This window comes from Eptesicus fuscus, chromosome 3, assembly GCF_027574615.1.
Source record: "Eptesicus fuscus isolate TK198812 chromosome 3, DD_ASM_mEF_20220401, whole genome shotgun sequence".
NCBI lineage: Eukaryota > Metazoa > Chordata > Mammalia > Chiroptera > Vespertilionidae > Eptesicus > Eptesicus fuscus.
In genome coordinates, this window is record NC_072475.1 from 75,658,721 (window position 1) to 75,730,809 (window position 72,089).

Below are 72,089 nucleotides of genomic sequence, written 5' to 3' on the forward strand. Positions count from 1 at the left end.
TGCCAAAGCAGAGTGGAAGCACCCTGGCTTTGTATAAACTGAGGAGAGACCATGCCGTTGACATTTACTATAGACTGTTTCCTTCCTAAATCCCATTAAAGAGAATGGGAGATTGTGGACCACATAAAGCTTTTACTAGACAATATAAAGAATCTAAAAATCATATAATCCTCTCTCTTCCTCTCTCCCTCTCACCGACCTCACCCACGTGTCTGTCAGCCTCTCTCTTTCTCTCTTTTCTGTAACTCTACACACACACACACACACACACACACACACACACACACACACACACACACACACACATACACACTGTTCTACTTCACCATACAGCATACATAGTATGCAGGACAATGCAAAAAGAATAGCACCTTTGAGAGTTTTTTTTTTTTTTTACTTTTTCAGAAACACTCCAACAATTAAATATAAACATAACTATAAATAATAAAAAACAATTGTGATTATAAATCAAAATGATATTAAGAATCATCACACTTTTTATTTTACAGTCTACATAATATTATTTTTGTAAATACAGCTTTTCTACAAAACTACATGTCAACCAGATTTCCACCTCCATGGTATCCTACATAATAAAAGCATAAAATGCAAATAGATCCAATGGTGGAATGACCAGTCAGTGGGGGGAGGGGCCAGTGAGCAGGCGGTGCCAGGACAGCCAAGGCATGTGCCAATGGGCAGAGGAAGGGGATGGCAATGGGGGTGGGTGGGAGGTGGCAGCAATCAGCAGTGGCAGAGGGGCAATGGGGGGGGGTAGGGCTGCGCCAGCTGGCACCATCCCCTGATTGGCCACCCAGTTGTCTCCTGCAGAGGGATGCAGGTGGCAGCAATGGTGGGGTGATGGGGATGGTGCCTTCCTTTGATTGGCCAATCTGATTGCCTCTAGCAGAGGTGAGTGGACCTAAGCTGTCAGTAGGACATCCCTTGAGGGATCCCGGACTATGAGAGGGCACAGGCCAGGCTGAGGGACGCCTCCTGCCCTTGAGTGCACGAATTTTCGTGCACTGGGCCTCAAGTCCTAATATAATAAAGAGAATAACCTTGAACTTGTGAGAATGCCAGAGAAATACATAGAAAATGAAATAGTGAATTCCATAAGAAACTACTTTAAGAAAAAAAGAGCAAATATAATCTAGATATTTCAGCTGATGGAAATGCCTTCCCTCTCAAAGTCACCCACAAAGCAGAAGAAAATGAAAACATAACATTTCAACCAAATTCAACATACTCAAACAAGTATTTGAACCAATGTAAAAAAACAAACAAAACAACACAAAAAACTAAACTAAAAAAATAAGTCTGAAAAATACAGACAAAACACAATACATTGAAAGTTTATCAAACTAAAAAAGTTTAGGGTAGAGGGCATGTGAAATGAATGAAGGTGATTAAAATATACAAACTTCTAGTTATCAGGTGAATTAATCCTGGTGAATATATTTAACAATACTGCATTGTATATGTTCCTATCAGCTCTGCTCAGGCTAACGAGATCATTTCCAATCACATTCTGCTGTTGGAAGTTTTGATTGTGACACCAGCACCTCCTCCCTCCCAAAAAACACATTGGCTTTACTAACTTGACCTAGTGACCTAACCAGTCAGGGTTGTCAAACATGGTCACATATAGGCAGGACAACAGGGGGTTGGGAGCAGGTGTGGGAAGGGGTGTGGGATGGGAATGGGGGGATGCTAAGAGAATAGTTGATAAAAAATTATCATTACAAGAAAATAAACCAATTTGTAACTATGTGTAATGAAAGAAGTTAACTAAACTTATTGTAGTGATCATTTTATAATATATGCATATATTGAATCATAATCTTGTATACCTAAAACTGACATAATGTTATATATCAAATATATCTCAACAGCCCAACGGGTGTGGCTCAGTGGTTGAGCATGGACCCATGAACCACGAGGTCTCTGGTTAAATTTCCATTCAGGGCACACAACCCAGGTTGATATTATATATATACTAGTGGCCTGGTGCATGAAATTTGTGCACAAGGGGGATGTCCCTCAGCCTGGCCTGCACCCTCTCCAATATGGGACCCTTCAAGGGATGTCTGACTGCCGGTTTAGGCCTGATCCCTGTGAGATCAGACCTAAACCAGCCATCGGACATCCCTCTCACAATCGGGACTGCTGGCTCCTAACTCAAAGCGCCAGCGGGTCTTTCCTTATTTCATTTATTTATTTTATTTTTTTTTTAGGGCAAAAGTCTATGATTTTTAATTAAAACTGAAAAACTGTCAGGGACAGGAATGACAGAGGATCCATCCTAGGTGGATGGGATCCTTGGGTGGGGAGTGGGGAATGCTGTTGACACAGTTGTCAGAATTCAAATGGGGTCTGTGGATTGAACCTTAATACCATTTGAATGGAGATTTCCTCATGTGGTTGGGTGGAGAATTGTTATGTAGGAGTATCTGCTTTTGAGAAATACACAGGGGAATATCCGGGCATCATGTCATGTGTAGAGCATGCTCTCAAACAGCTCAGAAAAAGACTGGGGGAAATGGGCATATCCTATCTAATAAAGAGGGAATGTGCTAATTGACTGTCACACCCTCACAAAGATGATGGTGCCCACAGCCAATAAGGAAGGAATATACTAATTGACTGCCACACCCTCAAAGATGGCGGCACCACAACCATAAGATGGTGGCACCCAGTCCCCTCAGCCCCACTGGGGCGGCAGGCGCCCGGCCACTCCACGCACCTGCCTCTGGAGTCCCCCAGTCCCCTCATCCCCCCAGCCACCCAGGACCAACCCAAGGCGCAGGCAAGCCTCAAATGGCGGCTGCCTGAGGCTCAGGTAACCAGGGCCAGCCGAGGCTTGTGCTGCTGACAGTGGCAGCAGTAGAGGTGTGATGGGGGCATCACCTTCCCCTGATCGCCAGGGTCGCCTCCTGCCATGAGGGCTCCCAGACTGTGAGAGAGGACAGGCTGGGCTGAGGGACACCCCCTCCAGTGCATGAATTTTCATGCACCGGGCCTCTAGTAAGTGTATAAATGCACACACACACACACACACACACACACACACAGACAGTCTAACCTTGCTATTTTCGACTTTACTTTTGAGCACCTGCCTACTTTCTAAGATATGTAACTCCAGAATCAAGGCTTGCAGAGCTTCCTCAGCCATTGGGCCATGGCCAGGGTGCAGGAACCCTGCAGACAGAACCATGCACAGTCCCAGCTGAGGTCCAACAGGTGCCACTGTTTTCTTGTTTCCGCTCCAGTATGTGAACTGGGGTCTGTTTTGCCATGGGTCCCGTTGAGGCTTTGGCATTTCTGTGCTTCCTGGTGGCGCCTGGCTGTGTGGGATGGCCAAGCTGGCGCTCAGTGGCTGCCGGTTCCCTGAGCCCGAGAAGACTGTGCGGTAAAATACGGAGAAAAGATCGTGTCGCAAGTAAGTTCAGGCTGCCCCATTTCAACCTTATGGAACCAATGGCACCCATCACGTACGGTGTCCTTTCCACGGAAACACAGAGAGCGCTGCCCTGAGCACGCACGGTGCCCGCTCACTGGGCCCACAGACCAGCAGCGGTGGCCACTTGAGGGTGATGTCTTGAAGTCATGATGCTGAGACGATGCCAGGGGTGAGTCCGACTGCCAACGTCACGTCCTGGGCCATGTCTGGGCCTATGCCCCACAGTGAGGCCTGCGGTTGGGCACCAACAGGTGGCTCGGGGAACTGACATAGCCATGTCGGTACCGCCGCAGTTTCTCTATGCATGTTTAACTATCCGCATTCTTCCGGAAAGAAGGGATTTCTATCCCACTGTGGATGGCCACGCTCTGCTCCCCCAGCAGTGCCCGAGGACCTGGGGCCTACCTGGCACTTCAGCCTTGCTGACGCCGAGGGCCAATGTCCTAACAACTTCATACCTCTGCGACCCTCCATGCAGCCTGCCAGCATTGTCCAGTGCTGTCCATCCAGCACGGTCCGTCCATCTGCATGGCCCCTGTGACCGCCTGGCCTCATGCACTCGGGCCACTCCCACCCGGACTGCTCTCCCACGCCTGGCAGTAGGCCCAGTGCGCCTGTGCGGAGCTCCCTCCTGGACAACAAAATAAAAAAAAACACACCCTCAGAAATGAAGAATAAACAACAAATTTCCCAAAATAGAAATTAAAGAATAAATCATAACAAATAATTTTACATTGCTCTACACAAATATACTTCAAAATGTTTATAATATGAATTACTTCATAGGAAAAGACATTTGACAAGAATTGAACCTAGTAGTGATAAATACACAGACACACACACACACAGCCGTATGGTTTTACAAACAAATACAGTAAATCTTTTATATACATGAAATGTCAATACTACATAAATCGTTTTAAATTAAATAAATAAATAAATAAATTTTCATATGATGCTACTAAGTATAAAATTCATACTTAAAGATGGTAAAAATAGCACAGGAAAGAACAAGATTATGCAAAAATATTGGCAGAAAAATCTGAATAAAATTATTTAATATCACATTAAAAAAAAACATGACCAAGTGGGTTTATATTAGAAATGCAAATGTAACTTTACAGTGTGAAATATCTTAATACAATGTATTATGATAATATTCTCAAGAAAATAGAGATCTTCATAGAGGCAAAAACCGTTTTGACTTTGTGCAACACATAATATTAAACTTAGGAAAGTAGGAAATAAAATAAAATAAAATAAAATAAAATAAAATAAAATGTAATAAAATAAATTTTATTTTATTAAACCAGCATTCTATTTTTTATTGAATTTTAAACCAGCATTCTATTTTTTATTGAATTTTAAACCAGCATTCTATTTTTTATTGAATTAATTGGGGTACCACTGGCTAATAAAGTTGTGTAGGTTTTGGGGTATAATTCTATAATGCATCATCTGCATATTATATTGTATCTTCACTTCCAGAAGTCAAGTTTCCTTCTATCACCATTTATCTCCTTTTACCCCCTGGTAGTTCCCTCCATACCTCTTTACAAATGGTAATCATCATACAGTTGTCTATTTATGAGTTGTTTTTTAATTCCTTTACATTTTATACCCAACTCTCATCCATCCTCCCCTCTGACAGCTGTCGGTATGTTCTCTGTATCTAGGAGTCTTTTTCTGATTTGTTTGTTCTTTTTGTTCATTATATTCCACATACGAGTAAAATCTTACAGTAATTATCTTCTCTGACTGGCTTATTTTACTTAGCATTATACTCTCCAGGGCCATCCATGCTGTTCCAGAAAATAAGAGTTCCTTCTTTTGTATGGCCAAGTAGTAATCCATTCTGTAAATGTACCACAGCTTTTTTATCCACTCATCTACTGATGGGAACTTAGGCTGTTTCCAGTTTTGGCTATTATAAATAACACTGCAATTAACCTAGGGGTACATACATTCTTTTGAATTAGTGTTTCAGGTTTCTTTGGAAATATTTCCAGAAGCAGAATCATTGGATCATAGGCAGTTACATTTTTAATTTTTTGAGGTAGCTCATACTGCTTTCCACAGTGGCTGCACCAGTCTGTATTCCCACAAACAGTACATGAGGGTTCCCAGTCCTCCACATCCTCATCAACACTGTTTGTTGATTTACTGATGATAGCCAATCTCACAAGTATGAAATGATATCTCATTGTGGTTTTAGTTTGCATATCTATGATGATCAATGACATTGAACATCTTTTCATATATCTATTGGCCATTTGTATGTCCTCTTTGGACAAGTGTCTATTCAGGTCTTTGCCCATTTTTTAATTGGATTGTTTTGGTGTTGAGTTGTATAAGTTCTTTATGAGTTTTGGACATTAAACCCTTATTAGATGTATCATTGGCAGATATATTCCTCCTTCAGTGGGTTGTCTTGTTGTTGTTATTGTTGTTGATGGTGTCCTTTGCTGTGCAAAACATTTTAGTTTTATGTAGTCCTTTTTGTTTCATTTTTCTTTTGTTTCCCTTGCCTGAGACGATATATCAGAAAAAAAGTATTGTTACAAGAAATGTCTTGGGGGATTTGGGATGGGAATGGGGAGGGGGGAGTTGATGACAAATATGTGATACCTTAATCAATAAAGTAATTTAAAAAAAAGAAATGTTTTACATTTTAATGCCCCTGTTTTCCTCTAGGATTTTTATGGTTTCAAATCTAACATTTACGTTTTTTTTTTTAATCTATTTGATTCTAATCTTGTGTATGGTGTAAGGAGGTGGTCTAATTTCTTTTTCTTTTTTCTTTTTTTTTTTTTTTTTTGCTTGTATCTGTCCAAATTTTCCAACACCTTTTATTGAATAGACTATCTTTACCCCATTGTATACTCTTGCCTCCTCTGTCAAATATTAATTGACCATATGGTATGGGTTTATTTCTGGGTTCTATTCTGTTCCATTGATCTATATGTTTGTTTTTATATCAGTCCTTGCTGTATTGATAACTATGACCTCATAGGATAGTTTAATATCAGGCAGTGAGATTCCTACAACTTTGTTCTTCTTTAGTAAGATTACTGTGGCTATGTGGGGTCTTTTGTGGTTCCATATAAATTTTTGGAATTTTTATTCTAATCCTGTGAAATATGACATTCATATCTTCATAGGAATTGTGCTGACTATATACTAGTGGATTGCTTTAGGTAGTATGGCCAATTTAATTTTGTTTACTTTTTCTATTCATGAACACAGTATATACTTCTACTTATTTATATCTTCCCCAATTTCTTTCTTTAGTATCCTATAATTTTTCAAGTAAAGGTATTTTACATTCTTGGTTATTAAACCAAGGATGTAAAATTCTTAGGCATTTTTATTCAATTGTAAATGAGATTTTTTTTTTTTTAGTATCTCTTTCTGATAGTTAATTGTTGATTTCTGGATAATTATGTTGTATCTTGGAACATTATTGAACTTATCAGTTCTACTAGTCTTTTTGTGTAGAATCTTTAGGGCACTTTATATACAATATCATATCATCTGCAAATAATGACAATTTTATTTTTTTCCAATTTGAATCCTTTTTATTTTTTCTTATTGTCTAATTGCTGTGGATAGGACTTCCTGTACTGTAAGTTAAATAAAAGTACTGAATGTGGCCCTAGTTGTTTTGGCTTAGTGGATAGAGTGTCAGACTGCAGACTGAAGGTTCTCAGGTTCAATTTAGGTCAAGGACATGTACTTAAGTTGGATGCTCCCAGCCCTGGTCGGGGTATGCAAGAGGCAACCAATTGATGTGTCTCTCTCATGTTGGTGTTTCACTCTGTCTCTCCCTCTCCATTCCACTAAAAATCAATGCAAAAAATATCCTCAGATGACGATTAAAAAAAAAAAAAAGTAGCCGAAACCGGTTTGGCTCAGTGAATAGAGCGTCGGTCTGCGGACTGAGGGGTCCCAGGTTCGATTCCGGTCAAGGGCATGTACATTGGTTGCGGGCACATCCCCGTTGGGGGGTGTGCAGGAGGCAGCTGGTCGATGTATCTCTCTCATCGATGTTTCTAGCTCTCTATCCCTCTCCCTTTCTCTCTGTGAAAAATCAATAAAATATATTTTTAAAAAAAAGTAGTGAATGTGACATCCCTGTTGTGTCTTAAGGGAAATGCTTTTAGTTGTTGCATATTTAGTATGATGTTGGCTGTTGATTTGTCATGTATGGCTTTTATTATTCTAAGGTACGATCCCTCTATTCCCACTTTGCTGAGAGTTGTTTGTTTGTTAGTTTTTACATAAATGGATGCTGGATTTTATCAAATGCTTTTTCTGATCTATTGATATGTAATTTTTAACCTTCATTTTGTCTATGTGGTATATCACATTTATTTACCTTTTTAATGTATTGCTGGGTCAGGTTTGCTGATATTTTGTTGAGGATTTTAGTTTCTAAGTGCATCAAAGATATTGGCCTATAATTTTCTTTTCTTGTGGTGTCTTTGTCTGGTTTTGGTATTAAGTTCATCTTTGCCTTATGAAATGATCTTGGGAGTTTTTCCTACTCTTAAATTTTTTGAAATAGTTTGAGAATGATAGGTATTAGCTCTTCTTTGAAAGTTTGGTAAAATTCTCCTGTGAAGTGATCCAGGCCAAGAATATATTTATTAGGAGATTTTTGATTACTCCTTCAATTTCACTGATTGTAATCTATCTATTCAAATTATCTTATTCTTCCTGACTCAGTTTTAGAAGATTGTATCTTTCTGGAAATTTATCCATTTCATCTAGATTGTCCACTTTGTTGACAGGTAGTTGTTTGTAATATTTTCTTAAAATCCCTTGTACTTCTGTGGAGTCAGTTGTCACTTCTCCCCTTTCATTTCTGATTTTGAGTCTTCTCTCTCTCTTTTTTTATCTTTATAACTATATTTAAACTATTGTCAATTTTGTTTATCTTGTCAAAGAACAAACTTTTGATTGATTGATCTTTTATAAAATATATATATATATTATTTTTTTTTTACAGAGAAGAAGGAAGAGGGATAGAGAGTTAGAAACATCGATGAGAGAGAAACATTGATCAGCTGCCTCCTGCACACCCCCTACTGGGGATGTGCCTGCCACCAAGGTACATGCCCTTGACCAGAATGGAACCTGGGACCCTTTAGTTCACAGGCCGACGCTCTATCCACTGAGCCAAACCAGTTAGGGCTGATTGATCTTTTTTTTATTTTTTTAGACTCATTTATTTCTGCTCTGATCTTTACTCACCTTCAGTTTTGTTTGATGTTCTTTTTCTACTCCCTTTAACTATAAAGTCAGATTGTATTATATACTTTACATTTTTCTTTTCTTTTCTTTTTTTAACATATTGCCATTGATTTCAGAAAGGAAGGGAGAGGGAGAGAGAGATAGAAACATCAATGATGAGAGAAAATCATCACTGGCTGCCTCCTGCATGCCTCCTACTGGGGATTGAGACTGCAACCCAGGCATGTGCTCTGACTGGGAATCGAACCATGACCTCCTGGTTCATAGGTTGATGCTTAACCACTGAACCACCCCTGACTATAGTATTTGTTTTAAAGTCTATTTTGTCAGCTGTAAGTATTGCTACCCAGGGTTTTTGTTTTATTTATTTTTTCTGATTTGCATGAAATAACTTTTTCTCTCCCCTTTCTTTTCCTATGTATGTATATTTTTTAATGAGGTGGGTCTATTGTAAATAGAATATGTATCGGTATTATTATCTTATGCATTCAGCTAACTTATATCTTTTAATTTTTTATTTTATTTTATTTTTTTAAAATTTCTTTATTGATTAAGGTGTCACATATTTGTCCTCATCCCCCCATTCCCATCCCACACCTCTCCCCACGCATGCCCCAATCCCCTGTTGAACTTAACCGTTGGATAGGCTTATATGCATGCATACAGGTCCTTTGGTTGAACTCTCCCCCTCCCCCCCACCCTCCCCCTACCCTCCCCTATCCTCCCTCTGAGGCCCGATAGTCCGATCGATGCCTCCTTGCTTCTGGTTCTGTTCTTGTTCCTCAGTCTATGTTGTTCATCATTTCCCCTAGATGAGCGAGATCATATGTCACTAGATATATACTAATAAGAACTGAATGTGAGACGAGCAATAATAGTTATGCTGACAGGCAAATGAATCAATCTGTAGCGAGCTTCCCCCTGGACCAACAGTTCTTTTGAGACCCAATTTCAATGTCCAGTAGTTCCTTATGTGTACATGTCAGCACTGACCCCTCAGCTCTGGATGGTGGACAAATGGTGGTAATGGAGGTCCGACTCCCTCTGGTTTGATCTCGGCCGAACCCAGGGGCACGGCGTCACCCGGACTAAGGGGCACGTGGCCTCACCCATACCCAAGGGGCGCGTGGTCTCACCCGGGCCTGGGACCCAGCCTCACCCGGATGGATCCAGGGGCGCACGGCCTCACCCGGACCCAGGATCTGGCTTCACCCGTACCCAGGGACGCTTGGCCTCTCCCAGACCCAGGGGCACGTGGCCTCACCCGGGCTTAGTTGCACAAGGCCTCACCTGGTTCCAGGGACACATGGTCTCTCCCAGACCCAGGGACGCTTGGCCTCTCCCAGACCCAGGGCCACTTGGGCTCACCCGGGCCTAAGTGCACGAGGCCTCATCCGGATCCAGGGACGCATGGTCTCACCCGGACCCAGGGACGCTTAGCCTCTCCCAGACCCAGGGGCACGTGGCCTCACCCGGGCCTAGGTGCACGAGGCCTCATCCGGATCCAGGGACACATGGTCGCACCCAGACCCAGGGACGCTTGGCCTCTCCCAGACCCAGGGCCACTTGGGCTCACCCGGGCCTAGGTGCACGAGGCCTCACCCGGGTCCAGGGACACATGGTCTCACCCGGACCCAGGGACGCTTGGCCTCTCCCAGACCCAGGGCCACTTGGGCTCACCCGGGCCTAGGTGCACAAGGCCTCATCCGGATCCAGGGACGCATGGTCTCACCCGGACCCAGGGATGCTTGGCCTCTCCCAGACCCAGGGCCACTTGGGCTCACCCGGGCCTAGGTGCACGAGGCCTCACCCGGATCCAGGGACACATGGTCTCACCCGGACTGAGGGACGCTTGGTCTCTCCCAGACCCAGGGCCACTTGGGCTCACCCGGGCCTAGCTGCACGAGGCCTCACCCGGATCCTGGGACACATGGTCTCACCCGGACCCAGGGACGCTTGGCCTCTCCCAGACCCAGGGCCACTTGGGCTCACCCGGGCCTAGGTGCACGAGGCCTCACCCGGATCCAGGGACACATGGTCTCACCCAGATCCAGGGACGCTTGGCCTCTCCCAGACCCAGGGCCACTTGGGCTCACCCAGGCCTAGGTGCACGAGGCCTCACCCGGATCCTGGGACACATGGTCTCACCCGGACCCAGGGACGCTTGGCCTCTCCCAGACCCAGGGGCACGTGGCCTCACCCAGGCCTAGGTGCACGAGGCCTCATCTGGCTCCAGGGACACATGGTCGCACCCGGACCCAGGGACGCTTGGCCTCTCCCAGACCCAGGGCCACTTGGGCTCACCCGGGTCTAGGTGCACGCGGCCTCACCCGGATCCAGGGACACATGGTCTCACCCGGACCCAGGGACGCTTGGCCTCTCAGACCCCGGGGCACGTGACCTGACCCATGCCTAGGTGCACGAGGTCTCACCCGGATCCAGGGACACACGGTCTCACCCGGACCCAGGGACTCCTGGCCTCCCCCAGACCCAGGGGCACGTGGCCTCACCCGGGCCTAGGTGCACGAGGCCTCACCCGGATCCAGGGACACACAGTCTCACCCGGACCCAGGGACGCCTGGCCTCCCCCAGACCCAGGGGCACGCGGCCTCACCCGGGCCTAGGCGCACGAGGCCTCACCCGGATCCAGGGACACACGGTCTCACCCGGACCCAGGGACGCCTGGCCTCCCCCAGACCCAGGGGCACGCGGCCCCACCCGGGCCTAGGTGCACGAGGCCCCACCCGGATCCAGGGACACATGGTCTCGCCCGGACCTAGGGGTGCGTGGTCTCTCTCAGACCCAGGGGCACGTGGCCTCACCTGGACCTAGGTGCACGAAGCCACCCGGACCCAGGGGCGCGTTACCTCTCTCAGACCCCTGGTCGGTGGTCTCACCCGAATCCAGGGGCTCACGGCCTCACCCGTACTCGGGACCCAGCCTTACCCGGATCCAGGGGCCCACGGCCTCACCCGGACCCAGGGTTCAGATTCGCCCGGACCCAGGGGCACATGGCCTCACCCGAACCCGGAATCCAGCTTCACCTGGACCCAGGGGCGCGTGGCCTCACCCAAACCCAGGGGCGTGAGGCCTCACCTAGACCCAGAGGCGTGTGACCACATCTGAGCCCAGAGGCTCGCAGGCTCACCTGGACTCGGGTCTCAGCGGGGTTTTGTCTTCTTGATCCCAATTCCTGTTGGTCAATTCCCTCTCAGCAATTCCTTCGGTCATTTTCTCAGAGCTCCAGGGCGGCTGCCGCAGAACTCGTTGGGCGGCGGGCTCGGCAAGGCTCCGGTGTGCCCGGTGCACGGCGGTGGGCTGGTCCGGTGTCGCTGCGTCGGCCCTTGGGTCTGCAACGGTGGCCAGTCGCTGAGCGTGCGCACCTCGCCACTTCGGGGCATTGAGATTCTTGAAGGACTCGGAGGTCAGCAAGCACGGAGTCTCCCACCCCATGTCTCCCAGGGGCTCGTCTGTCCGTGCTCGGCAGTGAGTGGAGCCGTCCCCTCAGCCGGAGACCGCCGGGGGAACTGCGCCGAGCACGTTCCAGGCCGCCATTGTGTCGCCTGAGCCATAGTTCTTAAAGTGTGGACTTTGGGTCACCGGCATCAGCATCATCCTGCGTACCCCTCTCTTTTATTCTAGTTGTAGAGCATCTGCTCAGCCAGCCCCCCGGTCTTTCTGGCTGGTGTCTGCTCTGCTCTCCCGTCGTAGTCTCAATATTGTTGTGGTAGGCAACGATCAGGCTGCCGCCCTATGTCTCCATCTTGGTCCTCCTTTGTACAGTTAAGTCTTGATTGTTGTTGGTGTCACTGGGAGGAATTGTCCTCCAGGCCAATTGGCCGTGAGGACCCTCTTTGTCTATATAGGAAGAGTTGCTGTGCAGGAGACATGTTTGTGGGCCGGGTCTTGATGCAGCAATGCCTTGGCGCTCACTGAGTCTGCCTCTAGAATGCCTCCCTTATGCAAGTGATTGAAATCTGGTGTCATCTCCCACCAACCACTAGATGCCCTCGTTTCTGGGTCTCCAATGTAGTGTGGGTCAGCCACTACCTGAGGCACTCAGCAGGAAAAAGCTTCTGCTCAGCTTGGCTGGGGCGGAGCTACAGGGTGGAGCCTACAACCTTGGCTTCCTGCCAGCCCCGCCCTATGAGGCTCCTGTGTCTGTGTCCCTCTGTATTCCTTGCAAACACCTCTGAGAGAAACACGCCCTGGAGTTTCGCCCACTGCCAAACAGTCCAGTCCCTCCCCTAATGAATCTGGACTCCCAGATTCTCGCCTGGAACTGGGTTTCAGTGTAGTTGGAACTGGGTCTCAGCGCCGTCTGGCGTCCCTGTCTCCTTCCCAGCAGGGCCACCCAGTGGCGCAGGCAAAAGTCCATCCTCTGCGCACCTTCCAGTGTGCGCGTCTGGAGCCGCCGCTTCTCTGTGCCTCCGCCACCACAGCCCAAATTCATTCCCCCAGCCTGCGCCTGGCTTCCCAGGGTTTCGCCCGGAACTGGTGCTCAGTGCAGTCGGAGCCGGCGCTTAGCGCACTCCGGAGCCTTTATCTCCTTCCTGCCAGTGAAAGCCGGTCAGGCCGCCAGCTGCCCCTTCCTCTCCGGCTCCATCCTCCCCGCAGGCGCGCGTGCTCGTGTCTCCGCCAGTTTCTCCATACCTCAGGCTTTTACGGCTCCCCCGATTGTCCCCGTGGCCTTCTCCTTCCCCCCAGCTGTGGGCATTTCAGTCCGCCAGCTCTCCTGTGGTTCTGGACGATGTCCGTTCTGACCTCTAGTTGTGCCTTTGAAATTGTTGTGCCCGGCTGCAGGTTAGGTGTTTCACCTATGCCGCCATCTTGATTTTCCAACCTATATCTTTTAATTGCAGCATTTAAGCCATTCATATTTAAAGTGATTATTAATATTTACAAGTTATTGCCATTTTATCCTTTTAACTACGTTTCCCTTATTTTTTTTAAATGTTTCTTCTTCTTAATGCATCCCTTTTACATTTCCTGTAATACTAGTTTTATGGTAACAAACTTCTTTAGCTTTTTCTTGTCAGTGAAACTCCTTTATTTTCCTTCAATTTTAAATTATAGCCTCAATGGGTAAAATAGAATTGGTTGTAGGTACTTGCTTTTCATCACTTTGAATATTTCATGCTGATCCCTTCGGGCCTGAAATGTTTCTGTTGAGAAATCAGCTGAGAGTCTTATGAGAACTTTCCTGTAGTTAACTGATTTTCTCATGTAGCTTTTATATATATATATATATATATATATATATATATATATATATATATATATTTATTGATTTTTTACAGAGAGGAAGGGAGAGGGATAGAGAGCTAGAAACATCAATGAGAGAGAAACATCGACCAGCTGCCTCCTGCACAGCCCCCACCGGGGATGTGCCTGCAACCAAGGTACATGCCCTTGACTGGAATCGAACCTGGGACCCTTCAGTCCCCAAGCCGACGCTCTACCCACTGAGCCAAACCGGTTTCTGCTTTCTCATGTAGCTTTTAAGATTATCTTTTTGTCTTTAATATTTGGCATTTTAATTATATGCCATGGTGTGGGTATCTTTGGGTTCTTCTTCTTTGGGGCTCCATGTGCTTCCTGGATTTATGTTTTGTTTTCTGTCACCAGGTTAGAGAAGTATTCAGTAATTATTTGTTCAAAAAGTTCTCAATCCTTTGCTTGTTCTCTTCTCTTTCTGGTACCTCTAAGATGCGAATGTTGGTTGACTTCATGTTGTCCTAAAAGACCCTTAAACTAGCCTCATTTTTTAAAATTCTTTTTTCTTTTTGTTGTTCTGATTGAGTGTGTACTGATACCTTATCTTTCAAATCGCTGATTTTATCCTCTGCTTCATTCAACCTACTCTTTATTCCCTTTAGTGTATTCTTCATTTCAAATATTGTAATCTTCATTTCTGAAGGGTTCTTTTTTATGGGTACTATGTCCTTTTATATGTTGTTATAGTTCTCACTAAGTTCCTAGTAGTTATCACTAAGTTTCTTTTACCTCCTTACACTTTTGTGAACTCTATACTGGTAAATCACTTGCCTCCGTTTCTTTTAACTCTTTTTTTCTGGAGATATCTCCTGTTCTTTCATGTGGAGTATATGTTTCTTTGTCTCCCTGTTTTGGCTGCCTCTTTGTATTTGCTTCTATGTATTAGGTAGATCTCCTTTTAATATATATACATAAATATATATATACTAGGGGCCCGGTGCACAAAATTCGTGCACTGGAGGTGGGGGGTCCCTCAGCCCAACCTGCCCCCTCTCACATACTGGGAGCCCTCAGGGGATGTCCTACTGATGGCTTAGGCCTGATCCCCACGGGAAGCGGGCCTAAGCCGCAGTCTGGCCTCCCTTTGTGGGAGGCAACTGGGTTGGTCAGGGGAAGGCACCAGCCCCACCACCCTGCTGCTGCAGCCACTGCTAGTCACCACAGCCACCAACGTGTTTTCATCAGCATGACTCCAGTCCCTTCATCAAGAAAAAAAGTGACAACTTTCTTCAGGCATTTTCAAGATGTCTCTTTCATAGGATATAACATTTCTTTCTTTCTTTCTTTCTTTCTTTCTTTCTTTCTTTCTTTCTTTCTTTCTTTCTTTCTTTCTTTCTTTCTTTCTTTCTTTCTTTCTTTCTTTCTTTCTCCTCACCTGAGGATGTTTCCATTGATTTTTACAGAATGTGGAAGATAAGGGAAAGACAGAGAGAAACATCAAAGTGAGAGGAACACTTTGATTGGTTGCCTCCTGCATGAGCCCTGATCTGGGCCCCAGCCAGGGAGGAGCCTGCATGCCCTTGATCAGAATCAACCCAGACCCTGCTGTTGGCAAGCCGAGGCTCTATCCACTGAGTCAAACTGGCTAGGGCAGGATATGACATTTCTTAGCCCTCCAGCAGTGGACCTTCGTTTTTTTCTCCAGAAGTGTGGTGGAAAAACCTTAGATCACCTCTTTGGATTCTTATTACCCAAGTTACTAAGAACATTACCAGTGGCATACAGGAAGCTTAGCCAATGGGCAGTCAGAAAAGGTGTTTCCTCTATAGTTCACACCAATCATCGGCTGTGCCCTGCCCAGGCCTAAAGCCTCTGGCCAAAGCTTTAGGCCTGGGAAGGGGACCTCCAGCTACCTGTGATTACAGACACCACCCATTGGGCAGGGGACCCCAGCTCCCTGCAATCCACCACAGGAGCAGAACCCCTCACAGAAGCAGACCACCAGCTGCCTGCAATCCATAGCAGGCTTCCCACTGGTGCCCAAGGTTGGGAAAAGCCTCTGGCAGAGGCTTTCCTGGCCTTGGGCTCAGCCGCACCCCAGCCTGCCTGCCACGGATTACAGGAGCCGACCCCCAGTTGCCTGCGATCCATGGCAGGCTCCCCGCTGGTGCCCAAGACCAGAAAAGCCTATGGTGGAGGCTTTCCTGGCCTTGGGATCGGCCGGACTCCAGCCTGCTTGCCACAGATCGCAGCAGCCGACCCCTGGTTGCTTGCCATCCGTGGCAGGCTCCCCGCTGGTGCCCAAGGCCGGAAAAGCCTCCGGCAGATCCATGGTTTGCTGGTGGGCGTGGCTGGTGGGCGTGGCTTGTAGCAAAGATACGGTCAATTTGCATATTACTCTATTATTAGGTAGGATATATATATATATTGATTGATTTCAGAGAGGAAGGGAGAGAGGGGGGCATGGAAAGAAACATCAATGATGAGAGAGAACCATTGACCAGCTGCTTCCTGCATGCCCCCTACTTGGATTGAGCCCACAACCTGGGAATATGCCCTTGACCAGAATTAAACCTGGGACCCTTCATTCCACAGGCTGATGCTCTATCCAATGAGCCAAACCAGCTAGGGCTAGGTAGATCTTCTTTGATTCCCAGTCTTGATAGAGTGACCTTATGTAAGACCCCCATGGCCCAGTGTCCTTGATCACCTGAACTTGGGTGCTCCAGGAATGGCCCTTGGACAATAACATTTTCCTTCATGCTTCTGAAGTTTGCTGGCTACCCTTGGTTTCTGATAACATCACTACTGCAATGTCTGCCTCTCTGATCACCACTACATTTTCTTCTTATGTTTGCAAACCCAACATTCTATTTAACAAAGTAATAACAGAGGTATTCTCACTGTGGTCATGAACAAGGCAAGGATGCCCAACATTTCCAGTAATATTTATTATTGTACTATATATATTAACTACTCCATTAAATCAGACAATATTAAATATATTGAGAAATAACCATTTGAAATGTAATTTATATGAAGATGTCAATATTCAATACCTGAATAAAAATAAAGGATTAATGAAACTAAGTCAAGTAACAATTCAGCAAGTTAATACTATATAAAGTTTGAATGCAAAACATTCAAATTGCAAACACTTAAAAGATATGAAAGAGAAGACCTTATTTAAAATAGCAACCAAGCCATAACTGGTTTGGCTCATTGGATAGAGCATCAGCTTGTGGACTGAAGGGTTCCAGGTTCAATTCCAGTCAAGGGATGTACCTTGGTTGCAAGCACATCCCCAGTAGGGGTTTTGCAGGAGGCAGCTTATCGATGTATTTCTCTCATCAATGTTACTTACTTTCTATCCTTCTCCATTCCTCTCTGTAAAAACCAATAAAATATATCTAAAAACTAAAATAGCAACCAAAAAAAAGGTAACATTCTTAAGAATAAACATAACAAGATATTTTTGAAGGTTCTATAAAAATAATTAAATTGCTCCTACAAACATAGAAGTAGACTTAAAGAAATGGCAACACAACCCTCTTCTTAGGATATATGAATTCTTTATAAGTTACTTTAAAAATTTAAGTTGATCACAGTAAACTTTTTATTACAATTTTTTAAGATAATAGTTGACACTAAATTTTATATAAAAACACACAAGAATAAATGCACCCCAACTGAGAATCAAACCTGCAGCTTAGATATGTGTTCTAATGGGAATCGAACCCACAACCTTTCAGTGTATGGGACGATGCTCCAATTGATTGAGCCACTCAGCCAGGACCAATTTTATTTTTTAATAAGCTGTCACATAACATCCTTTTTCAAAATAAGGGAAAATAGAAGAGGCAAGAGCCATAATGTGTCCCAATGTACAATCTGTCTGCTGGCCCTGCATTATTGACCAACTATGTAAAAATGGGCTAAACCTCAGCAAAGGTTCTGACCTATTGTGTCAGTTACAGCAGAGCCACCTGGTGGCTTGCTAACATTCCGATTTTTAGTCCCAGAGAGTCCTCCATACTGAAGCTGACTTTGTATCATTGTTACTCATGCTAGAGTCTGAAAATTGCTTCTGTAAACAGCTATGGCACCCTGTGTGGTTAGCATCTTGAATCACACCTGGAAATGACTATGAGCTTGTCCATAGGCATCAACAGCAGATGTCCTTCACTGTGTGCAGATAAAGCTTTTTCCAATACCTAAATCTAGGACTAAAAAGTGTGTTTCTTTCATTTATTATGCTTTCATTCCATAATGCCAGGAACAGTATGTTAGTCAGCAGATGGAGAGTTAGATCACCCCTGCCTTCTTATTTATTATCAGTAGTTTACTGTGTTCTTAGGGAAATGCACAACTGTTGCATTCTTTAAAACCAAAATAAAATTATAGCATAAAATTAATGTTAAAAACAAGTCTCTCTTTCATTCCACTTTAAGGAGTGTTCAAGGGAATGATTTATAGGCACTTACTTATATAATGCGTTTTATGACTGTTTACAGAATTGGATATTTAAAGCTTAATTTTTGTGGTCATAAACTGTACATCATAGAGTTTAATTTAAAGCGTATCTGCCTCATTATGTAACTAATGATCCTTGTACATTACTCCACATTACATACATATTTCATGTTATAATTATGCATCTCACCATCGAAAGTGTGCACTTAATTATACAGAAAAGTTATACAACTTTAAAACTTGGTAAATATAGTTGAAAACAGGATTTTCTTAAAGAATTCATATGTGAAAAGTAAACTTCTCTGATCTCAATTGCTTTTGTATTTAGAATCATATGTCATATCCAAAGCATCATATACACCTTATATTAACACTATAGAATGTTTTAGCTGGTGGCCAAGGTAGATGATATTGAAAATCATATTTCTTATTTATCACAGTCCAAAGATATTTTCTGTGAAGAGGCATATATTTTAAGTGTAAAATTTGACAAAAATAATCTTAGGTATGATTTTTGTCAGTCTTTCCATTTGGCCTTCTTATATGTTCAGTTATTACTGTTGTCATAACTATCAAAATCTGATCTCTGTAATGAACCTATAACTTTACTGTTACAGTGTGCTCTGAAATTGAGTCTTTAAACTTCTTCTAGGATAGGCACTTTTAAGTGTCATCCTATTTGACTACATCTTGCAGAACATATTAATGTTAGCATTTTCCCAATAGAGCATCTACTTTTCTTCTTTTAATACCTAATTTTTTTTAAGCCAGTCTAGTCTAAGTGTTGAACCATTGGAGATTTTTTGTTGTTTCTTCTTTTGTTTTTATCTTTATTGTTGAAAGTATTACATATGCCTCCTTTTTTTCTCTTATTGACCCCTTCTACCCTGCCCCTGACACCACCCCAGGTCTGTGAACATGTTATGCATATATGCATACAAGTTCTTTGATTGATCTCTTTTTACCCACCTACCCACCATGGCCTTTCCTCTGGGATGTTGCTACCTTTAATATTTCCTTTGTGTTGGTTTTCAGCAGTTTAGCCATTATTTGTTTATGTATGAGTTTCTTTATTTATCCATTTTGAATTTGTGGTTTTCATGTATCTTCAGTTTTGGAAAGTCCACATTATGTTTAAGAATATTTTTAACACTTAGAATTATAACAAAGAACAATATATTACATAAAGAAACATATAGAAAGTCTATAAATAAAACTTCAACAACTAAATGAAATAGCAAAAAAATAAATTTAAGAAATCAGAGAAGTTAAAGATGAAAGCATTCAGAATGGTCAAAGGGATGAAAAATAAAAGAAATTCAATAGAGATATAAGCAGATAAAATTGGGATGATTAATATACAAACACTAGAGGCCCAGTGCACAAAATTCGTGCATGGGGGAGGGTGTCCCTCAGCCCAGCCTGCACCCTCTCTAATCTGGGACCCCTCGAGGGATGTTCAACTGCCCATTTAGGCCCAATCCCACCGGGATCATGCCTAAATGGGCAGTCAGACATCCCTCTCAAAATCAAGGACTACTTGCTCCCAACCAATCGCCTTGCCTGCCTGCCTAATTGCTCCTAACCACTCTGCTGCCAGCCTGATCAATGCCTAACTGCTCCCCTGCTGGCCCGATTGCCCCTAACTGTCCTCCCCTGCAGGCCTAGTCGCCTCCAACTGCCCTCCCCTGCAGGCCTTTTCCCCCCCTAACTGCCCTTCCTTGCCAGTCTGGTCACCCCCAACTACCCTCCCCTGCAGGCCTTGTCCCTCTCAACTGCCATCCCCTGCCAGTCATCTTGTGGTGGCCATCTTGTCTTCACATGGGGGCAGCCATCTTTGACCACATGGGGGCGGCCATCTTGTGTTTTGGAGTGACCATCAATTTGCATATTACCTCTTTATTATATAGGATTTGGAGTCTCAGAAAAAGGAGAGACAGAGAGAATGGGAACAGAGTCATTATTTCTACCAGTACAAGTAGAATCTAAAGTCTGCTGAGTTTCTTAGACTCTTAGTCACATCTTTCAGAAGCTCATGTATCCTAGGGGATAAGTGACCTCCCAATGCCACTAACAGAATTCTGTTTTATATAACATTTTCATATAAATCATAAATTTTAGACCTCTCATGGAAGCCAGGCCTTCAGGTTCAAAGTCTCCTAAAAAGAAGAACTATAAAGAAGTGAGCCTGGTTTTATCCTTGAGGCATTTAGCAATTATTTAAGCCAGTGGTCTGCAAACTCATTAGTCAACAGAGCCAAATATCAACAGTACGACGATTGAAATTTCTTTTGAGAGCCAAATTTTTTAAACTTTAACTTCTTCTAATGCCACTTCTTCAAAATAGACTTGCCCAGGCCATGGTATTTTGTGGAAGAGCCAGACTCAAGGGGCCAAAGAGCCGCATGTGGCTCATGAGCCGATGTTTGCCGACCACTGATTTAAGCTTATAATAATCAAGTGGCCAATAAGGTCAGCAGAAATAGGTGGAAAGTTCAGAAATGAAACCTCTTAGTAGTGGCAAAACATCAATTACAATTAAGGCCTGCCAAGTGAGAAGAATCCCTGGTGGAACCAAAACAGACCAAACTTAACACAATTTATAACCAAATCTGTAATTAGCTTAGAACCTAAGTAGAGCAATGTGATCTACCCTTGCTGTAGCTCCTTGGAAAAAGATTTTGTGAATCATTTATGGTGAAAGGTATTACAATCCAAAGGCTCAACAATTATTTAAAAATACTATTCATTTGCTAAAAAATTAGCAAGCACAAGAAGGAAGTAAGGGAGGAAAGGAGAGAGGGAGGAAGGGAGGAAGGGAGGTAGGGAGGAAGGGAGGGAGGGAGGAAGGCAAACAAAAAGAGAAAAAAGAAAATAGATAATGAAAAGAACTCCAATAGAATATATATATATATATATATATATATATATATATATATATATATATCCTAGAGGCTGTGTGCAAGAAATTTGTGAACTCGGGGCAAGGGAGAGAGGGGTCCCTCAGCCTGGCCTGCGCCCTCTCATAGGAATCAGTTGTTCCAATATTTGGTCTATTTGCATATTAGCCCTTTATTATACAGGATATATAGTTTCAATAGTTGTGAGACAAGCTAGTAAACCAAGCCAAGTGAAATAAGAAAACTGAGACAGATAGTTAAATGAGTAGTTTGCAGCCATCTAATAAATCTAAATACCAAGCAGTTTGTAGTCACCTAGTAAATCCTGTTCTCCCTAAAACAAGGACACTTAAGAGTAAATGGTTTTCACTTCTCCCTAATCCACCAGGATAAATAGCTTAAATCACTCTACTTGGGGAGATAGGTAGCAAAATCCAATTAGTGCCATTTGTGCCAACCACACCAAAGACAGATGAAGTTAGGGGAGTAAATCTCAGTTTGACACATCAGCATACAATTGATTAATTTTCTATTGAGATCCTCCCTTAAGATCTTTCCTAAACTCCCAGCCTTTAAAACTGACTCAAAGGAAAAGTCCAAGAGTGTGTTTTTCCTCTCAGGAATAGTCCCAAACTTTCCCCTTCCCCATCTCCTTCCCCACACGCCTGGGTTTACTAACCTCTGAGGGACCCCAGGAGACTTGCAACCAGGTAGCAATGGGAAGCTGTAGCTGGTTCCTCAAACCTTCTGAACCTGCCTCCAGGTTTGCAAAGCAGCCCTGCACAAAGTTTCGTGCAAAAGACCTTCCTTCACCTGGCTGCTGGCACCAGTTTTCCACAAGCACCAGTTTTCCTCTGGCCACCCGCCGATCGGAGCGCCTCCCGCCAGCACGTTCGGCCACCCTGAGTTCCTCCAGCACCGCCAGTGGAGGAACTCTGGGTGGCTGATCGCACTGGTGGGTGGCGCTCCGATCGGCAGGTGGCCAGAGGAAAACTGGTGCTGGTGGAAAACTGGTGCTGGCAGCCACGCAATCAGCCACCATGGGTCCTCCCGCAGCTCCAGGGGCCCTTGGGGCCGGCAGGAGGAAGAGGGGGCGGAGACTCGTGAGTCCCCGCCCCCCGCCAGCCTAATTGGCCACCCCGAGTCCTGCCCCCAGCCTCCCAACGGCCCAATCGTGGGCGTAGTGGAGTGATGCTAACTTGCATATTACCATTTTATTAGGTAAGATTGCATGTCAATTATATTGCTATTATTGTTAATAAAATTAAAAATATACAAAATGGCAGTACCTATAGGGAAATACATTTGAATGTCATTAAGTATGAGCCAGTAGAGAATCCAATATTGATTATAGGGCATAGAGGAGAATTTAAAGAGAGAAATCTTAAGGCAAGACAAAGTTGAGTTAACAACAAAAGTAGAAAGATTATCATCAAAGTAAGAAAAATTATTTCATTGTAAAATAAGTGATGATATATATATATATATGTGTATATATATATATATATATATATATATGTATATATATGTACATATATATATACATATATATACATATATATACATATATATCTTAAGCGACCATTGAGACCAAATGAGCAAAGGACTCTAATGGCCGGTCAACCAGTTGCTAGGACACACACTGACCTCCAGGGGGCAGATGCTCAATGCAGGACACCAATGCCAGAGGCGTTGGTATCCGGTGCCGTTGCCTCCTCACTTGACCCCACCAAGGCCTTTGGCCCCGGGCTGGGATGGGGAACTGGGGGTGGGTGGCAGCAGACTTGGCCCTTTTCCAAGGGGGGCCAAAGGCCAGTTCCCTCCTCGGGACCAGCAGCCAAGCTCCTGTGCTCCGTCCCTCCTCCCAGCTGGCAGGCTCTGATTGGCCCATCACTCACCCACTATGCTGGCAACGCGGCAGCGAGGGAAGGAGGAGGAGGGGGAGACAGGGAACCATGCAGTGGCAGGGCACTGGTGTTGGCGTCCGTTCCTTCTATGCCCAGCCCGGTGACCATTGCCTCCTCTCCAGAGCCCACCAGGGCTTTGGGGCCCTGGGATGGAACAGGGAACTAGGGGTGGGTGGTGGCGGATGTGGCTCCTTTCCCAGGGGGGCCGAGGGCCAACCTCCAACACCCTGTCCCTCCCCCTGGCCAGCAGGCCCCAATCGTCATGTGGTCCCTCCCCCCACTTCTCCCCCTGGCTGGCAGGACCCATCAGCTGGCAGGGCCTAGGGACCCCACCCATGAACATATTTGTGCACCAGGCCTCTAGTGTACGTATAAGTGGACTAAAAATTTAAGGTGACAAATGAGAACATTCCACTCTTCAGTGAAATAAAAACCTTGCAAAGAAAGGAAAATTTGATAAAAGAGCAAAGCTATAATGTAGTTTTCGTAGAGAGCTGAGGGTTAATTATTATACACATTATACACCATTTGCAATATCAATAAAGATTTATATATCATAATGTGGGAGGGAATACTAGAGGAAGTGAAAAAGATTTCAGGATAAAAGATGATATATATATATAATGTGAAAAGGGTTCTGAAGCTATGAGCTTATAATAAAGACCATATTTCTTTAAATGTTATCTAAAGTGCGGTAGTCATTTGACCAAGGTTAAACTGTTATTTTCTTTCCCTTATATTATTGGGTAGAAATAGATGAGCAGAAATAAATATGCAGGTTTATGAAATGGAGCTCATGAGACTTTATTTTCATCATTACTTTTAATAAGTATGACATACCTATCATTATACCAGTGCCAATTCTGCTGTCAAAAGTAGACTAGAATAAGATGTTCAAGTGTGTAAGACATTTCTATAAGTGGTTAAGGCTACACATTTCCAGTGTGCAAACTGTAACTTAAGTCAACATTAATAACAGATGATATATGTAGCACGATAATAAAATCATAATATTGATTATTTTCCTAAGCCCAAGACCACTACAGAAAGGAGAAAACTATAATCTACAAATCAGAATGTATTTTTAGAGAACAATGGAAAATAATGAAAGGAAGGAAATAAAATCAGGAAAAATCCAAGTGTGCCAATATCCATTCTTGTCTTACTGATAGAGCTTGGACTGGCATGTGGCCTCTTAGCTAAATTTGAATCTCTTTATCTTTCTCTTTGCTAGATATGTCATGTAAATCAATTCCAGCCCAATCTGATATGTAATATAAAATGATTTCTGATTCTAGGACTTGTTCATAAATTAATTAGGTATTTATTTTCTACCTGTTCTTTCTCCCATTCAATGTAAAAAGATGACAGAAAATGGAATAGCACATTTGACACTTGAATGGCAAAAATGTCAGAGTAGCCGAAACAGCTCTAATATGCTTGCCTTTCCACTGTTACTTACTTTGCCTTGTTTAAGCCATTATATTCTGTGGTCTTGTTAGAAAAAATTACCAAAATCTTTCCACGTTGGCCAGTGTGGCTCAGTTGGTTGGAGCTGTGTCTGTTCACCAAAAGGTGGTGGGATTGATTCCCAGTCAGGGCACATACCCAGGTTGCAGGTTTGATCCTGTGTCTCAAGGTGCATATGGGAAGCAACCCATAGGTATTTCTCTCTCACAACAATGTTTCTCTCTCCCTTCCTCTTTAAAATTTATATATATATATAATATATATATACATATATACATATATATATATATGTATATATATATATATATATATATATATATATATATATATATATATATATATATAAATCTTCCCAGCTCTAGCTGGTTTGTCTCAGTGGGTAGGGTGTGGACCTGTGGACCAAAGGGTCCCAGGTTTGATCCTGGTCTAGGGCACGGACCTCATTGCAGGCTCCTCCCCTTTCCTGGGCCCTGGTCAGGGTGTTAAGGAGGCAACCAAGAATTTTTTTTTTCTCTCACGTAGATATCTCTCTCTGTCTTTCCCTCTCTCTTCCACTATCTCTAAAAAAAAATAAATAAATAAAAATAAATTAAAGGAAAAATATCCTCAGGTGAGGATTATAAAAAAAAAATTCCAGAGAAGTTTATAATATGTGATGATCATAACGGCTGCTGATCATCAACAACTTATAATAGTACCCTTCAATCTAGAAGTCTTAGGATATGCTAGATACATGGTTTTAGACTGATCAGTGAGTAGTTGCTGAGTTCTGCAAAGTGCTTAACACTGTGTGAAGCCCTGCAATGAATGTAAAGAAAGATGAATTTAAGTTCTGAAGGATAAAACTTACATACAAATTTACATGGAACCACAAAAGACCCCAAATAGCTGCAGCAATCCTGAGAAAGAAGAACAAAGTTGGAGAAATCTTAATACCAGATATCAAGTTATAATACAAAGCCACTGTAATCAAAACAGCCTGCTACTGGAACAAGAACAGGCATATAGATCAGTGGAACAGAACAGCGACCCCAGAAATCGGCCCAAGCCACTATGCTCAATTAATATTTGACAAAAGAGGCAAGAGAATAAAATAGAGTCAAGACAGTCTCTTCAATAAATGGTGTTGGGAAAATTGGTCAGATAAATGCAAAAAAAAAAAAATGAAACTAGACCACCAACTTACACCATACACAAGTATAAACTCAAAATGGAGAAAGGAGTTAAATGTAAATCGTGAAACCATAAAAATCCTAGGAGAAACCATAGGCAGCAAAATCTCAGACACCTCTCGTAGCAATATATTTGGGGATATATCTCCTAGGGAAAAGGAAACTAAGGAGAAAATAAAACAAATGAGACTACATCAAAATAAAAAGCTTCTGCAAAAGAAACCATCAACAAAATGTAAAGGGAGCCCACTGTATGGAAGAATATATTTGGCAATGATACATCTGATAAGGGTTAATATCCAAAGTATATGAAGAACTCATACAACTTAACAAAAGACAAACAATTCAATTTAAAAATGTACAAAGGACCTAAATAGACACTTCTCTAAAGTGGACATACAGATGACCAAGAGACATATGAAAAAATGCTCTACGTTATAATTTGCATCAAAGAGATGCAAATTAAAATGACAATGAGGTATCACTTCACACCTGTCAGAATGGCTACCACCAACAAATCAACAATTGACAAGTGCTGGTGAGGATGTGGAGAAAAGGGAACCCTAGTACACTGTTAGGGGGAATGCAGACCGGGTGCAGCCATTATGGAAAACAGTATAGAGTGTCCTCAAAATATAAAATATGGAACTGCCATTTGACCCAGTGACCCACTTTTAGGAATATATACTAAGAAACCCAAATCACCAATCAGAAAGAATGTATGCTCCCCTATGTTCATAGCAGCACAATTTGCAATAGCTAAGATCTGGAAATAGCTCAAGTGCCCATCAGTCGATGAGTGGATAAAGAAGCTGTGGTACATTTATACCATGGAACACTATGCAGCAGTAAAAGAGAGGGATCTCTTACCCTTTGAGACAGCATATGTAGAGAATATCATGCTAAGTGAAATAAGTCAGTCAGAGAAAGACAAGTATCACATTAACTCACTCATATATGGAATCTAATGACCAAAATAAACTGATGAACTAAATAGATACAGAGACATAGAAACATGGAAGACTGTTAAACCTCAGAGGGAAAGCAGGGGAGGATTTGTAGGTGGGAAGAGATCACCAAAGAACTTGTAAGAACATATATGCATATCCCATAGACACAGACAATAGGGTGGTGAAGGCTTGGCGTGGAGGACAGGAGAGGGTTAGAAGAGGTCATCGTGGGAAAAAGGGGAATATATGTAATACTTTCAACAATAAAGATTAAATAAATAAATAAATAAATAAATAAGATGATGATGAAGAAGAAAAGAACAAAAATATGAACAATAAAATGGCAATAAATATATATCTATCAACAATTGAATCTAAAAATCAAAATAGACAGGAAATCTAATGAACAAAATAAATTGATGAATAAAATAGAACCAGAGGCATGGAAACATGGAACAGACTGATGAATCTTAGAGGGAGTGAAGGGGCAGAAGAGATTAACCAAAGATCTTATATGCATATATGCATTACCTCTGGACTCAGACAATAGGATGGTGAAGGCCTCTGACAAGTCAGGAACTGAGTAGAAGCAGGCTATAGGGAGAACAAAAGAGGATATCTATAATAAAGATTTACAAAAAAAAAAAAAAAAGAACTTAGAATAAGCCAGTATTTTCTTATACTGTTTATATCCTAAACAACCCTGTGCTATAGAGAGAAGAAAGACTAGAAGATAAGCAACATGAACAAGTTCAAGCATCCAATAGATTGTAGGTGTGGAATGGAATTTTACTCAGATCTCAAGGATCCTAAAAGTCCTTGTTCTTTCTCTTATGCTACAGAAACTTTACAAGTGCAGAAAAGGTAACCTCATAATAAATACCCAATCTCAAAGGTGTAAAAATGGAGCTAAGGTCATGGCATACCCATTTTTGTAATTCTGGAATTTCTGAGACATTCATGAAATGCTTTAAGCTGTGTTGTCATTCAATAAAAAATACATTCTACCTTTTTGTCTGTGTGAAACAAGAAAAATAGTAGAGTGAACTTGTAGGACTTCTCCATGACAACATTAAAAAGAAATTCAAAGATATTTACCAAACAAGAAATGAATTTGTGTAATATAACCGAAATAATAAGTCTATTTTTAGAATAAAAATAAACAGACTCAGACTAGATGTCTACTTGTAGGACTTGTTTCTGTTCTTTATTTGATAAAGAAAGTTTACTGATCAAGTTTAATGATTTATAAACATTAACAACTATTGAATCAATCACATAACACAATTATAAAATTCCTTGGAAGTGTATGCCCTTCAGGAAGAGTCTGATGGCAAGGTGGGTTGTGAAATCAGTGCGAGTCTTTTAGCACAGCCGGCTAAGACAGCCATGTGCAAGTATTTAATAGTTCAGAGGCCATGAAGCAACAGCAGTACAGCAGCCAACTCAGAGGAGCGTGGCTCCTCAGTGATGAGATCAGTGTGGCCCACCCAGAACTATTTAGGAGTATTAGGTGTCCTGGGATTTCTAAAGCTCCACACCCACAAGAGAAGTGGCACATGAGTGAGAAAACTTCATTTGTCAGGTTATTGCTTGTGACCAAATGGTGGCTCACCAATTGCTTCCAGGACTCAGGAGAGTGATCCAGCAGCTTCTTCTATACACCAGAGTACACTTCAGGTAAGGACAGACCCAGTGTTGCAAAATAGGTCAATTCCCAGAATGCCTGTAAAACTCTGATAAGCCTAACATCTTTCCTTATAGACTAAGAACACAAAGTGAAGCAGGCTAAGGTTACTTTCCTTTTAAATTTTATTATGTATTATTTTATGTTGGCAATATATGTGGGATCAAGGAAGCCAGTAACTGAATCAAACAATGTCTTAGATGACATTTCAGAAGTTATCAAAACTAGATTTAATCTTGTTAAAATATTGCCTTGAGAAAAAAAAAGTTAAAATATTCTACTATTGCATTTGCTTAATAGTAATATAATTTACTTCTCAACTAGTTGTGTTTCCCATAAACTGTATCTTCCATTTGCCATCTAAAAATTGTTTTTCCCCACATAAAGTTGGTGCTATGTCATACCGGAAATTACATACATAAAAAATGTTGAATGAAAAAATAACCATTATTAAAAAATAATGAGAGGCATGTGTGGGCATTAGGTGGTATTAGGCATCAGATTATTGCAGCATGACTCCCCGACCCTATCTCCCACAGACAGGGATACACTCAGACCTAACTCCTCCGAGAATAGTATCTTAGTCAAATAGAACTACAGCTCACTAACAAGACCATATATCAAATGTAAATACCTTCCCTTTGAGGGCGATGAATATGCACCTCAAGAATTTTGCTGTTTGCTTACACTTGTCCTGCCCTGTATGTGATACTTGCTTAAGTATGTTTAGATATGTATATTTTAAAGTAGGTGCATCTTTATAAATTCTCAAGAGAGAAAAAGAGCTTCCAGAATACAAATGCTACTGAAGCTTGCCCACATTTTCAAAACATTTTATGGACATCAAAAAACTCAGCAACTATTGAGAAACTTCAGTGTGTTAGTAAGGTATACATAATCTTGTTTACCAGAGCTTGGAGTTTTGCCAAAAAATACACCTTAATCAAATACTTAGCAATATATAAACTATTTAAATTCAAACATTGCTGTATAGACAATAACCAAGAGCAGTGCAAGACATGTAGTAAGCACTCAGTAAATTCTTATGAATGACTCCTCACTACTTGAGTTCTGTGAAGTACTTCAGTTCAATGCAATCTGATCTGTGTGGCCAGGAATGACTTCCCAGCAGAAAGAGCATTAAAATTCAAAGCTAAAAGTTATGAAGAAGTTAGCTAAGTAAGGAAAGATGAGAGGCCATGGCTGGGTAGCTCAGTTGGTTAGAGTATCATCCTGATACACCAAGGTTGCAGGTTTGATCCCTGGTTAGGGCACATGCAAGAATCAACCAATGAATTCATAAATAAGTGGAGCAACAAATCAATCCTTCTCTCTCATTCTCTCTAAAATAATAATAATAATAATAATAATAATAATAATAATAATAAAGAGGTGAGATATCAGCCAAGCCGAAGAACATTATAAAAAAACCTAGTGGCCCTGTGCATGAATTTGTGCACATTGAAAGGAAATTAATTATAAGGAATATTTTAATAGCACTATTCAACCTTTCTCTATAATAGAAGTGTCAACCAAATTCATGATCAACAATGAAAGATGGAAACATACGCGTGTGATTGGTGCCAGTGGGAGCTTTATATGTATTGCTTATGCACAAGTCAACTTAGCCTTTTATAGATAAAGAATAAACTTGCTTGATTAGACCTGCTTTCTGATTTAGCTAAACTTTTTCCAGCCCAATGAAGCACCCCAAATTCTCTTTCAGGTAATTGTCAGCAACACAACAGTAAATATCAACATGAAGCAGATTATTATTGTAGAGCATTCATGGAGAACAAAGGGTAAACTCTGTAGCATTGCTTGACTATATTTTGCACAGTGAGAAAACCTGAAGTCATTTTCAAGGACCACCATTTCTTACTTCTTTTAAGTCAGGTCAAGTTTCTAAACTTTCTAAATCTCCATTTTCTGGATAATGAAAAGAAAATAGGATTCCACTGAGTCTCCTATCTACCCACTGTGAGGATCAAATGAGATGAGGCATGGGAAAATGCTTCACAGACATTTGGTTTAAGTGTAAAATGTTTCCACCTGGCTATAAAGCAAGTTGTGTTCTTGGGCTGAAGAAACTCCACGGAGGCTAGTCACTAGGGAGAGGAAGCTGGGTGTTGCTACATGATATCATTATCCGGGCTGGGCTAGGCTGTGGGCCACATTTTGCACCATGGGGTCTTGGCAGCATTGGCTGCAATTTGGTAGGGTGTCTCTCTGGGGTAGTGGTAGGGCCTGTGTCCCACTTGGGCGAAGCCAAGAGTTGCTTTGTGGGCACCAGGTCTTCAGTGCCGTTTCTCTGTAAATGGATAGTGCACATCACAGCAGTTCCTATGTTGAGTGTCTGCCCCATAGTGGTCAGTACACATCATAGCAACTGGTTGGATGTTAGGACACTTAGCATATTAGCCTTTTATATATATAGAGAGAGATTTCCTAAGATGTTAGTGGGATATTGTGTTCAAATAAATGGAAGAATTCTAATGAGGGGAGCAAAGCAGTGAATGGTGTGAGAAGATAGGTGGAAAATGCATAAAGCAAATGCTCTGATAGTGCACTGTAGAGATTAGGTATTATATGCTAAGGATAGTGGAAAATCATTGGATGATTTGAAGCTGTGAATTCTGTTTTATTCATTCATTTTCATTTATTAATAATTTAATCACTTCTTTGATTCATTTATTGATTTTATCTATTTGTCAAAACTATTTTCATATTAGAGAAATAATATTGTCCAATAGATCCAATCTTCAATACCTAATTGTGCCATCTTACTTAACCTTTTCTTGTCTTAATTTTATAACTCATCACTCATAATTTTTTTTTAAGTTTAAATAGGTAATCACCAATCTTCCCTTATTAAGAGCTCATACCTCAATAACAGCTATACATGCTTTTTATAGACCATTAATTTAAGGTTTGGCTTGCAATAGATACCTCCCCTTGGAAAGCAGGATGATCAGAGAGGAGGAAGAAATGCCCACTGACATTGTGCCTGTGTGGATAAACTGTTGCTTTAGTTTCAGTTCTCTCAAAAGCTTAACCTATATATCCATTCAGTCTCCATATCAGAATCTAAATTTCAATATAGATAGTCTGTACAGCATACAGAAATAGTGGAGAGGTGGGCATAAAGCTCATAGGGGGTAATGGGGAAGAAGTAATAGGATGAAGAGGGAAGACAAGTCAGAGACCTGTCAGCTGCTATTACACTGGACAACTGGGGATCAATTTTCCTTCAAACCTGAGGATTTGTGACAAATGCACCTTAGAATTGCCCCTTCAGATAGCAGGGATTTGGACCAAATTTCTACCCTCTTCCACTCTCATTAAGCAAAGACCTCTCACACTTCCAGTTTGCACTGACATATGGGCTGAGGAGATTTTATCACTTAGGAACATCTCTGGAGTAGAATAGCAAAACATGTCTCTATTTGTTCCTGGAGAGCAAAAAGTGTTTGCACATTTGTCATTTTGAGGACACACGGAATCAAGAATGGTGTGGAGAGGGCTACTAGGAACTGGGGTACAATTCTGTTGGAATAAGGAGTCATTAACAGGGGTCTATGGTGAGAAGATTTTGCTATATCTGTATTTTAGACTGAATAGTCTGCCTGCAAGGTGGAAATGAATTTAAAAGTGGGTTACACTAGAAGCTGGATAGCACTCAGGAACATATCCATTTCTATAGAAAAACGCCCCCGCTCTTTAACATAGCAAGCAGTGTTCCGTATATACTGGTCAGTTAAGGGGAGCCCAAAACCTATAAATGTGATACAAATAATAGATTGATAACATGATAGAATAAGTGATGTGGTAGGGGTAGAATTATGAACATTTTGGAAATAAAATTAAAGGTATTTGAGGACTAAATACAAGGAAGGGAAAATTACTTGGAATAATTTCAAAGACTCTGGCATGAATGATTGGGTGTTAGTACTGGGAATACAGACAAAAATATTTGTTGTTGTGTTGTTATAATTTCATGGGGATAAGAAGATCAATTCACTTTTGAACATATATCAATGTGATTTTTAAAAACTATTTTACTATAAGTCTAAGGTTCTCCCTTGGACAAGCAATAGAGATTTGAAGTCATTAATACCATATATTTTCAACTGAACTAGAGCTTGTAGGAGAAATGTTTGATTCCAACTCTGGGACATTAAATATATATAAAATAAACCTGGAACATACTGTCAATTCAAGTAATAAAGAATTGTCAAAATTCACTCTGGTCATATCGAAAGGACTCAGGTGCCAACTAAATGGGACACTTTATATGCATTTTTATTGATGTCACAGAGGAAAGAAGAGATATGAGAGAGAGAGAGAGAGAGAGAGAGAGAGAGAGAGAGAGAGAGAGAGAGAGAGGATGAGAGAGAATCGTTGATCGGCTGCCTCCTGCAAAAGGGACCTCAATAAATAAGTGGCAATTTCTTTCTTAGAAAATGTGAATCCAGTCTTGTGTGTCTGCATGTCTACATTTTTATCCCTTAAAAAAAATGAGATGGATCATTGAAAGCTGTGCTAAATATAGGTTAAAAATATAAGATTATCTAGAAATAAAAATTTAAGAAAAAGTAACAATGTGAAAATCAGCACCCTTGTGAAAAATAAGATGAAAATACTTGAGTCCTCCTATTACTTTCATCCTCTTTGCTGTGAAGACCACTCTTTATCATAGTAGCTAAGAAGTAATACTCTTCTCTCACACTTATAATTTATATAAAGTTTATTTTTAGCTGCCTCTCCAAGTCATAAATGTAGAAATCTTTTGGTTAATGGCAATCTAGAGGGCTAAGGAGGGGAAGATGATGTGGCAGTATTTAGGTGACTATATAAATGAAAAGGGGATTGACATCGAACCAATGGTTAATACAAAAGGCAAATGGAATTATTTATACCAATAGCCCAAACTTCTATTGATATTGATATTTTGGCATCTTCCCCAAAAACTGTGTTTGAGAAATTGATATTTTCACTTATCGCCGTAAGCATAAGCATAAACACATGATCATAACTTTAAATGCAAGCCAGTATATTTTTCTTTCTTACAAGATCCTTGTCTAACCATAATTTTTATTAAAACTCAGAGGAAAAAGCCTTGTAGAAAGAGACTGTAAAAAATCCTTGCTTATTTTTAAAGTTCCAATTTCTTTAACAAAATACAATTGGGAAAAAAACATTTAGAAATAAAGAAAATGCACAGAGTTCAAGAAAAACTGGATAAATATGACTATATGTGAGATATTAAGCAGCTAGGTTTCTCTCTCTCTCTCTCTCTCTCTCTCTCTCTCTCTCTCTCTCTCTCTCTCTCTCTCTCTCTCTGTCTCTCTCTCTCTCTCTCTCTCTCACACACACACACACACACACACACACACTCCATATTAAAGTCCATCCTAATCCTGTGAACTGGAGTCAAATCTATTTGTATCTTATAACTGTCAAATTAATCCCTGTAAAATCAGAGCTTGCTTCCTAAATTTTAAATTTCTAGAATGATATAAACCTCCTGTATTTTCCCTTTAGGAATAAGAGTTGCTTCAGTAAAACTTAAGATCAACTAGTGATATGTGTCAGCAACTGTTTTATATTGCCTATTGCCAATGGAACTGAACAATATAATGGCATATTTACAATAGCAGAGCATCCATGGATCACTCATGAACTGGAACAGGTTACTGTGGAAATGGCCTTTCATATGGTTAGTCAATAACCACTATGCACTCATAATGCAAAAGAGTGATATGTGGTATACAGCAAAAATCATATTTAGCTGCTTGACATTTTAAAGACATCATCAGGTTATTAATGTGACATTTTAAAACCAGAAATGGTTAGCATAAAGAGTAAATTATCAGGTGGGGAAAAGAGGAGCTGAAAGAAAGTTGGGGCCTACTAAAATGTGGAGAAAATGGCTGTATACACCACATGATTTTGCTTGAAATGACATATGTCATATAGTACAGTGTAGCTTCTAAAACACACACACACACACACACACACACACACACACACACACACACACACACTATCTACTAGTGATAGCCATATTTTCAGACCTTACTATTTTATCTCTTTACCCTGAAGGCAAACTTTGATTTCCATTTCTGTGGATGAGCAAATATAAGAATATTGTATATTTGGATGGCAGTAACCACCAGTGAGATTGCTGGGTCAGGCTTATTATCTTGTTAGTATCACTTGCATTTACCAACAATAGTTTGGAAGTTTCCCCAGGGTATAAAAATTAGGTCAGATAGTTCATATGTATTTGGCTATCTGGACCTTACTACAATACCTGGTAGGAATCATGGGCTTCCAATTTATTCTGTTAAAGAAGAATTATAGATGTTCATCTTCAGCTGGAAGGAATCCAGGAGAGAACTATAAACTTTCAATTTAAAAGGATGTATTTCTCTTCCCGCTGTATTTATAGGTGCTATGATATCATAATGCTGGGAACCATCATATTTGTATGTTTTCTGTAAAGGGATCACTTACAGTAAGACTATTATACTGACTGAAGCACGGTCACTAAAACTGACACAATCAGGAGGTTTCCTGCTACATGAGTAATTTGGGGAATATTGAACATTAATGTCCATTAATTAATGTAATGAGGAAGGAAATCAGGAGCAGTACTTTCCTAAAGATGTGACCTGGATATGCTTACCTGAGAAGTTATCTGACCTCCCATCTGTTCTGACACTTTTACTTGTGACAATATCTTTTAGAATTGCCTGAACATACTGTATTGACACTCATGATATTCAAATGTGGATTTGTTCTATTCTCCCTGCTTGTAAGTACCTATAATTTGAAAAATGTTTGTTTTTTCATGCATGTAATAAACTATATGCCACACATTGCAATTTTGAATGATGCTGTGCATATTAAACAGAAAACAGCAGTTTCGAATTGCAGAAATGAATAAAAGAATAATCCACTTGTGTAGGAAATAAAATTTTAACGAAATTGTCATTAATATTTATGTTAAATGTCATCTAAATCTAAAGAGACATGTTAACATAAGTGTCTGAATGCCCTAGGATGGCTTGAAACTAAATTTCCAAGGAAGTATTTTCTTTTTATTTAAAAGCTGTCTGATTTCTGCTCCAATGTTTGTTTTATTTGAAAATTCTTTCTCATTTTTGTTCCAGATGTTCACAGAGCAAACACAGAACATGGATAAATGAGGATATATAGCTGTAAGCATAAATTGACTGTTTCATTCACTTATAGGTTGCTATGATAAGGTTTTCCAAAAAATATTCTTTCTGCATGGCTTTTATGACTCACAGTATTATATATTTGCTACACATTTTACTTAAAATGTTTTCCTCTTATCCAATAAGCATAGGCTTTATCTTTTTACACTTAAGAGGTATTTGGTATTCACTATCTGTTGTTTTAAGAAATTATGTGTCAGGAAAATATTACAGTTTAAAATAACAGTGTTTGGGGATGTATAATAAAATCATTAAAATATGTAATATTTCAAAAACTAAAAGATATGATAAAATGCTTATGATAAATTGTGATTAACATATCAAATACAGTATACATGCACAATATTTGGGTACAATTATAGATATCTATCAGATGTAATAGACCACATGCTCTTATGCTAATACTCTCCATATGGTGATAATTTATTTTCATATTCTTTAGTGTAATTAAACAAATATTTATTTTTTTCTCTGATTCCCTAGTTTTTCATTGTATTTTTCATCAAATGTCAATAATCTTTTGGTTTCTTAGGAGTGCTATTATAAAAACACTAGTGGCCCAGTGCACGAAATTCGTGCACGGGAGGGAGGGGTGTTCCTCAGCCCAGCCTGCACCCTCTCCAATCTGGGACCCCTCGACGGATGTCCTACTGCTGGTTTACAGGGATTGGGCCAAAACCAGCAGTTGGACATCCCTCTCACAATCCGGGACTGCTGGCTCCAGCCGCTCACCTGCCTGCCTGCCTGCCTGATTGCCCCTAACCACTCTGCCTGCTGGCCTGATCGTCCCCAAATGCCCCCCCACCAGCCAGATCACCCTCAATTGCCCTCTGTGCCAGCCTGCTCACCCCCAACTGTGTCACCTGCTGGCCTGCTCGCCCCCATCTTCCCTCCCCACTGGCCTGCTCACCCCCAACTGCCCCCCTGCTGGCCTGCTCACTCCAAACTGTCCCCCCACTGTCCTGATCACCTCCAACTGACACCCACTGACAGCCTGCTCACCCCCAACTGGCCCCTCTGCTGGTCTGCTTACCCCCAACAGCCCCTGCCATCCCATTCTGGCCTGATCATTCCCCTCCCCCCACGGTGACCCAAGGTCCCAGCCCCTCTTTTTTTTCCTTTTCTTTTCGTTTTTTTTTTTCCAGAGCCTCCTTGAACAGAGGCCAGGGCTGGCTGGAAGCAAGTATCTAGGATTTATTTATCTTCTATAATTGAAACTTTGTAGCCTTGAGTGGAGGCCAGGGCCAGCCAGGGCAGGCAGGCAGCTTAGCTTCCTCCATTACCAGGGCAACCCAAGCCTCCTGCTTGCTTCAGCTCCATGGCCGGCTACCATCTTGGTTGGGTTAATTTGCATACTCGCTCCTGATTGGCTGGTGGGTGTAGTGGAGTGATGGTTAATTTGCATGTTTCTCTTTTATTAGTATAGATGCCCAGAAAGCTGAGAAGTGGTTGCTTTGTGAAATATGGAATATACATTTAAAACAATGTACTTATAAATTAACAGGAAAGAACCCACCAAATTGTCATTTGAAGTATTCACTTTCAGAGTTCAAGCATTTACTTTAATAGTAATGTCATTGCTCAAAATAATTTTAGAAATTCTTTTAGTAACTGTCTTCAAAACAAGACTACTAGACTCACAGGCATACTGTTATTTCTTCTATCATTCTCTCACAAAGTTTCTCCCAATAGATCATTAATGGTTTTTATTGTTGTTAATCCTCACTCATTGATACTTTTTCCCTATTGATTTTTAGAGATAGTGGGAGGGAAGGGGAGAGAAAAAGGGTGAGAGAGAGGGAGAGAGAGAGAGAGAGAGAGAGAGAGAGAGAGAGAGAGAGAGAGAGAGAGAGATGTGAGACAGACACATCGATTGGTTGCCGCCCATCTGCTCTCCGACCAGGGCTGGGGATTGAACTTGCAACCCAATTATGTGCCCTTGATGGGGAATAGAACCTATGATCCTTAGGTGTCAGGGAGAATGCTCTAGTCAATTAGCCACACCTTCCAGGGTAATCATTTATGATTTTTAAGGATTCAAACTGTGTAGTGGTTTTTTAAAAAGCAATAATAAGAACATTGTACTTTGGGTCATCACATCAGTGTGAGGCAGCACACAGCAGGGCAGGTGCAAGGACTCCATATCAACAGTTCCCCAGGTGGCTGATGGCTGAGGGTCTAAAGGCTTCCTTGGCACCAGGAAACATGGAATTCAAGTCTTAAGCCAGCTATAGCTTATATGCTCTCCAGACTTCTAAAAACCAAAAGATTTGGACTAGAAGTAATGAGATGTGTGTTCCAATTCCCATTCTCATCTAAAAATATAAGAAATATTCATCTTTCACTCTATTTCAAGGAATATTAAAAAAAGATTATTAACTCATGTCAATCAGCCCTTAATAACTATTATGGAATAAACAGGTTAAGCTTTCTTTGCAGTACTCTCATTTTTCATATCACACAGCTTATCTATTTAGCCCACTAAAATACAACAACACAGTATTATCATGCTGTACAGGCCTTTATCTCCAATGGATAATGCAAAACATGCCACTATTATTTTTGAGGTTTCAAAATTACTTGTAATGGTTGAACACACTGTGAGATTTATGTTACTTTGGAAATTAGGTCATGGAAATATTTTAGGATAGATTGACTTTCATGTCATTTGTCTTCCAAAAGACAGTGATGGCCATCACATTTACCTTGTGTTCTGCCCTCCAGAGGAAAAGAACTTTACATTATAATTAAAATGACAGAAGCTGAAATTGTGGAAATAATACAAACAATGATTTGCTCCATTTCGTAGGAAAAGGAAGGTAGCTTACTATGCATTTTTTTCTTTCTTCCTTATCTTCCTGCTCCTCTTACTCCTTTTTTCTTCATTTGTTAAAGATATAATCTTTTTATTTTTCCCCTTAAATGTTTGTGATTTTAAAAATCCACTCCTGAAGATGATACAAAAATAATTAGGAATAGTTATAATTTTTAAAGTAAATTTTTGGGGTGACATTAGTTAATGTAATTATATAGGTTTCAAGTGTACAATTCTATGACATATCTGTATATCGCATTGTGTGTTCACCACCCAAAGCCAAATCTCCTTCCATCACCATTTATTTGACTCCCTTTCCCAATTGGTATCCCCTATACCCCTTTTCCTCCATAACCACCATACTATTGTCTGTTTCTATGAATTTTTGTTTGTCTTGCTTGTTCATTTGTTGCTTTCAATTTTATATTTCTCATATGAGTGAAGTCATATGGTTCTTGACTTTTCCTTTCTGACTTATTTCACTTAGCATGATATTCTAAAGATTTATCCATGTTGTTGCAAATGGCAGTATTTCATATTTTCTTACGGCTGAGTAGTATTCCATTGTATACAGGGTGTCCCAAAAAATGTATACACACTTCAACAGCTGGTAGCTATTAAATGAAAATGAACTTTATTTTAATAAACACTGCCTTTATAATTATTCAAAGTATGTGTGCATTTTGGGGGTGACACCCTATATATGTACCACATCTTCTTTATTTAATTATCTATCAAAAGACACCGATTGTTTTCATGTTTTGGCCACCATTAATAATGTTGCGATGAACATAGGGGTACATATATGGTATCTATACAAAGAAATGTTTAGCTAGGTACCCAAAACAGGGGTTGCTGGGTCATATGGTAATTCTATTTTTGTTGTTGTTGTAATTGTTGTTGTTGTTTTTAGGATACTCAACACTGTTTTTCATAGTGGATGTACTAGTTTACATTCCTACCAACAGTTAAAGACACTGAATAAGACACAAAGGAATGGAAAGATATTCCATTTCATTTTTTAAATGTTTTATTTTTTAAAAAGCAAGTTTTTATGATACAGCACCTTAAAGGTTTGGTTCTTAATTCAAATTATTATTATTTTTTATTGTTGAAACTATTACAGATGTCCCTCATTCCCCCAATCCCTTTGCCCTAGTACCCCCACCCTCTCTGGCCTTCACTACACTGTTGTCCATTGACTATGCATATATGTTTTTTTGGCTAATCTCTTCACCTTCTTTTATCTAGTCCCCAACATCCCTCCTTTCTGAGACCTGTCAGTCTGTCTCATATATCCATGTCTCTGATTCTATTTTGTTTGTCAGTTTATTTTGTTCCTTAGATTCCACATATAAGTCAGATCATATGGTATTTGTCTTTCTCTAACTGGCTTATTTCACTCAACATAATAATTTCCAGGTCCATCCATGCTGTCACAAAAAAATAGTTTCTCCTTTTTTACAGCTGCACAGTATTCCATGGTATAAATGTACCAAAGCTTTCTTTCCATTCATCTACTGATAGGCACTTGGACTGTTTCCAGATATTGGCTATTGTACATAACACTGCTATGAACATAGTGGTGAGTATATTCTAGTTGGTATTTCAGAATTCTTAGGATGCATTCCAAAAAGTGGAATCACTGGGTCAAATGGCAATTCCGTTTTTAAATTTTTGAGGAAACTCCACACTGTTTTCCAAAGCAGCTGCAGTAGTCTGCATTCCCACCAGTAGTGTACTAGGATTCCCTTTTCTCCACATCCTCACCAGCACTTGTTATTTGTTGATTATTGTTTCAGCAAGTGTGAGGTGATATCTCATTGTAGTTTTAATTTGCATTTATCTCATGAATAGTGACATTGATCATTTTCTCATCTGACTATTGGCCATCTGTATGCTCTCCAATGGCATTTTTAAAATAAATATAACAAAAAATAATAAAATTTGTAGGGAAACACAAAAGACCTTGAATAGCCAAAGCAATCCTGAGAATAAAAACAAAGCTGAAGGTCTCATACTCCCTCACTTCAAATTATACTACAGGGCAACAGTAATCAAAGCAGCGTGGTATTGGCAGTAAAAATGACACACAAACAAATGAAACAGAATTGAGAGCCCAGAAATAAACCCACCTACATATGAACAAATAAATTTCAACAAAGGAGTAAAACAATATACAATGGAGAAAAGAAATCATCTTCAATAAATGGTGCTTAGAAAATTAGAAAAAATGGAACTAGGCTCTATTTGTCACCCTACCCAAAAATTAACTCAAAATGAAACAAAAACCTAAAATAAAATTTGAAACAATAAATTATATAGAAGGAAACATTGGTACTAAATTTATGGACATTGGTCTTAGGACTTTAAGAATAGTTATAATTTAATCAATTATTCTTTTAGCTGAATATAGGTGTGACTAAGAAGAAAAAAAAAAACTGATAAGAGTGGAGAAATGGAAAGGAGGTTTTACCTACATTGAAAATAAAATTATATAAAAGGAAGACATATCATCTCATTCTTTTCAAAAGAAAATTAATCCTGTTATTCTTTTTGAATAACCTAAAGACAAAGTTATTATATATAATATTCATGCACGAGGGTACTCAGCCCAGCTTGTACCCTCTCCAATCTGGGATCCCTCGAGGGATGTCTGACTGCCTGATTAGGCCCAATCCCACCAGGATCGGTTCTAAACGGGCAGTCAGATATCCCTCTCACAATTCAGGACTGCTGGCTTCTAACTGCTTGCCTGCCTGCCTTCCTGATTGCCCCTAACTGCTTCTGCCTGCCAGCCTGATCACCCGTTAACCACTCCCTTGCAGTCTGATCGACGCCTAACTGTTCCCCTGCTCGCCCTATTGCTCCTAACTGCCCACCCCTGCCAGCCTGGTCACCCCTAACTGCCCTCCCTGCCAGTCTGATTTCCCCTAACTTTCTTCCCCTGCAGGCCTGGTTGCCCCCAACTGCCCTCCCCTGCTGGCCCGGTAACCCCTAACTGCTCTCCCTTGCCAGCCTGGTCACCCCTAACTTCCCTCCCCTGCTGGCCTGGTCACCCATAACTGTCCTCCCCTGCAGGCTTAGTCACCCTAACTGCCCTCCCCTACAGGTCTGGTCCCCCCACAACTGCCCTCTCCTGCTGGCCTGGTCACCCCTAACTGCTCTCCCCTGCAGGCCTGATTGCCCCCAACTGCCCTCCCTTGCAGGCCTAGTCCCTCCCAACTGCCCTCCCCTGCTAGCCATCTTGTGGTGGCCACCTTGTGTCCACATGAGGGCAGCCATATTTGAGCACATGGGAGCAGCCATCTTTTTTATTGGAGTGATGGTCAATTTGCACATTACTCTTTTATTAGATAGTATATATATAAAAGAGAGAGAGAGAATATAGATATATGCATTTCTCTCTATCTCTCTTTCTTTCTATCTATCATCTATAACAGTCCAAAAGATTAACCTTTATATAGTTACATTGATGCTGTATATTTATATCAAACACTATTTTTTTGATTTAAGGAAACTTTATTTTATTGTAAATAGCATTTAAAGAGGTGCTTTTGTGAAGTAAGGGACTTCAGTTACCCATATAAAGTCAATGGTAAATAATGAGAGGATCAATTGAATTTTTTAATCTTAAATGTGTTGTGCTATTTAGTTTTCTAATGAGAAAACTAAATTTTAATTTTAAAAATTAAAGTTTACACACAGTATTATCCTTTGTTTCCTAATAGGATTATAATGCCTAAGAAAATTTTTCAGACACATTTTATTTTTTTCGAGATTCTCTTTTATCTGAGATCTCTCTTTTTTTTAAAATATATTTTATTGATTTTTTACAGAGAGGAAGGGAGAGGGATAGAGAGAAACATCGATGAGAGAGAAACATCGATCAGCTGCCTCCTGCACACCCCCTACTGGGGATGTACCCACAACCAAGGTACATGCCCTTGACCCGAATCGAACCTGGGACCCTTGAGTCCGCAGGCTGATGCTCTATCCACTGAGCCAAACCGGTTAGGGCTGAGATCTCTTTTATGGTTAAGATATCTGAAATGATTTTTCTCTTGCTTAGCATTTACTGAACAAACTAATAAGATTCTACAAATCTGAAACATGTGGTAGGTAAGATTGTGTATACAATCAAAGTTTTAGATAACCAATACAGCAGTCTTCTTATGAGAGTTGCAATTAGTTACCTATATACCTTTGATAATTTGAAATATAATATATCTTCAATATAATATCTCTTTCCAATTAGTTGTATAGATGTTTGTAATCATATACTTACTGACAGGTAATAGTAACTATATGCATATCTAATTCCTCAATTCCTCCTTAAATTATAAAGGTTTTATTTTATCCGGATATCACAAATACAAATATTTATTTCCAACTGTCATAACATTTTAAATAACAATTGTATATAGCATTATAACTGTAATGCACAAATAATTTCCCAGGAAGTTCATGTATTGATTGTTCTTCTGACATGTGCGTTTTATATAATGTATTCTTCTCCAAATTATTTGAAGTAGTTTTAAAAACATTACAGTTTAACTTGCTCGGTGCGGCTCAGTGTTTGAGCATGAACCTATGAACCAGAAGGTCTTAGTTTGATTCTCCGACAGGTCACAGGTTTGGGTTGTGGGCTGGATACCCAATGGGGGCATTCAGGAGGCAACTGATCATTGATTCTCTTTCATCATTGATGGTTTCTATCACTTTCTCCCTCTCCTTTCTTCTCTAAAATCAATAAAAATGTATTTAAATATATATTAGAGATTATTTCCCTTCTTCATGTATAAAATTATCATCTTCCTACCTATGTTTACTTGAGTCACCACAAGAGTTGTGTTTACAATGAAAATTTATCAACTATACTTAGTCAAATTTTAAAAGTAAAGATATTAGCAACATTGAGGGAAAGAAAACCTCTTGGTAAAGAAGAAGGAGGAGGAGGAGAAGGAAGGAGGGAGGAAGGGAGAAAACAAAAAGCCAACATTTGCCGTTGGAGGGAAAGTTTATTTCAGTCTTTAGATGCCAGACCACAAGAAAAATGTTTCTTCTGTTAGATTTAGATAATAGTGGCATCATTACTCTGTTGCAGAAGCTATCTGTGTTGTGCTTATACAAAATTATAAAATGATGATATTCCCTCCTTCCCCCAAAACAGTGGTATCATTTTCATTATAAAACCCTGTACTACATCCTCAGAAATGCCAAATTTACTATGCTTTATTTTCTCCATTCTGCCAACATCTTAAAGTTAAAGTCCTGAATGAAATGGAGAGCGGCCACACCTTGCAAAAAAGAGGACTATTCCAAATTAAAGGAGACTAAAAAGAAATGGCAACCAAATGCAGCATGTGAACACTGACTGTGTCATGGATTACAAACAAACAAACAAACAAACAAACAAACAAAGAAAAACCAAAAACTAAAAAGCTATGAAGAACTTCTAGAGGACAGCTGAGGAAATTCAGATATATTTTGGATATCACATTGTTTAATTAATGTTAACTTTCTTGAGTATAACATGGGATTGAAGTTATAAAAGACAATGCCTTTTTTTTAAAGGAATACAAGCTATCTTTTTGGGTGTTAAGTGTTATATCTGTGACCACTTTCCAATCACTCAGAAAACAAATGTGGCATACATGCATGTGGGAATATATATATATATATATAGATATATAATATATATATATATATATTAGAGGCCCAATGCACAAAGATTCGGGCAAGAATGGGTCTTCCTTCCCCTGGTTGACGGATGGCACCACCTTCGCTCCAGCCCAGAGCCACCTTTCTGCCTTCTCACACTGCCCAGAGGCCTGGAGCAGCTAGTGCAGTGTGGAACACCTGTGTCTTGGCCATGGCGATGACTCAAGTGTCCCGCCCTGCCCCTGGCCACTCCATACCTGTGTATGCAAATTAATACACCATCTTTGTTGGGTTAATTTGCATAATCACCCCTGATTGGCTGGTGGGCATTACGGAGGTACGGTCAATTTGCATCTTTCTATTTTATTAGTGTAGATATGTATATATCTTACATATATATATTTCCCAGTTTATATAAAGTGAGAAAGAAAAGATAAATCAAATGTGGCAAAATATTAGCTGGCAAAGTTAAAATATATATATATATATATATATATATATTTTAAAAATTTTTAAAAAGCATAAAAAAGAGGCACAATTTATATTCTTTTTGAGTAATGCAAAATTCTCCCTCCACAGAGAATCAATTTAATCAATCATTTGCAGTACTAACTTGAATACTAAATATGTTCTCCAAAAGTTAGTGCCAAATGTGTGGCAAGTCAGCAGTGAACACACTAAGTGCTGCTGTTGTCTTTCCTGAGAGTTGCTTACTTCCCAGCAAATTGAAATTTTCCTTTTAGTGCAAATATTTTAAGTGTTCTAGGATGTGCATTGTTCTAACTCATGGTGAGACATTTTTTATTTCATGCTGTTTCCTCTCTCTGCCAAGCTAGCTTTTTTATGTGTATGTGCAATTTATAGACTCATCATTTAAAATGTTTATGGATGTGGGATTATTCATTTATCTTTTGTACAATTTCTAAAACACAGAGCCATGGCTATTATCTGGTACCAACTGTATAATCTTGTAACTCTTTATTTTCTTGAAAATACAAAGTGATAAAAACCCTAAGCATTATGAACTGACCTGAGAAAATAAGATACATTTAAATTATGTGGCCCAATGAGGAATCACTTTGCTTTTATTAGAGATATCTAAGCTCATTTAGTTGTCTGAGGCAAGTGCCACAGTAAAAAATATTTTACAACTAATTTCATTATTATCTTGTAAGAGATAAATGAAAAAGAAAAGTCAGGGCAAAAGGAATAATTTTAGTGTTTCTCTGAATGTCATTTTGACTTAAATGATCATTTATCATTTTAGGTCTCTTGTTTACATCCAATATTTTCCTATGCAAATATCTATCATTTTATACAAAATTATAAACTAATTTGGCTCTGTGTGGCTCCAAACTCTAAAGTAGTACCAAATCATTTACCACTGTTATTCTAATAAAAATATTTAATACATGAACAGGCTATCAAAATGTGTTATTTTCCGTATATGCAGTTCAAAACCCAATTTCCTTCAGTAAATTCTCTGACTTCAATTAGAATTATAAACAGAAGCTGATAACAGTATGAGCCTCACTAAACAAATATGTTGTAGTATTTTAAGTAAAGGGGTTAAAGAGATAGAATGAAATATCAAATGGCTTGCAGTCCTGAAGCCTTACCAGTAGATACATTTTACATCTAAAACAAGCCTTTAGTTATGCAAATATCTTACACCAGAACAGTTGGCACATCAGAGACTCTTTTATTTATTTTTTATCTTTTTGCTATTTCAGTCCACATTATTAATTATTAATGAAATAAAAAAGAAAAATCCATATTTCATAAATCATTAATTTTTAGCTACATGATCACAGGAGAGTTAACAATCAGTTGTTTTTAGATGTATAGGAATATGGTAGGATAATTTGTCATTGAAGATCCATGGTTTCCTTTTATTTGCAGCAGGGAGTGGGTGAAATTCAGTAATTATCATTAAAATTATGAATCATTTATAAAAGTTTGAATTTTAATGACTGTAGATACCACATTCATCATTCAGGTTGGAAATATTTTATTATTCAATTATTAAACATGTTATGCAGTAGTATTGCATTTAAATGAGAAATTATCCTGTATGAAGTATTATGCAAGGATATTAGTCTACATATGTTTATTTATGCTAGAAAATGCAGTCTTGCACTTTATTTTCTGAAAAATAAATATAAAATGCTTCACATTATGAAAATTCCTGCTGATTATCCAGCATATGAGAATTCTTGTCAATATATCCACTTCGAAAGAAAGAATCTTATCATAATTCTATTTCATTTTATTTTTTTACTTAGAGAAAGAATTGTCTGTCATTTCAGATTCATATGCTTTATAGTGGAGACCCTGTATGGAGTGGAGCAAAACATCTTCAGTATTATGAAGACGGCCTTTTAAGTCATGAAATATTTTATTTAGTTAACTCAGTGACCTGGATTTTTATTTTTTAGCTAGAGACCTGGTGCAGGAATTCGTGCATGGGTGGGTTTCCTCAACCTGGCCAGCAATTGAGGTTCATCAGGGCCATTTCACCTGATTGGGGCCAGCCAGCTTTGGGGAGGGACTGTGGGAGGTTGGCTGGCCATGGAAGGTTGGCTGTGAGAGTGCACTGACCACCAGGGAGCAGTTCATGCATTGAGCATCTGCCCTCTGGTGGTCAGTGCATGTCATAGCTATTGGCAGGTCATTTGGTTGTCTGGTTCTAATGGTCGCTTAGGCTTTTATATAGATACATATTTTTGTTAATTTGAGAGAGAGAAAGTGTTATTCCACTTATATACATTCATTGGTTAGTTTTTGAATGTGCCCTAACAGGGATCAAATCTAAAAACTTGGTCTATCAGGATGATGCCCTAACTAATTGAGCTACCAGGTCAGGCTGGCATTTCATTTTACATTGAAGTGTGTGAGATTTTATAGAGTATCAATTTACGCATGTGGTACACACAATAATGGCTCCCAAAAGATGTCCCAATGCTAACCCCTAAAACCTGTGACTATGTTATTTTAAATGACAAGGACATTTACAATTGTGAATACATTATTATTATTAAGAATCTTAAGATGGGATTATTGCCCTGGATTATCCAGAAGGGCCCTTATAAAAGAAAGGCAGACAGGAGTGTCAGAGTCATAAAAGGAGACATGATGACAGAAGCAGAGGTTGGAGTAATGGCATTTCTGGAAGAGACCATGATCCCAGGGACACAGCAACCATTATAAACTAGAAAAGGCAAGGGACAGATTCTTCCCTGTAGCCTCTAGAAGAAACACAGGCCTATCAATGACTTTATTTTATTCAGTAAAACCCATTTCCAATGACTAGAAGGGTAAGATAATAACTTTGTGATGTTGAACCCACTGTTTGTGATAATTTGTTACAGCAGCAATAAGAAATGAATATACCCAGATACCAGATAATTTTCTCTCTTCTCATTTTTAAATTAAGCATAATTATCAATAATTAAAAAAAAAAAACACAAAAAAACATTTATACTTTGTCCTGGTCAGTGTCACTCAGTGGTTAGAGCATCAGGCTGTGAACCAAAGAGTCACAGATTCAATTCCCTATGGAAGGCAAGTACCTGGTTCAATCCCAGCCCCAGTCAGGGAACATGTAAGAGGCAACCTCTCACATTGATGTTTCTCTCTCTCTCTTTCTCCCTCCCTTCCACTGTCTCTAAATATCAATGGAAAATATATTCTTGGGTGAGGATTAACAACAACAACAAAACACACTTATAGTTTTATGTCATCCTGAAAAGAAAAAAATACAGGTACGTGGTCAGTACAGTATCTCTGTACATGATATTCAGTGTTATATGTCCCCATTCTAAGATATTTATACATAGCATAGAATACTTGCTAACTCAACTTTTCTCCTGTAGCTCCACTATACATTTGTCTCCTTGACGATTGCACATGCATAATATTGTTTACGGCTTTTATTTTCAATTACTTAGAGGAATTCATAAGAATAACATCAGTTCAGGCATATAACTAGGAATAAAAATAATTGTTTTTAACTTTAGATCATCATTTAATTTGAGCTTTTGTCATTGTGAAGGAAAAAGAGTCCCAAAATAGAAGTGATAAAATATAGCTTTTATTCTTACTTCTATCCCTTACCAACTATGCAAAAGTTGACAAAACCATTTCCTTTATATGTTAACTTTTAATTTTGTTGTAATTTTAGATTCACATGCACTTGTGATATGTGATACAAAGTAATCCTACATAATGAAAGGCTAATATGCAAATGTCCCCTCTACTGGGAGTTTGACCAGGGAGCAGTGCTGGCTGGCTAACCTCCTGTGTCCCCTCCTCCTGGCCGGCCTGGCCAGATTAGCCCTGATTGGGGAGGGCTGGCCAGACCCCACCCGTGCATGAATTCATGCATTGGGCCTCTAGTCATATATAACCACTAGAGGTGCAGTGCACAAAATTCATGCATGGGGGGGGCATCCCTCATCCTGGCCTTCACCCTCTCCAATTTGGGACCGCTAGCTCCCAACCTCTCACCTTCCTGTCAGCCTGATCACCCCCTAACCACTCCCCTGCCAACCTGATCAATGCCTAACTGTTCCCTTTCCAGCCTAATTGCTCCTAACTGCCCTCCCCTGCAGGCCTGGTTGCCCCCAACAGCCCTCCCCTGCTGGCTTGGTCATCTCTAACTTCCCTCCCTTGCCAGCCTGGTTTCCCCTAACTGCCTTCCCCTGCTGGCCTGGCCACCACTAACTGCCCTCCCCTGCAGGCCTGGTCGCCCCTAACTGCCCTCCCCTGCTGGCCATCTTGTGTCCACATGGGGACGGCCATCTTTAACCACATGGGGGGCCATCTTGTGTGTTGGAGTGATGGTCAATTTGCATATTACCTCTTTATTATATAGGATGGCTTCAAAATCTTTGGTGATATCTGGTTTCATATCTAATACTGGTGGTCTATATCTTATTTTCTCTGTTTTAATTTTGTCATTCTGGCTTCACCAATTTCATTGATAGTTTTTAAATTAACCAACATTTTGTTTGAATGTGTGTTTTTCTCAATTGCTTTTAGACATTTTAGGAATGTTGTGTAAATGAAATTATATATAATGGAATTGATTTCTGCTCTTATATTTGTTTTGTCCTTTTTTCTGTTTGCTTTGAGTTTATTTTCTCTTTTAATTTCTTGAGGTAGGAACTTAGATTATTGAAATGATATTTTCCTCTTTTCAAGAGTAAATGTTTAGTGTGATGTATTTTCCCCTCTGCACTGCTTTAGTTGGATTTCATGTATTTTGGTATATTCAGTTCCTTATATTTTATAATTTATTATAAATTATATGACATGCACTTTGACCTGTATTTTTTTAAATTTTTCAAGCATTTAAAGATTATTTGTGGTCTTTGTTATTAATTTCTAGTTTCATTCAATTATGTTCATGTTCAGATTTAAATTATTCAATTATGTGTCATTTCAGTTATTTTCATTTATTTTTTAAATTTTTGTTTTACTTTTTAAAAATTTTTCTTTATTGTTGAAAATCTGTCTACCCTCCCCCCACCATTGGCCCTCTCCATTCCCCCCTGTTCTCTCCATAGGCCTTCCCCACACATATACATATAAGCATAACTGTCCATGAGTTATACATATATGCATACAAGTTCATTGGTTAATCTCCTCCCACCCCCTTCCCTTTGAAATATGTCAATCTGTTGCACGATTCAATGTTTTTGGATCTTTTTTTTTTTTTTCATCAGTTTATTTTGTTCATTAGATTCCACATATAAGTGAGATCAATTGACACTTTTTCTTGACAGGCTTATTTCTTTTAGCATAATACTGTCTAGGTCCATTCACTTTTAATGTCTTAAGGTCTATGTTTTAGTCTAACATATTCCCTATTTCCATAAGGGCTTAAAATATGTATTCTGCTATTGTTGATGGAGTGTTATGTATATGTTGATTCTTGGCTAATTTCCTTTTCAACTCCAATCTCATCTACTTTGTGCTGATTTCTCCCTCTATAAAGTGGAAAGAAATACTTTCCTGTATTACAAGATTTTGTGAGGATCTCATGGAATGACATATGTAAAAGTCGTTTGTTATTATTAAAGTACCAAACACAAGGATATTATTATCATCTCTCTGCAATGAGTTTAACTCTTTCATGAACTCAAAACCTGGATCTTTAAATGATTTATGTTGAATGTTATGAAAAAATATAGCACAATGATCAACTGAGATCACAATTGTAGAAAATAAGTAACATGCTTAGCTTCAGGCCATCCATAATTTTAAAAAACATGGTATATGTGCCCCATCTACTTCTCATTTTTAGTAAGTTCCATATAGGAGCAAGATAAAATAAATATGACTTCAATCCATTTTGGATATGCTATAAAGATTCAACAAATATTTAATATTTGTTATACTATTTCATAACATTAAAATATTAACAACTCTTCAAATATGCCCCCTAAGGCAAATCATTTTTATCTAAATTTCACACATCATATTTAGATTTGGATTACTTTCTCCTTTCAACTTCTTCTCACACCACTCTTTTTATTCTTTTTATTAATTTCTATTTGGAAACAGAATTAAAACATTTAGACATGAAATTGTGTGTGGCATCCCTAAATCAAGCCACTATAATCATAATCAGCGCTTATGAAATTATTTGTGGAAAACTATCAGTATTTCATTTTACTGTTTAATTGCCAACAGATATGTATTCTCCTTGACCATCACTAGTAATCAGCACCTAATTTAACTCACCACTCAAGTTTTACATCACTAAACTGTTTTGTAACCTGTTTAATTATATGTCAAATATTGCTGTAACTTTTCCTGTACTTATCCCATGTGGGGCAGGTAATAAACAATAGCAGATGGTCCTTGAATAGCCCTAGTCTCAGAGGATTCTTTTATCTAAACTAACAAACTCCTTTCAAGTTCTGTGGCAGAGCAATAGCTAAAGACATTTAATATAAGTAAAGGATGTGCATGCACCTGTTAAACCTAAGGACCTTCTAAAACCACATGAAATTCTTTAACAGAAATTCTAGTGTTCTCAGTGTATAATCACTGGTATCCCCAAAAGATTTTTAATTATTCTGTTATGAAACAAACTATATCAAAGGTGGTAAGTAATGAGGAACTTTGGATTACACTGATTATAGTAGAAATATAAAACAGATTTTGGAAGCTGGAAGACAATGCCAGGGCTGTGAACTTATACAGTAAATATAAAATAATTTTCTATGATTGTGGAATAAGGAGATACCTTTAAAATTATACGATAGAAAAGGTACCTCTCCAAGTGTGAAGATGTAAAAAAATATGAATATATAAGAATATCCTAAATCTCTTACATAAGTAAAAAGAAACCTAGTCAAAACATTTCCACTGAGAAAGGTGGCAGAAACAAGCTTAAGAACATTCAGATGGGTGAATCGTTTCAACATATCAGTGGAGCTTGGCCATCAGTTACTGCTTCAATGGTATTTCTGAGGAGTGTATTTCTCAGAGGTGTTTAAGTTTTAAAAGTCAAAATAAACACATCTTGTTAGATTAAATCTGTAACTGCTCCTGAGGCTTTCAGGCTTTTTGCTCTATTACAGATTACATTGCTTAAACAGGGTTTATTTTTATAAAAATTGTGGTTTTATTGTTTTTTAATTTTCTGGTCATAGACATTTACATGAATGATCTTTTTTGTCTTTTATTTTATAATAAAAACAATACAGGCTATGAGTAACTGTTAGTTATTTGGAAGTCTTAATAACCATTGTCATTTCTAGTAATGATCTCAGAATAGATACAGAGGTAAAAATGAGTCTGACACAGTCCTCAACTATGATGCTTAATACACTGAAAAATGTACACATTGGGGTAGAACAGTCACATTGCTGCTTACATCTCCGAGGATCCCACAGAAGATCAACAGAAGAATTTAGTCCTAAGAATGCACATAAACTACAGATATCTGACTTTATTTCTTGGAGATACTTGATAATATTGCATTTAGGAACTTATGTTGATGAATACTATTGATGCTTAGAAGTGATGCCCACTTCTCTAATTCATATACTTCTAAAAAATATGTGGGTATATAAGTGTGGGGCTTGCTTTATTCACAGAATTGTTTTTGAGGCTAACAAAATTTATCTTACCTAATTAATTCATCAGAATCAGGTGAATTGTAACTTTATATCCTAACAGTAAATCAAGAAGTTACTAAGCAGTAGGAAATGCACAAGAGTTTTATTTTTTTTATATTAATTTTTTCTGTGTAAATTTTATCAAATCTTTATTCCTTTGGATTTACCAATTCTTTACTATTGGGTAAATACAATGACATGTCATATGTGTCATATATATGTTATATTATCCTATCTAATAAAACCCTAATATGCAAATTGACCGAACAGCAGAACAAACAGTCGCTATGATGCGCACTGACCACCAGGGGGCAGACACTCAATGCAGGAGCTTCCCCCTGGTGGTCAGTGTGCTCCCACAGGGGGAGCGCCACTCAGTGAGAAGCCAGCAGATGGACATCCCCCCCAAGGGGCCCCCTTACTGCGAGAGGACGCAGGCCAGCCTGAGGAACCCCCCACAGTGCATGGATTTCATGCATCAGGCCTCTAGTAATATATATAATTTAATATATGTGATATACTTGAATAGTAATTTTTACTTTTTTATTGTTATTTTCTCATTTTTTTAGTATAGCAGCTTAAAGTTACATAGTAAAATGAAAATAAATTTACAAGATTATAGAAATTTTAGTATTCTCTTCCAGAAAACTAAATTTTTATGTATTTATATAACGTATTCTAATTTCATAAAATATTTTTAAACTTTATGTATTTTTCTTAGTTATTTTTACATCTTTCATCTCTATGCCTTTTAATTATTTTTCTGCTTTTATAGTTAATGCCTTTGATAAGTAGCTTTCATTATTGACAGGTGAAACTTTCTCATTAACCTTAAAGGTGTTTTCTTGACTGTTATTCTCTTCAAGTAATATGCTAAAGATATTTCACACTTGTCTATTATCTATCAAATTAAAAATAATTCCTGACTTTCCAAATATGGTATGTATTAATTCTCTACCCAAATCCTAAAGTTCAGTAGATATTTTAATTTCGGATCACCTAAAATTATCTTTAATTCTAGTTATGAAGGCAATATTAATAGAATTCTGAAACACAAGGATAGAAGATATATTTTTCCTTTTTTAATTTTTTATTGTTTAAAGTATTATATATGAATCCTTTTTCCCCCAATGACCTCTCTCCGCCTGTTCCCCACCTCCATCCCCCACACATGCCCTCACCCTGCCTACTGACTGTGTCCATGGGTTATGCTTATACGCATGCATACAAGTGCTTTGGTTGTTCTCTCCTCACACACACACTCCCGCCCCCGGCCCCTTTCCCCTGAGATGGGGTGGTGTGTTTGATGCTTCTAAGTCTCTGGATTTATTTCTTTTTCCTTTTTTTTAAAAAAAATATATATTTTATTGATTTTTTTTTTACAGAGAGGAAGGGAGAGGGATAGAGAGCTAGAAACATCGATGAGAGAGAAACATTGACCAGCTGCCTCCTGCACACCCTCTACCGGGGATGTGCCCGCAACCAAGGTACATGCCCTTGACCGGAATTGAACCTGGGATCCTTGAGTTCGCAGGCCAACGCTCTATCCACTGAGCCAAAACGGTTTCCGCTCTGGATTTATTTCAGTTCATCATTTTATGTTGTTCATTATATTCCACATATGAGTGAGATCATGTGATATGTAACTTTCTCTGACTGACTTAATTTCACTTAGCATAATACTCTCCAGTTCCATCCACACTGTTGCAAATGGTAAGAGTCCCTTCTTTTTTATAGCAGTGTAGAATTCCATTGTGTAGATGTACCACAGTTTTTTAAGCCACTCATCTGCTGATGGGCACTTAGGCTGTTTCCAAATCTTAGCTATGGTGAATTGTGCTGCTATGAACATAGAAGTGTGTATGTCCTCTCTGATTGGTGTTTCTGATTTCTTGGAATATGTTCCTAGAAGTGGGATTACTCAGTCAAATAGAATTTACATTTTTAATTTTTTGAGGAAACTCCATATTGTTTTTCACAGTGGCTGTACCAGTCTGCATTCCCACCAGCAGTGCATGAGGGTTCCTTTTTCTCCCTGTCCTCACCAGCACTTGTTTGTTGATTTGTTGATGATAGCCATTCTGACAGGTGTGAGATGGTACCTCATTGTTGTTTTGATTTGCATCTCTTAGATGATTAGTGACTCTGAGCATGTTTTCATGTTTCTTGGCCTTCTATATGTCCTCTTTCCAAAAGTGCCAATTTAGGTCCTTTGCCCATTTTTTGATTGGATTACTTATCTTACTTTTGTTAAGTTATATGAGTTCCCTACAAATTTTGGAGATTAATTCGTTATCTGAGATAACATTGGCAAATATGTTCTCCCATGCAGTGGGCTTTCTTATTGTTTTGTTGATGATTTCTTTTGCTGTGCAGAAGCTTTTTATTTTGATGTAGTCCCATTTGTTTATTTTCCCCTTATTTTCCATTGTCCTAGGTGCTGTATCAGTAAAAATATTGCTATGACATATGTCTGATATTTTGCTGCCTATGGATTCTTCTAAGATTTTTGTGGTTTCCCAACTTATGTTTAAGTCCTTTATCCATTTTGAGTTTATTTTTGTGAATGGTGTAAGTCGGTGGTCTAGTTTCATTTTTTTTGCGTGTATTTTTAAAGTTTGTGTGGAGACCACAGGGCTCTTCTTTAATCTAAGAAAACATCTAAAGTAGAGATTAAAGACAAACATTAAAAAGAAGCAATGGGGGGAATAAAGGGATATATGTAATATTTTCAACAATAAAGATTAAAAAAAAAAAAGCAAGTGCTCAAATGCACTGAAAGCTTAACAAAATAAAATGAAATAAAATTTAATTTAGGTTATTTAACTATATGAGCTGTACTCAATGGAGGAGATTAATTCTTTAAAAAAATTTAAATTATTGTTACTTTCAAAACAACTTATCTATGTTTAATACAGGTTTAATAATATATATACAAAACAATTTTATGTGAGGCATTTGGAAATAGAACCGATCACAGATAATTTCAAGTGTTCTGATTCTTGCCAAAAATGACTGTACAAAGTCCTCCATAATCACAGTCATTTGGGAGTTTGTCCTTTTAATTCTTTTAGATTACATTTAATCCTCTATTCAGCTCACATTAACTTCCATGTCTCAGAATCATAATTTCTGAATCATCTTACATGATTGATCCTACTTTTAGATATACAGTAAAGCCACTTTTAAATAAACAGTCTTTAATATCTCCAATAGCACATTTAGTTCAAAGAAGAGAATTGAAATATCACAAAATAGAGAAAAAATTTTGATGCTGCAAATATATAACATTTTGTGAAGAAAATAAAAAAAAAATGTGTAGTCTTTAATGAGGTCTAAAGGGCCCTTAAGAGTATTGGATTCTAGTTGTGTTTCTCAGTTCAGGTATACTTAACTGGTCCTTGACAAGTTTTAATTTTGTCAGTTTATACTGCATTTCTTATTTCACAAAACAAGTGCCAATAGCATTATCCATCAAATGACAACTCAAAGTTGAGATTGCATTTATCTAATTTCTTGTGAGTGATGGAATTGCAAGTCCTGATTGAAAACCACTGGATATAAAGTGGCCCACATAACTTCTACTTCTCACTCATGTGCAATCTAATGAACAAAATAAACTGATGAACAAAGAAAGACCCAGAGGCATAGAAGCATCGAACAGACTATGGAACCTCAGAGGGAAGGCAGGGGAGGGTAGGAGGGCGGGAAGAGGTCAACCAATGAACTTATATGCATATATGCATAACTCATGAACACTGACAATAGAGTGGTGAAGGCCTGGGGTGGGGGTTGGGGTGAGCTGGAAGAGGCCAATCAGGGGAAAAAAAGGGACATATGTCATACTTTCAACAATAAAGACTTAAAATAACAATAATTTTAAAATCAAAGTGAAAAAAATTCTCAAATTTTCAAAGATTAATATATTTCCCCCCTTTTAATTACCTTGTCCTCACAATACCAACTTCTCCACTCTGAATGGTAAGCTTATTTGATTGGCTGTGCGCTCAAAAGGTCTGTACTTATCCGGATCCATCTGAGACTGGGAATTAAGGTTAATAATAGGGGAAAATACCAGGACAAATGGCCACACATTTATGTTATTTTTATCTTCATCTCTCTGCTTGTTATTCTTTATTTGGTAACCCTAGGCAGGTATGAAATTATGGCCCCTTTTAATCTGTGCCAGCACACAGGACACAGGCACCAACCTTATCCCAGGACCCACAGATTTCATGGTCATTCCAAATCTCTGTGTGCCTCTTATTTGGCTCTTTAATCTCTAAAGGTGTTAATTGCTTCTTGGTCCTTGTCAAAGACTGGAATTTTAACTTCTGAGTAAGTGAACTGTTTACTGGTAACAGTAAAAAAATATCTAATGAATACATGGCTGAGCAATCTACATTCAACCTCTTCATTCCATCATGTTTACCTGCCCTTGAGTTATCTTCTAAAATAGGAAGTTAATAATCTCAGCTCACACTTAGAAAATATTCATAGGCCCTCATCACCTGAAGTAATATTAAATATCTTTAGTTTCTTTACGACCAGGCCCATTATCATCTGTGGAACCCCAACTCCCCTTACTACAAACTTCTGTCTAGTTCTAGTAATTCAGACTGATGTAGTCCTGGGATGTCTCCTTTTTTTATTCCATTGAACATGCTATTTGGTCGGCATGGAATATCTGCTGCTGTTGGACCACCTGGGCAGTTCCTAATCATGATACCACTTACATACTACTTTATGAAACATTTCCTGGCCTTCCTTAAGTATGTTTTAATATCATAAAACTTTCTATTTATGCTGTCACTTATAAGTTTATGTCATACTTTAATTACATACATGAACCAAAAAACCTTTGTAGCACATTTTAATTATTTTTATATCATATAGTTGCTAAGGAAAGAAACTTCATTTATTCATTTCTTTATTCAATATTACCCTGCCCCAGTCACAGAAAGAGAGCTGCTATGAAGGAAATTGTTGTTAGGAATACAATTAATATAGATAGAATGATTTAACTATGACTATGACTAAGATATAATTGGACAGCATTGATTTCCTTTCTTATGTGGTATTTTGGAAATGCATTTAGGAAAACATCCTAAAAACATTATAAAGCAATGCTTGAAATCTTGAAAGACTGATTAAATATTTAAGGCCCACAGAACTTTAAAAGTAACTAGTGTGCCCTAAGTATGAGTGACAGAAATTAGGATAAGGCACGGTTAATGGTTGCAAAAATACGTAATAATGTAGATAAATTGGTAAAGAAAAACTTAAAGCACAAAATTAGAGCAAAATGAAATAGATGTATGAAGTACTTTGAGTTACATGCATGTCTTTACAAGCAATAGCATAACCTGACTTCTGTTTTAGAAAGATAGATATCCCAGTAATGTGGAACATAGACATCAGAAACACAAGGCTGAAGAGCTTTAGGCTCATCACACTTATTGAACACAACCAGTAAAAGTATTCTGTTATTTTGTTTAGGAACAAATGCTGAGCCAAGCTTTGAAGTCCTATTGATGGATCAAAAGACTTTGAAACCCATGTGATATTTTCATCTCTTCTCTGGTTGATCCTTTTAGAAAGAAAAAAAAAATACATAAATGGCACAACAGATAATATTGTAAATAAGACTAGAGGCCCAGTGCATGATTAAATCATGCCCGTGTAGGATCCCCTAGGCCTAACCTGCCATCCAGGCCATATCCACTACCCTGCAAAGCCTAACACGCTCTGCAGACACCGCTAGCAGCCTGCTCCCCGCTTTTGATGGCAAGGGGTCTGCTGTTGCTGAAGCGGACACACTGCTCACTGCTTTCAATTGCGGGGGAGCTGTCTGTCTGTCCGCTGGTGCATCAGGCCTTTCGAAAGCCTCCGGCATGGCGGAGAATTTCCAAAGTCCTGGTGCCAGAGCGGACAGACAGCCAGCTCCTTCATTTGGCTTTCGATCACGGGGAGCTGGCTGTCTCTCCGCTGGTGCACCAGGCCTTTCGAAAGCCTCCGGCGCAGCGGAGGCTTTCCAAAGGCCTAATGCTGGAGTGGACAGACAGCCAGCTCCCCCACTTTCACTCCCCGCTTTTGATGGTCCACAGCAGGACATGGGCTCGCTGCCCCAGAGGCCATGGCGCAGACAGTGAGCTTACACCACCACTGGCAACGCAAGCTCAGAGTCCCGCCGGCCCGATCAGCCATCCCGGCCACACAGAGTCCCGCCCCCTGTGCCTCCCGCTGGCCGAATTGTGGGTGTAGTGGAGTGATGGTAATTTACATATTAGCCTTTTATTATGTAGGATTGGATTGTATGGATTCTGATATCAAAAAAGTGAGCTCTTGGTAAAGCCTGGATTATGTGTTATAAAGATTAGAAACATATTTAAGGAAAACATTTAGACATACTCAGATCAAAAATCTTTAATGAATACATGGCTGAAGAAGCAGCACAATGATTTTTAGGAGTAATATATAAAACATAAAAGCGGGGCCAGGAATATTAATTGTGAGTGATAAAAGCAAGTATGAATTTTAAAATGAGGTGAATATGATTTTATAAGTATTATAATCGGAATGTAGGATAATGGTGTTTGAGACTAGAATAGAACAATGAAAAATTTGTTGTTCAAAGAAACAAATCTATGTTTACATCACAAGCTTGAATGTGACATGCTTGATTTGGATGCATTGTAGAAATCATATGGGTTAGTAAAAGGCTTAGTGGAATTATTGTGAGAGAGTACTACAGTGCCTGTACCAATATAACATTCCAGATGTGATTTGAGGGCATTCTAGAAAAAATACAGGGACAGATGGCAAGAGAACACCATTACTCTTGCAGAGAAATTTCAGAGAAAAAACTAGGAACCAAAATGATAAAATACAAGGATATTTCACAAAGGATTTTTAAAGAAATTTTGGTCATGAAAACACAGGTCTTGTAATTTTACATGATTTGTGACTCAAATAAATAATTGATTAACTTGTTATTTTGCAAGAGTCCAAGACTAAATAATGGCTCTATTCTATTGATAGTATATGTAATAAGTTAATTACATCCAACTTTGAAAATATACTAAAAGCTAGTCATATTGATAATAAATATATTCTGAATAACTAAAAAAGCAGTTTTTACTTTTGTACTACAGTTAGCAAAATGGTGAATCTAAATTCAATATCATGCAAATATTTGAAACCAAGTTAATTTAAAAAAACTATTCAGTAAAAGTATTATGTATAAACAGTTTGAAATTTATATAAACATAAATTCCTAAGATTATTAAAAATAAAAATGTAAATTAGCATAGGTTATACAATAGGGGGCTCTTTATTTATCTATATTTGACTGCATAAAGTAATCTCCTAATTGTGTCTATTAAGCTTTTGAAACAATAATCTGCAGGGATGTGCATTGTGTATACATGTGCTAATGAAGAGTAACCTTTAATAATCTCATTTCTTACTGGAAGACCCATTCATGTTATTATTTTTTTAATATATAGCAGCTCCTTTTTATCTACGGAGTATACATCTAAGACCTGTAGTCAATGACCAAAATATGGACTGTACCAAATTCCATATATAGTGTTTTTGTCTACATATATATCCTATCTAATAAAAGAGAAATATGCAAATTGACCGTACCTCTACTCCCACAAGCCACACCCACCAGCTAATCAGGAGTGAGTATGCAAATTAACCCAAGCAAGATGGTGGTTAATTTGCATATCCAGGCACAGAATGAAGACAATGTAGAAGGAAGCCAAGCACTGCAGAAGGGAGCGAAGCTGCGGAGAAGCAAGCAGGGCAATGGAGAAGGGAGGGAAGCAGGTGGGGTGGTGGAGGTGGCCACAGGAAGCCCTATTCTTGCATAAATCTTCCTGCAACGGGCCTCTAGTCCTATCTAATAAAAGAGTAATATGCAAATTGACCATCACTCTAACACACAAGATGGCTGCCCCCATGTGGTTAACCTTTTGCACTCAGATGTCGAGTGTGACTTGACACGATTAGCATTAGAATAAAGGAATCAAGAAAAAAGCAAGTGAGTGCAAAGGGTTAAAGATGGCTGCCGCCATGTGGACACAAGATAGCTGCCACAAGATGGCAGCAGGGGAGGACAGTTGGGAGGGACTAAGTCTGCAAGGGAGGGCAGTTGTGGGTGATCAGGCCAGCAGGGGAGGGCAGTGGGAGGGACCAGGCTTGCAAGGGAGGGCAGTTGTGGCCAATTAGGCCACCAGGGGAGGGCAATTGGGAGGAACCAGGCCTGCAAGGGAGGGCAATTATGGGCAGTCAAGCCTGTAGGGAAAGGCAGTTGGGGGTGACCCAGGCCTGCAAGCGAGAGCAGTTGGGGAGGACCAGGCCTACAGTGGAGGACAGTTAGGGGTGACCAGGCCTGCAGGGAAGGGTAGTTAGGGGCAAACAGGCTGGCAGGGAAGCAGTTAGGCATCAATCAGGCTGGCAGGGGAGTGGTTAGTGGGTGATCAGGCTGGCAGGCAGAAATGATTAGGGGCAATCAGGAAGGCAGGCAGGCAAGCAGTTGGGAACCAGTAGTACTGGATTGTGAGAGGGATGTCCGACTGCCCGTTTAGGCCCGATCCTCGCGGGATCTGGCCTAAATGGGCAATTGGACATCCCTCAAGGAGTCCCAGGTGCAGGCTGGGCTGAGGAACACACACCCCTGTTCATGTATTTCATGCACCGGGCCTTTAGTCTATATATAAAAAACTATGATAAAGCTCAATTTATAAATTAGACACAGTAAGAAATTAAAACAATGACAATTAGAACAATTATAACAATATACTGTAATAAAGGTTATGTGGCTCTCTTTCTCCCAAAATACCTATTGTACTGTACTCATCTTTATCCTAATGATGATGTGAGATAATATATTACATATGTGATTAGATGAATTGAGATGGAATTTTCTTTTTAATATATTAGCCTGCAGTTGACCATGCTAACCATGGAAAACAAACCTATGGATAAGGGCCAGGGGGACTGCTGTACTCTCTGTCTCTGTATTTAGAATATAGTTTAAATGATTTATCATAAGCAGTCTTTCTCAAAGTTTGTGAATATAAGCCCTCTAGTGTGTGACTAATTGGAAATTATCCCAGGTTTTATTTTCTCTCCTGATATTTTAAGATGAAATTCAATAAAGTCTTAAGTTTAAAAATCTAAAAAAAAAAAGAAAAGATAATTTAATAATATTAACTATGTAAAATCAAGGAGATTGACAAAAACTCATAGAGAGGAGAAAATTAAAATCAAATCAAAGAAATGACAAGAAATATGAATATGTTGCAGAGGCTCAAGTGAAGTCAAATGAGGGAAACTGATTAAAATAAGAAAAGACACTAGAAAAAAAAATCTTTTAAGAAAATACAAAAAGCAAAGCATGTATTATAAACACTTAAAAACAAATAGATATGCAACATAAAATGCAGGCTGTCCACAAAACATGTATACACACTTTAACAACTGATAGCTTAATTGATGTTTCTTGTCAGTCAGACTAAGTGTTGCACAAAGGAAAGTCATACTAAAATAGTACTGGACGTTTAAAAATGCAGTTGAAGCACAATCACTGCCTTTATAATTATTCAAAGTATCTATAAATTTTTGAGCGACACTTTAACAGCTGATAACTCACTTAATTTTCCCTCCTTTTCAGGTTTAACTGATTTGAAATAATGGGTGAAGTCAGACTAAGCTTTAAACAAAGAAAATGTATTCACTGCATTTTTTATGGAGACACATAAGTGATAAAGTCTACAGTACAAAACCAGTAACAGTGGATGAAATGAGGATGCACACATACCGAATAAAATGATTCTTGACTGCTGTTCCATTGCTTTGTGTTATTAGCAGTGCCTGCGCCAGTCATCAGTTTGAAAACAAACAAAAAAAAATTCATTTATGTAGATTCTTTTAAATTTTGAAAATGAACTTTGTGTTAAAAAACACTGACTTTATAATAATTTCAAGTGTCCATACACTTTCTGGGACACCCTATATAAAATCTGAGAATACTTTTTGAATTTATTTGGAAATTCAACTTGACTTTCCCCTTAGACCCTTTCAAGTACATCTTATTACCCTTCTCCCACCGGAAGCAACCATTTTTTTTCAATTGGAATTATCCATTTAATTTATGTTTGATGCATTTTTCCTATGAAGATATATATGTAAAATTTATAAAATATTATAATTTTTAAAAATTTAAATAATGACAAATTGTATGCTTTATTCCTCAGTATCCTTTTCTCACTTAACATTGAGGTTTATAAATGTATCTTCTTAGATACATAAAAATGCAATCTATTTATATATAGTACATTCATTTTAACTGTCATGTATTAAATATTTTATCACATGAATATACATAATTAGTTTTATATTTTAATGTTGATTCTGACATTAACACACATATTCATGTTTGTTGTGTGCATATGAAAATGTTTCCCCAGAATTAGAATTGCTGGATAAGCATATTTTAAATGCTTTCTAAATTTAGCAAAAGTGTTTTCCAAAATAGTTCTGAAAATATATAACACTACTAGAATTGCTCGCAAACTCAAATTTCCTTCAAATCTTTGTAAATACTTGCTATGAGAAATTCAATTTTTTCTACTCTTGTTGGATGTGCAAAATAACTTATTTTAATTTTCATTCCTTTGATCATTAATCAGATTAAACATATTTTTATATATGTATTGACCTAAAACATGACCTCTTCAATTAAATATTTGTTTTCTCTTTTTCTCCTAATTTCTAGAAATCTGTTATATATTCTGGATCCTACTACTATCTGTTTTGTGGTTGCAAATATCTTATACTCTACTATTTGTCTTATAACTGTGCCCATACAGGTTCTTAAGTTGTTTGTCTTAAATGTGTTTTATATCTTCAAGTAGTCAGACTCATCAATCATTTTCAATCATGTCTAAGACATTATTTTTCTTTTATTCTAAGGATATTCTACTATATAATCATGTAACAGATTAAATTTTCTTTTTAAATATATTCAGTATTTAATACAAGTGTATATTAATTATATATATGATTAAACATAATTTAACTGGCTCAATATCATGCATGGAATAATATAGCTTTTTGCATAATGTCATATATTGCCACTTTTTTCACTTATTCAGCTCCTAGAAGTGTTTATGCCTGTTTCTAGCTATTGTGTTTTATACAATTGAACTGTATATCTAATTCTGAACTAGTGACCATGGTATTTTAATTTGTATAGGTTTATAACTATGATGGCATATGGTAGGGATAGTTTTCCAATTCTTGCTCTTGTTTTAGAATCATTCTTTTGCACTTTCATTTAAAATAATTTCTTGATTTCTGTAAAAAGAACTGATGGTCATAACTGAAATTAGAATGTTTTATCAATGGCTACAAGGATCTATTACATTTTATAATATTGTACTTTCTAATCTGCATGTGTTTAGTATCTACTCAATATTTAGGTTCCACTTTATATCAATGGGACAATTTTTTTTAATATTATCCATAGATTATTACACATTTCTTTAATTTATTCCAACAAACTCTGAAAAATTTGGTTCCTGGCTATATTATAAGTGCTTTCCTTTAAAAATATCACATTTCCATAGTTTATTTATATGAATCATATACATTTTTGTGCATTAAACTCTTATTCAATAATTTGCTTAGTGTATTAATGAGAAAAACATGTAAATTCACTTAGATTACCTGCTAAAATTTTGAATTAGGCACTTTCACTTATTTTTCCCTGAAAATTTTAACCATTATCAATTCTAGTTTCTTTACTTTTCTATTTGATTGATAATTCTATCCCCTTCCCATTTTGTCTCTAACTCTAAAACTATTCAATACACACTAATTTGCTTATTTATTACATGTATAGTGTTTTAATCTAGGATTATTTGGTTATAAAAAACATATAGGTTACTTATAAAGATTGATTTGGTTATAAGTAACAAATGTCAATAGTCCCATGATTATTAAGGAGAATTTGAGATAATTACTGAGATTCAATGTGTTAATATGATTTTAAAATATTTTCCCCAAGAACCAAAACCAGGAAGAGTAAATATCCCTGTAATCAAAGCTCACTCCTTATAATGCCACATGGTCTCTTCGTGGAGGGTTGGGCACATGGTAAAAACAAAGGCATGGCAGTACTAGTACATTCTCTTTAGGTTCATATGCCCAACAGGATCTGAATGCAGTCACTCTTTGTAGTCTTCTCATGGGAAAGAGACTATCAGTAATCTGACTTAGGACAAATGAACACTTACAGTTCTATCAGCAATGTTCAGAAAGTGGTGCCAGGAACTTCTTTTGGAAGTCTTTTTACAGATGACTGAAAAGAGCATAAGGATGTTCTCTAAGAAAGAAAAATAATAAACACAAACTCATAGACACAGACAAGAATATGGTGATTACCAGAGGGAAAGCAAGTGCTGAGGGGTTAGTAAAGGCAAAGGGGTCCGATATATGGTGATGGAAGAAGATATGACTTTGGATAGTGGCCACAAAATGCAATATACAGATCATGTATCATAGAATTTTATCCTTGATATAATTGTATACTTCTATATAATTTCCTTAGCCAATGTCACCCTAATAAATTTAATTTAAAAAAGATTCACAAAACAAAGAAAGAGATATGAGAGTGGGATGAAAAGGACAAACATTTCAATCTCTCATAGAATAGGTGGAAACATATTTTAAGTACTATGATTTGGATTCCTTATCAAAACCTAAAGTCACATCAGAGGAAAAGCCATTGACAATATTCATTATTCTCATCATTGAATTTATTTTAGCCAATTTCCACCATGTGTAACCTATATGATTCTTTCTGTAGAGAAGACAGACTGTTATACAAACTAGAAATGGCATTCTAGAATCTACTTTTTATTTTCACTTTGTGGAAATTACACTATCTATTAATGAACCTTCATGGAGATTTATTATTCTATCAGATAATGAGTGTCTGATAGAATATAGACTGTGTCATACTTAAGGACAATCAAATTGTGCCATATACATGAAACATTTTAATAAAAAGAAAAGACTAAGTAAGTTAATACTTGAGTCTTCCATTACATTTCCATTAACTGATGGTCAATATAATAGAAAAATTGTGGGAGGAAAATCTAAAACTATTGCAAATATAAAATAATTATAAATTTAAAAGATTTAAATCTAATTGAAAATATTTTTATTATTAAAGAACATTTATGATGGATAATCCACAATTAAAATTCTTGTGTGTACAGTTATCTGAATAGTTGTATTAGGTTTCCTGTTATCTTTCACTATTATATCCTGAAAAAAGTAACTGCGTTTGAAATATTTTACTTCACCTCAAAGCAGCACACACAACAAACTACAATTTATTAATAAAATACTATCTAGGTAAAATTATATGTGTGGATTTTATTGATATGAATTGTATGAGTCTATGTATGTCTATGTGTTCACCTAGGACAAAGATAATTTCTAGAGAGTTAAATAGCTGTGATGTTATATTTTATATAAGTAATGCATCATTTGCACACAAATGACCCAAATGATTCTTATTAACAAAGCAAAAATAACTCATATTTCAGGAAGATAATCAGTTAATGCAATATGTATTCAATTATGAATAATCTGTGGTTCATCACCCTTAATGATAGTTTTGTATCACTATTTCAGGTACTTTGAATAATTATAACATAAGAATTGCAAGGATAAAATATTTTCATTTAAATGGCATGATACTTTAATATATATTTTCCTTCATTATGAGAAAAGGAAATCTGCAAAGAAACCAACTAGAAATTACTGATAATAACAGTATGTAAGGTCAAAGATCAGAGTTATCATTTAAAATGAAAAGCTCTTCTCAATGGAATTATAATTATAATAAACAATAATTATAATCATAATAAAGATAATAACCACTAAGTTTAAAGAGCATTAATATGTGCCTCACATATAATAATTTATTTAAAATATAACTGTCTTATTACTTCCATTTTATAGAAACAGTAAGTAAGAAACAAAAGTAGCAAGTAATGTGATTGCCAATATTCTAATCAAGGTGATCTCTCCCCAAGTTCATGATACTTTCAGAAAAACAAGAAATGATCTTTTGTCTATTTAGGCTGGTAAGTATTAAGTCATTTTAGTCATCAGTTTATCTCTAAGCATCACTGGGAATTCATTATCTAGAGTCACTCCTTTGAAAAAGCAAGTGAATCACAGAAATGTCAATGAGTATCTCATGGGTCTGAAGCCTTGTTCCACATAAAACACTGGGCTTTCAAATATTAAAACTTCCATTTCTTCATTTTATGTGTGCTGGAGATGTAGTCACTCTCCTTGGGTACCAGTAACCTACTGTTGCTTTTCTCTATCATCCAGGATCCAAGGCTGCTGCTGCTCTGTGTCCTTTGCCTCATCCAAACCTATTCCCATAACTGAGGATGCTTTTGAAGAAGTCCTTAGAGTCCCTCTCCTTCTTCTCACTGCCCCCACCCCCGCAATGGTCCAATTGTCAGTTCTATGTTAATGGGAGAAAACTTTCTATTCAGAAATGTAAATTCATGTATCTCTCCACAAAACATAATTAGTTTTTTAGTTTTTTTGTCAGTCTTACAAATGCTTATTGTTCTATCACATTTTTTTATAAAATTGTAAAATTTTCCTTTATACTTATTGTGGCAACATTTGCTTGACACCACATGTGCTATATAGAAAAACACTTCCTCATGTTAGAATCAACATATTGTCCAGGCTACCCAGTTTTCTAAACATTTCACTAACCACCCAAGATACTCCCTTAAAGATCTTGTCCCTTTTTCTTTTGAAATTTTAATTCTTGAGTCTTTTCAGTATCAAATACCTTATTTCTCATTCTTCCTAGAAGACTAAACTGTTCTTTTCTAAATCCTGCAGAAGAAGAAGGAAATTAACATATATTGAATGTTTCATCCTTGCTAAGTACTGTGTGCTTATTAAGTGCCTATTACTTGCCAGGTACTTTGCATATATTTATGTTCTTTCATTAGCACAATAATGCTATAAGAAACTTATTTTCACACCAATTTGCAGATGAGGCCTAGAAAATTAAACATGCTCACTCTTAACTGCACCTAAATAGAAGCACAAAACGTTTTGTTTAGCTCCAAAGAATGCATGCTTTCTTTGGTTTCTTACTCACTATGAACATGTGGGTGCTTGCACACTTCTTGTAGATAAAATACTGAATCACCTAATAATTCCTCTAGCCCAACATCACTAAGGACAAAACATCAACTATGAAAGATTATTTTTCTACTCCTCTTTCCAGATACAAAATGTTGCACTTTAAATTCCATTCAGGAAAATTCTCAGTACAGCCCTCTCTGGTGTGGCTCAGTGGATAGAGCGTTGGCCTGCGGACTCAAGGGTCCCGAGTTTGATTCCGGTCAAGGGCATTTACCTTGGTTGCAGGCACATCCCCAGTGGGGGGTGTGCAGGAGGCAGCTGATCGATGTTTCTCCCTCATCGATGTTTCTAGCTCTCTGTCCCTCTCACTTCCTCTCTGTAAAAAAATCAATAAAACATATTTTTAAAAATTAAAAAATTCTCAGTACAAACTAAGAAAGCAATATACTCAGAAACAGATGTGAGCACTCTTCTCATTTTAGTAGCACATGGGAACACATTTTTGAGGCTCATGCAAAAAAATATTTTGACTCAGTTGTCCTGATCTATAAATTAGTTGTGCTAAGAGTTAATTGCAAAATCAAGTTCTTATGTCCTATCATTTACCTTACCTCTAATCTATAGTCCCAATGCTCAATTACATCTATTTCTAATTATCACCAAAACTTCCCAATTCCTGTCGCTTGTGAGTCTACTGGAATTTCTGAGGAAAGAATGAGTAAAGTATATGGTAATAATTTACAGGGAATGCACTCAAGTTTAAATAACATAGGTCACTGGAAGGCAAGTATCAGAAGAATCTAAGAAATTAAGGTTTAAATACTAGTCTTCCATATTTACATCTTTTAAAATCAGATCTTTTAGCTTACTTTATTTTTTAAATTGTTAACACTATGACAGATGTCCCCCATTTTCTCCTCTTTGCCTACCTCCACCCAGCCCCTCTTCTTTTACCCACCCCCACAATCTAATTTTCATCACATTATTTCTGTGTACATGGGCTATGCATATTTTCATATGTGTTCTTTGGTTAATCTCTTCCATACTTCACATGACTATTCTGTAACTATCAATTTGTATTTCTAAATCCCTTCACCTTTTTCACCCATCTCCCCAACTCCCCTTCCATCTTACTTATTGCCATTTTCTTTATTTTATTTTTAATATATTTTTATTGATTTCAGAGAGGAAGGGAGAAGGGGAGAGAGAGAGAGAGAGACATCGGTGATGAGAGAGCATCATTGATTGGCTGCCTCCTGCATGCCCCATACAGGGGATCAAGTCCACAATCCAGGCATGTGCCCCGACCAGGAATTAAACTGTGACCTCTAGGTTCATATGTCAACACTGAACCACTGAGCCATGCCAGCTGGGCTATTGCCCTTTTATTGTTCACATTTTTAAAATCTTCTTGTTTTTTCTTTTCTTTTTTAAAGAATACCCTTTAACATCTCGGGTAATACTGGTTTGATGGTGAAAAATTCCTTTAGCTTTTCTTTGTCTGGGAATCTCTTTATCTCTTCTTCCATTTAAAATAATATCTTTGCTGGGTAGAATAATCTTGGTTAGGTCTTTGCTTTTTATCACAATTATATTTCTTGCCTCTCCCTTCTGGAATGCAAAGTTTATTTTGAGAAATCAGTTGACAGATTTATGGGAATTACCTTGCTGCTTTTACGATTCCCTCTTTGTCTTTAACCTATTGCATTTTAATTATGATGTGTCTTGGTGTAGGCCTCATTGAATTAATCTTATTTGGGACTCTCTGTGCTTGCTGGGTTTTTATGTCTATTTCCTTCATCAGGTTAGAAAGGCTTTCTGTCATTTTTTTCAAATAGTTTTTCAGTTTCTTGCTCTCTTTCTTCTTTTGTCATCCACACAATAAAAATGTTGATAGTCTTGAAGTTCTCCCAGAGGCTTCATATACTATCTTCATATTTCTTTCCTTTTTACTATTAATGTTTAATGCATGTATAAATGTACATACAAAAAAAAAGAATATATCACTTCAGTGTTTTTGTTACATATTTGCATTTTTAGATTATATATGCTTTACAGAATATGCCTACATCAGCAGTGATTAATATACATATATACACATATATTATTTATATACATATATACACATACATTACTTATAGCAATATCTCATTATGATCACATGGAATAGTATCCAATTTCTCTGCTAACCTTTAGTTTTCCCTAATTTTTTATGTCATCTTTACAAACACAGAATGACCTTTTTTTCCAGTTTTATTGAGATACAATTTTACATATAACATAGTATTAGTTTACAATATAATGATTTCATTTGTGTATATATCACAAAATGATTACCAAAATAAGTTTAGTTAATATCCATCACTTCACATAGTTGCAGTGTTTTTTTTCCTGTAATGATAAATTTAAGATCTACTCTCATCACTTTTCAAATCATAGTATAGTATTGTTAATTATAGTCACCATGCTGTATATTACATGACCATTTTAAAATAAAAAATATTAATATCATAACCTTTCTTAAAATAATTTTATAAATTTTTGTCACACATTAAAATAAATCCCAAACTCTTTAATACAATTGTAAAACACAGGATCATCTGACCATATGTTTGTCCAGACTCAGTCATATGAAGTAGACAAGGTCCTTTAATATGCCTGGCCCTTAGCTAATCCATATATTTTAGTCCATCTAATTTATCACTTGACTCAGTTCTTTGTTCAATACCACCTCCAAATAGAGATCATTTAATTACTCATTGCTCTTTAATCAACAGTAGCTGCTAATATTTAATGGTGAAGTTCACTATTCCATCTTTAAACTCTTAATTATTCTTGTTGTCTCAACACACATGAAAAGATTATTGAGTATATATATGGATATTAATAATATCTGATGCAAACTTTTACCTTAGGTAAATAATTTATATGTAACTAGAGGCCTGGTGAATGAATTTGTGCACTGGTGGGGTCCAGTCGGTCTGCCCCGATGGGGGCCAATCAGGGGTGGAGCTGGCCAGGGTGAGGGACCATGGTTGTTCCGGTCATTCCAGTCATTCTGCCATTTGGTCGCTGGGCTTCTATTATATAGGATTAGTCAGCTCAGACAGCCATAACAATATATCATAAATTTGTGTGGCTTAAACAACAGAAATGTATTTTTCTCACAGTCCTGGAGGCTGGAATTTGGTGTCAGGGTACCAGCATAGCATTTTCCCATACACCATAAAGTTGTGGATTGATTGCTAGTCAGGGCACATGCCCAGGTTACAGATTCAATACCCAGTCCAATGAGTGCAGGAAAGAATGGAACAATTTTTGTCTCTCTCTCTCTTCTTCTCTCTGAGATCAATTAAAATGAATGATAAATAAGTAATGTTCTATAATATGGTTTTAACAAGAAAGACATTAGTGATCTATAAAGTGAAAAACTTGTTGTAACACATACATACAGCATGACCCATTTAAAAAATATTTATTGATTTCAGAGGAAGGAAGAGGGAGATGTAGATAGAAACATCAATGATGAGAATCATTGATTAGCTGCCTCCTACACACCCCTACTGAGGATCAAGCCCAAAACCTGACCAGGAATCATATCATGACCTCCTGGTTCATAGATCGATGCTCAACCACAGAGCTCCACCAGCCGGCCCCATTTTTATCAATGCCAGACACATGAGGCACATTGGCAAGATCTCACTCCTAGACGAAAGTCTGAAATTGCCCAAATTCCTTGCAGCTAGTTTTCTGGATAAATTCCTTCCTGCCGATTGAATGTGCTGGCACAATATTTTGAAGGCAGAAGTGGGGCAGAGACATCTTCCCACAGTTTGGGCTGTTTGCTGCTGGTGATCATGTTTGCAGAGCTGTGGAGATTTTCTGCAGCAGAATCCAGGCTGTGCACAGGCAATTGTGGCAGAGGCAGTGCCCAGTGACCTGTTTTGTGGGAGCTAGAGGGCACTTGCACTTGCAGGGGTAGCAGTTTCCTGATCACTGGGTCACAGCTGCACCAGTGTGTCCTAGAATTCAGTTGTGGCTGAGGGGAAGCTTCTCACACTGAGCAGGGTGTCTCTGGGGGCTCACCCTAATACCCACTTCTCCAGCTTTCCGATGATTTCCCAAGCACCAATTCCCTGTGCTAAATTCTTTCCTGCCTGAAATAGCAAAGATCTAAAAACATTTTGGATCCTCTACTTTCAATGAAAACAATGCTGCACAGGGTCAGGTCTGAGAAGTGGGTGAGGTGTTGCGGAAGGCTTCCTTCATTGAGTCTCAGCTTCTCTTCTGTAGAACGCAGACCAAAGATTATCATTCTTACTGAAGACCATGGCAGCTGTGTTTCCCAAAGATGGCCACAGAATTTCTCATCTCTCCTATGGCCTTGCCACTCTTCCGCCATGTCCTCTCTCTTAAAGCAGGGCTGACCTCTGAATTCCAAGGCCAAGGACCAAAGAGCACGGGGGCTGCAGCCCCACCCACTCCACCAGGGTTTCCAGCTCCGGGCCCCCCTACAC